Raw genomic sequence first — 72,089 nt, forward strand, 5'->3', positions numbered from 1 at the left:
GTTACAGGTGAATTGGGTAATGAATGATAGCTTGACAACCAGTTTACAGAATTGGCAATTACAGGGAGTTTTTAAGAATGTTAAAGTGGTGTGGCACCTTATTCCGTTCGAAATTTGCTGAAAACTTTGGCTGGAAAGAAATAATAGATTTCATGGCAGAAGGGCTAAATCAAAGACGGAGATGATTACGGCGGTGCAGCTTCATATTTGCGTGTGGAGTTCGAATACTGACGTTTTTAAGAACTTTACGATGAATCAAATACTTTTCCAATGGGATTTAGTGATGTCGAGGAGATAATTGGGATCGATTTTCTTTTCAGGCTTTTGAGCACTTGTTGCTCATCACTGTAACATATTTGTACATATCTTTTCTTCTTAATACATAACCTTTTTATCTCAAAAAAAAAAACATGAAGAAGCTCAAGATGATTGTTGACCGTTCTCTTGTGAGAGTAAATATATAAGACCAAATTTTCAATGCTTTTGATGTTTCAAGGCCAGCTTAATTAACATTCTGCAATGACTTTTTTTTTGGCTAAAAAGCCTTAGAAATTCGAGTACAAATACTTGAATTGGCTTTGATAACTTCTTAGGATTTAGGTTTCGAATCCAACTTTTCAATCTTAATCTCATTGTAACCTCGAAATTCTATTAATGAAAAGCTTTCTTGTTTATCAGGAAAAAGAAATCCTAAAAAGTTGTCTAACTTCACTAGAACTATTATTTCAACCCCACATAACACCAAGTTACAACAATATCGTTCGTATTTTTTCTTTAATGTCAAGAAGATATATGAATTCTCAGTTGTGATGTATGATACGATTATAGACTAGTAAAATTTATTTAGAAACCTTCAAAACTTTAAATTGTTGATTCAAATTCAAAATTAGATACCAAAGATCCTAATAAAAATAAGCTAAATCGGATGTTCTCGTAATTTTTTTTAACTATCAAGAGATCTGAAATGTCCTTAGAAATCCTACCTCAATAAATTATGAAATCAACTCTTTAAAGAAAGATATAAGTATAATAATTAGTTAACTCTAATATCTTATTTCTCCAATAATTTTAAATGCATACTTTACACTTCATTTCAAAAACTAAAGAAACGAAAACTAGAATTGAAAAATTGCTTTCACTAAAGCTTTGAAAATGAGAAATGAGGAAATTTTGTCACGCCAAAAGCACTGTAACTTATCAACTACTGGATACATTTTCTTTTTGGAACACAACTATGTGTATGAGATTGGTCATCCAAAATTAGCAGGACACAAACTTAAAATGACTAGATAGGCCGCAGGTATCTCTATCTTATTAATCTTATGGAGTTGTTAGAAAACACAGTCTGAAAAAGCGGGGGCCTAACAAACTCACCCAATATTTCGCTTAGCAATCTGTATGGACTAAATCCAATATACTTTCAAGAGAATCAACTAGACAGTCAGACACATATTTAAGAAAAGGTATGTCAAAGAGTTATATCTCAATTTGTCAATTCAATCCACAATCAAACAAATAGTAATTTGTGAGCCTGATTGAATATAAGAGAAATAATTTGAACGGTACCAAGGACCAATGTTCAAGGATCAATAAATTTCAATCAACAACCAAAGGTTGGATTTACCAATTGATCGATTCAACGCACAACCTGTGATATTTTAATTATATAACAAAATATAATGCGGAAAAGAAATAACACATACATGGGAAGTTTTGTTAACGAGGAAACCGAAAATGCAGAAAAACCCCTGGACCTAGTCTAGATTTGAACACCACACTGTATTAAGCCGCTACAGACACTAGCCTACTCCAAGTTAACTTCGGAATGGAATGTAGTTGAGCCCTAATCAATCTCACATTGATCAAGGTACAGTTGCGTTCCTTGCGCCTCAAGAACCACGCTGGATTCTGTGCACTTGATTCCCTTAGCTGATCTCACCCACAACTACGAGTTGCTACGAACCAAAGTCGAAGACTTGATAAACAAATCTGTATCACAGAGAAAAGCCTATTGATTATATAAATCTGTCTCCCGCAAAAATACCTACGAGTTTTGTTCCATATTTTGATAAATCAATGTGAACATGAACCAATTGATAAACCGTACTTATATTCCCGAAGAGAAGCCTAGTATTATTAATCACCTCACAATAATCTTAATCAATTAACGAATCAAGTTATTGTGGAATCACAAACGATGAGACAGAGGTGTTTGTGACTACTTTTCAATCTTGCCTACCGGAGATAAAATCTCGAGCAAATCTTAAAGTACTCAATCATGATAGAAAACAACAAGATCAGAACGCGCAACTACAGAGAAAATAGTTGGGTCTGGATTCACAATCCCAATGAAGTCTTCAAGTAGTTAACCTACAGGGTTTGCTGAAAAACCTAAGGTTAAAGGAGAACCGACTCTAGCTTATGCAACTAGTATCACACAGGAGGTGTGGGGATTAGGTTTCCCAGTTGATAGAGTTCTCCTTTATATAAATTTCAAATCAGGGTTTGCAATCTAGGTTACCTTGGTAACAAAGCATTTAATATTCACCGTTAGATGAAAACCTGATTAGATTCAAGCTAATATCTTCCAACCGTTAGATCGAACTTAGCTTGTTATACACAAATGAAATGTACCTTCATTTAAGTTTGAGTAACTGTACCTAAACTTGTACACTTAGTCGGTTCAACAATAGTTAACCAATGGTTATCCAGATGAGCACTTTCATATCAACCTTATTCATCTTCACCATAACTAGTTCAAATGACTCAAATGAAACTAGTTAGAGAGTTGTTCAATTGCTTAGATCTTATAGAAGTACACAAGACACAATTGAAGCAAAATCGATTTTGATTCACTCGAATCAATTTATGAACATCCTAGCCACGGTTTGCAAAAGATTGCATTCCTTATTATATAAATGTTTTAGTTCATGAATAAACCGATTTTAGAAAGTAATCTACTTAAGTATGCAAACGGGTACGCATACCTAAGTAGCCGGACCGAGTTTGGTTACGCCAGTACGCGTACGGGTATGCATACCAATTCACACTTCCAAACTCCAACAGAAATTCACGGAACCCAAACTTCCGCCAGTACGCATACGGATACGCATACCTTGGTTCCGAACTTCCGACAACCAACCAGTACGCGTACAGGTACGCATACTTAGGTTCCTGGTTTTGGATTTTACACAAATGTGAATACACACTATGTTTATATCCAAACATGGTTACTTGTTCTAAGATCTCATTTCAATCATTGAAACTTTCTTAGAGGATGATAATAGTTGTTATCCACAAACTATTAGTATCAAATCGATTTTCAAGTTATTGAAATAATCAATATGACTTTCGTCAAGAGTATAGATGAACTTGGTTAAAACGAAAGCTTACCAACACATATTTCGAGAAATAGATAAGTGAGTTAAACTCAGCTCGAAATAGCAAATGTGTATAATTGAAGTCTATATAGCAATACGACTTTTGTCTCAAATAAGAGATATAATAGATAGACTTTTAAGTGATATATAAGTTCAAGTCTTCACATACCTTTTGTTGATGAAGTTCCACAAGTTCCCTTGAGTAGTTCTTCGTCTTCATTCGATGAATGCCGTGGAGTCTAAAGCTCAACTACACTTACTATCCTAATCCGAGACTTATCTATAAGTAGACTAGAAATCAAGACTTATAGTTTTGGCAACTAAACTTGATAAACAAGCTTGACATAACAACACTTGCGAGTTCGACCGAGCAGTGCTCTAACACAGCCTAAGGCCCTCAGATGGTTTACTTGTGTAGATGCCTCGCAAGTCGCAATAACGTGCCATGGGTAGATTTGGACATCCGAGCCACACTCTTAGGCATTCTATTTCCATCCGACATTATCTTTAAGCACAAAACTGTTCAGAGTCTATGGACTTGTTTGGGAATGATTCTCCTTACGAAAAATAATGAATTATTCCGTTAACTACCCAACACTGTTTGTTTGTTTGTTTGTTTTTTTTTTTTTTTTGGATTTGAAGAAGGTTTTAAAATTATAGATTGTCGAAATATTTGAGTATTTTATTTTTACTCACTCTCGAAGCTGATACAATAAAAAAAATGATATAAGAAGTACACAACATAATAAAATTGCCATAATCTAATGTTGGATTATAAGCACCTTAATAATATACTTAATGATCGATAAGACTCATAGAAAGACAACATAATGTTGTGTTTATCAATGATGATTTTAACAAATAGATTCATGGCCTCCGTGAACTCTAAATTTAATTCTCCTACCAGTCTGCCATCGTCAACATGGATGGTATGGGTTTGATAGTTAATAAGATTAAGTGATCATTGACCCACTTACAATCAATTGTGTATCTTGTATATTTTTTCAAGTATAAGTTGACCAAAATGATTAGTTCACTCCAACATCTTATATTTTATATTTCATGTACTTTAAAAGAAAAACTCAAATATCTTAACATCCTTCAAAACACTAGATTTTGAACTTCATTACAAAAATATAAGAACAAAGAGTATATGTATGCGAATAAGTAAATGCAAACTGTGGGTTAAATGAGAAATACACAGAGTTTATGAGTCCTAAAATACTATATGGTCGGGTACCAAGACTAGAAAGAGTACCATTCCATATTGGACAAACAAATATTAACCGACTGATGGATCACCTAAATGGTAATCCTGTTAGTCTTGTACCCTCCATATATATAAATCATGGACAACCACCTCTCACATTTTATGTGTTGATTAGTCATTCAAGATTAGCCGGACTGTAGAAAGTTTATATTGAAAGTTAACTATCCAAATACTAGCAGAAAAATCCCAAGTTATTTCCGGGTTGGGCCGACAAGTGGATTGCATGTGTTAATAGCCCTTTGATCAATGTTGGCGTTTGAGCAATAATATACTGCCACGTTTATACCTACCGGCTTTTATCTCTTTAGATAGGGTGGCTGATGGGGAAAAAAGTCATTGGTAAAGTAAAAGGCTGGAGTGGGTCCCAACACTATGAATTACTGTAGAAATCCGAGATACTACAAGTCTACTCAGAAAATTTAGACGGATTACATTGAAGCTCTCTCCCCAACAAAAAAAAAAACGTTATCAGTGTTCTTTGTTTTTATTTTTGTCCATCTGTGTTAGAATTGCGGCATTTGAATTTACACAAAATTGATTAAAATGATCAAAATCAATAATTTCTGGGTGAAATGGACAATTAGATTTTGATACTATTTAAATGGCCAAAAATGTAAAAATAGGCAGGATGTAACCAATTTCATCGTGCCTATTTTCAAATATTTTTTCTTATTTTTAATTTATACAGGATGTATCTAGTTTCATCCTTACTATTTTTTAAATTTAAGCTAGGATGAAATCGGTTTCATCCTTACTATTTTTTTTGGCCATTTCACCCAAACTATTTTTTACCCGTCCATTTGAACCGTGATTTAAAAATATTTGGACAAATAACCCATTTTTCGTTGAATTTACTTAATCCCAAACAGTCCAACCAAAATTTGCCCTCTGATATCTCTAATTGCTTCAAAAACACTTGCCTATGGATTCATTACAATTTTTTTTTTTTTGAAAAAGATATGTGTACACTGTATATGCAAATTACAAGTAATTATACGCGCAAGACAAGATTTCTTCTCGAAATGGTTGTAAGAATCGGGAATTTGTCGATGGACATAAGTTTTCTCCAAACACTTGCGATAAATTAATTGAATAGGATTTTATTTTTATCCGAACACTTTATAATATAGGAGCTAATGGTGAGAATAACCATCCAAAATCAGCCAGACTAGAAGGTTATTGCAATGTAGTTGGACACAAAAATAAGTTGAGTAGAAAAGTCAGGAAAGCACTGACACTATCCATTTAATCCATTAAAGTTATTCGATAAACTTGACCTCACTGGTAGCTTACATTATTGTGTCGTGCTCGAATAAAGGATACATATATATTTCTATTTGTATTATTAATTAGGATGAAGTTACAACTACATGTCTTGGTTTGCAGGATTGGTAAACCAAGACAACTTGACCCAGTACTGTTATAAAATACATTAATTAAATAGATGGATGGTATACTAGTTACATGCTACTTCATGTCTTAGCATTTATCATCTATTTCATGATATCAACTCTTAAATGAAAAACATAAATATCATAGTTAGTTTACTCCAGTATCTTATTTCTCAAACTCTTTTTCCTCCAAACCTATGTTCCATTCCAAAAAAATCAAAGAAATGAAACCACTGCTACTTAGCAGAGTTACTTCCCAAAATATGTTAAATGAAAAATATGTTAGAATCATCACCCCAAAAGTATTAAAACTCACAACTTATATTTTGTTTCTACAACATGTATCTGTATGGGTGAGATTGATCACCCAATAATAGACCGGACAATAAGGCTTATTGCAATGTAGTTGGAGCGTTGGACACAAATATTAATAGGTGGTAGGTACCGTCAGGTAGCTTACTTGGGCCAACTAGTTGGGCTTCTGGATTAGCCACACATACTAAGTTTACTAATCTTAAATGAGGACAAATGGTTTGCGTTACAAAATTTCATGTCGCCTAAATTCACTAGGCGACTAAAGGGGATTTTGCTCTAATTCTTGAGTGTGTCCCTTACCCATATATATTTTATTTTCTATTTTACCCCTCATTATCCCTTACCATTTGGGCTACACTAACGATCTGCAATATAATAAAATATCTGATATGAAGACCAAATTTCGTCAATTCTTGTTTGATTGAAATCATCCAAATTTAAATTTTGGCAAATTTTAGAGCTCTCAAACCAACAATAATGAGATGAGATTACGATGAAGTTCCATACATAATTCAATTGAAAGATAACACATGTAACAAGGGTGACAAAGGTGCACTAGAATCCATAGATTCATCCTTTTGTCAGTGATTTTTTCATAGTAGCAGTAACACAGGTAACAAGTATAATGGGTTATCATTTGGAATCTGTCTAGATGAGTTTGGGTCTTCTTCAAGGTCTTGGTGTCTTTGGTGGCTTTGTAACTGCCTGTGTCTGGGTCTTTGGAACTGTTTATGTTGTTGGAGTAAGAATTGGTACTGTAATAATAATCTTTCCTATAATGATATTAAGAGTATCTCAGTTGCTAATGATATTTGAAAGTTTGTCGAAGTCTTCAACATTTGTGAATGAGTGATTAGATAAAATCCTCTAAATTTTAGGTATTTATCATCTAATATATAAAATCAACTCTTAAATGAAAATCTTAAGTACCATAGTTAATTTACTCCAATATCTTATTTCTCCAAAGCTACACATCTTTCCAAAAAATTAAAGAAATGAATCCACAATTATTTAGCAGCGTTACTTTCCAAAATATGTTAAACGAAAAGTATGGAAGAATTTTATCACGCCAAAAGTATTAAAATTCACGACTTATATTTGCTTTCTATACATATATTGCTTTCTATATATATATATATGTATGTATCTATGTGTGAGATTCATCATCCAAGATTAGCCGCACAATAAGAAGGTTTGCTTACAATGTAATTGGACACAAAAATAATATGAATGGACAGGCTACGAGCTCGGCCTTAGATAGCTTATTTGGAAAACTTCTTGGCCTTTTGGATCTACTGTCATTATGCGTTTGAATTGCCTTTTTGACAGTTTACGGATTCACCTAGTCCCAACCACAATGACCAAAGTTTGTACTCTAAATAATTTAGGAAAAATTAACCTTTTAACACGAGCAGAGTCAAGTCAGAACAATCTTTTGTACTTACCAACTGGCTATTTAGCATATTTTCACTAGATTTCAATAAAGTTGTCATTTTATATACAGGTTACAACCCAAAACTATTTCTTTACTTCTTAAAGTATTTAGAATATTAGCAATGATTTTTTACCAATTCAACATGTCGTGTTTGTTGTTTTAGTCTATTTGTGAAAACACTTTTTTTTCTTCTACACCAACTTCTGAGGTCCATGTTCATCATTTTTTCAAATCATATTTCGGAAATGCTTGTAATGAATTTATCAAATACGATTAATGTTTTATTTTAATTTAATTTTTCTAAATACACTGAGAAAGTTAGTCATACTATATTTTCGAGTAAGCTTTTATAAACATTTGAGAATGGAGTTTGTAATGTATGATATAAACTCATGAAGATTTAACATACAAGAAGGTACATTTTCTAGAAATATAGCTACAAACAATGTCACTTTAGAATTTCTTAAAGGCAATGAATGTACTAGCGTTAGTGTAGAACAATATCGGTATCTTTTTTATTTTTTAAATGAGCAAAATTCGTATCACATGTATCAAGTTAATGTTTACAGATGAATCAATCTCAAGGTTACACTGGTAAAACTCAGAATATTGTTGCTACAACTAAGACTTAAAATCCATTAAACGACAATGTTAGACTAATTCAGGAAAGAAATTTTCAATAAAAGCCGAAACACCCTGAGATGTTTTCCATGTAAAATATGTTCCCATCGTTTTAAAATTTCTTACCAGAGTAATGAAGTCAAATTTTTAAAGAAAAACATGAATGCAATACTTGGTTTACTCCAATATCTTATTTCTCTTGACTTGTGTATTCCAAATCCACACTTACCCTTCGTTACAAAATTTATTTGAAATGAAAAGATTAACTAAGCAAAGCTCTTCCCAAATTGTGTAAACTGATATAAGAAATTATTATCATGCTAAAAGTATTATGACTCATCAACAACTACTCCTAATTAGTATTTACTATAACGTAACTTGTGTGCGAGAATGATCATCAAAAAAATGTAGTTTGACACCATTGTAGTTGCAGGAAATCCTACAACACACCCCTTGTATTATCATGACTATGATTTCTAGATCTAAACTTATTTGATATGAAAATAAAGATAAAGATAATGAAAATAGAAAATAAGACACAAGATTTACGTGGTTCGATCAATTTGATCTACATCCACGGGGTTAGGTTTCACTATGATCATTGAATTACATCGAGACTCCATTAATGAGTATTTGGAGCTCTCTCTCTCTCTGGTTTTTGGGGAAGAATAAGAAGATAATAATAATAATAGTTACTTTTCTCTCTCCTACCTTTCTCTTTATATAGGATGCTACCTAGTGGATGACAGCTCATATTTCCTTTTATTTCATATTTCCTTTTATTTCCTATTTTCTTTTATTTCCTATTCTCCGTGCGACATTATCGCACAACCTTTTATGAATCTCGCACACTTACAAATACTTGTGCGATATTTGGATCCTACATCTTGCCTCTTTTTTCTTGAATATTGCTTGAAGAGCGATCTTCAGGAAAAAATCCTTTGTTGTAGTTGTTGGAGCGAGATACGTGTTGTTGGAGTAGTCATTGATCTTTGTTGATGAAGAAACAAGCGAAAGAATACTGGATTTGAAAAGTACGTACTTGCCTCTATTCTTTTGTGAAGTTCCGGAATGTTGCGAAGTAAATAAGAAGTATCATCTTTTGAAGTATGCGAAGTATGAAGTATCCTTGAAGAAGTATAAGAAGCATGAAGTATCCTTGATGAAGTATAAGAAATATTCAATTCTCGAAATGTAAGAAGTATCCGTCCTTGAATGAGAATAATAAGTATTGCCTCTATTGATGCGAAATTATTACTCCATTTTTGGTGATTCTTGCCGAGAAGATAAAGAACATAAAATATTTTCTTGGTAATCCATAGTTTCCTCTGTTCTTTATCTATGAGGGTAGAATCTTTGAGAAAATGTTGAATGTGCGAATTGTTTCTTCATTCTCATCTTTCCTCTGTCTCATGTTTTGTGCTCATGCGATAGTATAATCTCTTCAAGTTGCTTATAATTGTGCGAAATAATTGAGCGAAATGATCATATCGTTCGGAATAATCACATTCTGCGAAATAATCACATTCTGCAAAATTCTGACACATTCTGAATAATCCTACGAAACTCTGAATAATCCTACGAAATTCTGACACATTCTGCGAAATTCTGAATAATCCTGCGAAATTCTGACACATTCTGCGAAATTCTGAAAAATTTTGCGAAATTCTGACACATTCTGCGAAATTCTGCGAAATTCTGAAAAATTCTGCGAAATTCTGAAAAATTCTGCGAAATCCTGAATAATTCTGCGAAATTATGAAAAATTTTGCGATATTATTGCGAAGTTCTGCAATATTATTCCATACAGTTTTGTAAAGTACTTGTGCGAATATAATGCTTATGTTATGAAATGTGTATGCGCTGTTTATGCTATGAAATGCTTATGCAATGCTTTTATGATGCGAGTATGATGTTTGTATGATGAGAATGCTTATCTATTGCAATGTATAGCTAATGTTTGTGTTACTTAGCTCATTTTGCACCTAAAATTGATGTAGCTTTAAATTGCCTCCATTCTCCATTTCTATGGATTTTTCTTTAGTGTATGCATTCCTCTTCGTGTAGTTATTGTTCCTCACAAGTTCTTACTTGTGTTTCATCTTTCCTTTTTCCTGCACTATTAGTATCTCATAACAGTATGATCATAATATCAAGTCTGCGGAATTTTCACTGCCTCAGTTTCATTTTCATGTACATATTCGCAAGCTTGTTTGCTTACATATAATCATTCTCGCAAGCTTACTTGCTTACTCATTTTCTTATGTGGTCTTATTTTGCCTTCATAGTTAAAGGTCTTATTTTGCCACCTCTTTTCATTGCGACAAAATCGCAGGACGTCTTTGCACTTTCATGCAAAAATCCATTGATCTTGCCTTAACTTTTTCTTTTGTATTATTGCCTCTTCAGGATTGTTGTGACAATATGACAGGCCTAAATATTCTTGCGAAAATAAAGCCCCATGATATTGCCGTCTTGCGACGAAATCGCAGGACGTCTTCACACTTTCATGTAATGACCCATTGATCTCGTCTTATCTTTTTCTCTAGTATTAATTCCTCTTCAGGATTGTTGCACAAATATGACAAGCCTTAATACCCTTGTGAGTAAAAAGCCTCATGAAATTTGCGTCTTAAGACACTTATCAGCTCCCTAATGGAGGGTGCCGCCCTTATCTCCCCCCTGGTTGCCCCTTCAAGGAGGCGTACTTCTACCATACAAGGTTAGCTCCTCCCATCTGGTCTTAACAACAACCAGTTGTTTTCGCAGCCTCTTATCCCTTTTACCTATAGGGCTTATGGTTACGAGACTACACCCTAAGTGGGGTTTTCTTCGGGCCGAGTGCAGTATAAGCCAAGACTTGTCAAGAATGGCAAGGACGCTTCAAACGCCCCTGGCACTCTTGACTCAACCGTGTACCTCGGCGCCTTGATCAAATTCTGCACTCCTTGGGAGAGTCCTTATTACCTTAGTCTCCCAACCTAAGTCATATGCTTAGGCTGAGAATCCAAGGTGCCTCTCCCGGATGGGCTTTATTGACCCTAAATCTCCATGACTCAGGTTCCAGGGGCGGTGTAACCTTTTCCCTGAGTCATGCTACAGGTACCCCCTTCTATGACATACTTTAGGTCTTACATTTTCCTCTTGCGAAATTTTATTCGCGAACTAGGGTGTACGCCATAAAGGTTCGCCCCATTCTAATCTTAGATTTTTATGGATCTTAGATTGTCTCTTGCGAAATTTTCGCGTTTCTTTGTTCTTTTATTCTTTCATTTATTCTTTCATTTATTCTTTCAGTCTCATAATATCATATCATTTGAAGCAAAGTAAATATTCAAGAGAAGTTCTAATACATTATAATTGTGAAATATTTGTAATTATCCGATTGTTTCGCATTTTGTAAATCAAATAAAAAATCTTTTTATTCTCTGTAAAAGAAATATTCTAGAGAAACATATAAACTAAATTTTCTCAGTTTTCTGTAATTTTGAATTCTCGCAATCTTTGTAATTTTGAAGTCTTTGTAATCATGAAATCTTAGTAATCTTTAATCTTTGAAATCTTTGTAATCGTGCGATTGAATCGCTTTTTTGTAAATAAAATCAAAAATCTTTTTATTCGTTCTTAGTATAAAGTAAAATGTTTTCTCGCAGCAAAAAGAAGTGTGAGAAGTGAGACTTGAACCCTTGATCTGCTTCTTGGATTTTCTCGCACCATACCAACTGTGCTAAGCTTTTTTTGCGAAATAATCAAAGTTCTTGCGAAGTAATCAAATATCAACTCTGCGAAATGAATATTTGCGAAGCCAAAATTATTTGGTCGCAGGGAGAATCGAACCCATGTCCTCTAGTTTGCATACTCCTTCTCTGACCATCTGCGCTACTTGTTGCTTGCGAAAGAAACACACAATGTTGTACTTTATTCCATTTCTTCGCCTTTAGGATTTCAAAAATGTGCGAAAAATTAAGCTTGATGAGGGATTCGAACTCGAGTCTTACAACTCACTCTAGCGAAGCTTGACCAACTGTGCTACCTCTTGTTTGCGAACTAATGAAACAATATTGCGAAATTATTCATTTCTTCGCTATCTGTAAAAAGAAGAAAACTATGCTCGCAGGGAAGTTCGAACTTGCGACCACGAACGTACATATTCTTCTTTTGACCAACTGTTCAAGAATCTCTTTGCGAAATAAACGCACAATGTTTTTCTCTTATTCTTTTATTCTCCCATGCAAATGAGAAGAAAATGAAAAATACGTGTCTCTGCGAAATTCGAACCCGTGACCTATCGCTTGCTCGCTCCAGCTCAAACCATCTGTGCGAATTTATGTTTGTGATAGAAATTGGAGCATCTGCCTCTTATCTTTTCTTCGTCCTTCCTTAACTTCTTTCACATTTTCCTTCTTCTCCTGAACATGAAAATCTTCCACTGAAACTTACATTTTCTCCTTAAATTTCACCACAACAACTAATTTTTTCTCTCACTCTTTCATGTCTTTGAATTGTTGATGATGTTTACTCCCTGAAAGTGTGATTTCTTCCATAAAATTTCCATTTTTGAACCTAAATTTTGTAGATCTAGAAAAATATGAACAATAGCTAATCTTCATGAAAATTTCTTGAATCAACAAGTTACAGGAAGGATAAATCCTTTACTCGTCCCTGTTTCTAGCGCCATTATGTAGTTGCAGGAAATCCTACAACACACCCCTTGTATTATCATGACTATGATTTCTAGATCTAAACTTATTTGATATGAAAATAAAGATAAAGATAATGAAAATAGAAAATAAGACACAAGATTTACGTGGTTCGATCAATTTGATCTACATCCACGGGGTTAGGTTTCACTATGATCATTGAATTACATATGAATTACATCGAGACTCCATTAATGAGTATTTGGAGCTCTCTCCCTCTCTCTGGTTTTTGGGGAAGAATAAGAAGATAATAATAATAGTTACTTTTCTCTCTCCTACCTTTCTCTTTATATAGGATGCTACCTAGTGGATGACAGCTCATATTTCCTTTTATTTCATATTTCCTTTTATTTCCTATTTCCTTTTATTTCCTATTCTCCGTGCGACATTATCGCACAACCTTTTATGAATCTCGCACACTTACAAATACTTGTGCGATATTTGGATCCTCTTACAAATACTTGTGCGATATTTGGATCCTACAACCATAAAATAAACTGAATCCGAAATCAGGCGGGTATAACTACGATACCGCTAATCTATCGAAGTTTTTAGATGAACTCGACCTTAGGTGGCTTATAGTGCAACAATTCTCCGTGCCTTAGGATAGATTTAGACTTTCCGCAGTACGTGCTCATTCTAGGCTTAATACATTTGGGCCCTTTTTACCAATCAAAAAAATCAGTACAGTTGTACCATTTTCATTGTGCTTCAGTAACAATTTTTTTTATATTTTTTGATCAAAACTCAAAAGAGAGGATTGAATAAAGAATGGAAGAATTCACTGGAGGTAGCAAAGAAAGATAATTAAGCAAATACAAGAATTTGGAATCAAATCTCCGACCATCGCTAATTGTGGGTAGCTAGGTGTGTCATTCAGGTCTCCTTTATCTTTGTTCAAAACAAGAGTTGAAACCAACAATCAAAGAAAAATAAAAACAAGTAATGGAGGTACAATGGATAAATGAAAAAAAATACCTCATGAATAATTTTACTGATTTTGGTTTCAATTACATGTATGAAATGAAATGGCCAGTACATCTCCCAATCTAATAATAGACCAATAAATATAGAACTAAATATACTTATTTTGTAGCAAAAAAAGTAATCAAAGAATATCAAATAGACTGGGAATGCTAAAATATTTCTAGCTACAAAGAATTTGTAATATCTAGACATGATTCTTTTTTTTACTAAAAAAAATGATAACAACATAATGAATTTTTCTAAACTACAAAGAATTTGTTTGTTTTTTACTTTACTTGGTTTCTATACTGAGTGATGATTGGAAGTTGTTGCTTCCTGAGTTGTTGCTGTTTTGCTGGATGAACGAATGAAAACTCATTGAAGATCAACTCGGCGTGACTTAACGGAAGAAGTTCCTGCAACATCAACATAGTGATATTATTCGCTGATATATTTTCAAATAATATCGCTCTAGTTTCCCTCTTGCTAATCCATTTCCATGGGTTCCATCGACTTAAATTGTATAACCTACATAGTCAACTAAGTTAGACCAGTTCTTGAGCTTGTTATAGGATCAGACATTGGCATAGCGATATTATTCGAGATATATTCAAATAAGCTTTTAGCTTCACTTAAAAACAAAGTTTATAAAGTACGATATAAACTCGTAAAATTTAACAAACATCAATGTACATTCTCGACAAATATAGTCACAAATTGATGTTACTTGAGAATTTCTTAAAGGCAAAGAATTGGCTAGTATAGAACAAAATATGTATCAGGTGTATCAAGTTAATATTTTTATATGATTAACATTTTAAGGAATTTTTCCAGAGGTACCTTCACAATTGCTTTTGAATTGTCTGTCTTTCACTGGTCTGCTTAAAATACATTGTTAAACTAATCCTGGAAAGAAATTCTCAATAAAAATCAAAATCTGCTCAAGTGTTCTGCATATAAAATCCTTTTCTTATCGTTTTAGAGTTTCTTACCAAAGTAATGAAGTCAACTTTGTAAAGAAAAACATAAGTGCATTACTTGGTTTACTCCAATATCTCATTTCTCTTGGTCATGTTTATTCCAAATCCACACTTACCCTTCATTACAAAAAAAAAAAAGAAATTGAAATTAAAAGACTAAGCAGAGGTCTTCCCAAATTATGTTAACTTATATATGAAGAAATTATCAGGATAAATTATTATAACTCAACAACTACTCATAATTTTATTTCACAACATAGCTAGTGTGTGAGAATAATCATCCAAAATTAGCTGGACCATCCAGAAGAACGATTTTTTGGGGACCATGGTTTTTTTTTGGGGACCATGGTTTTTTTTTGGGGACCATGGTTTTATTTTGGTTAAATACATTAGAAGTAAATCTAGGTCACCCCTTATCTGGATATTTATATTAATACCTAAATTACCCTCCTGATTAATTTTGGGTGATGATTAGTTAGTGTTAATAATAGTCAGTGTAATGATTAGTGAGATGATTAAGTTAAAGATAATTAGTGAGATTAAAAAATCAGATGTTTTTTTTTAAAGAAGTAGAATTATTGAGAGAGTAAAGTTAGAGAAGATGGAGAAGGAAAACATGAAAAACGATGAATTTTACCAACCACAACCGGAGGAAGGGTATTTGGATACCTAGGTGTGCTTCAAATTTAGATAATGTTGGTTGAATTGCTCCAAACTTTCAAAAAAAATGAAAATTTTTATGTAGATTTGGGTCAGTTCGGTTACCATATGTCAAGAACATGTAACCGAACACACCTGAAAGTGTAGTTCGGTTACGTTTTCCAAACACGCAGGTTACCGAACTCGCTCGTTAATGGAGGTTTTGGTCGTACAGTGTAATGTTCGGTTACCTAGGATAAAATGGTAGGTAACCGAACTTTGAACTTAACAATTTATTTGGGTACATCTTGTGTGTTCGGTTAGTTCGCAAACTTCAACGCAACCAAGTTCCCAACCGAACTGCAAGTTAAAAGTAACCTAGTGTTAGAAGTTCGGTTGGTTCGCAAACTTCAACATATTTTGCGAATCAACCGAACTGGGCTTATATATGCATATATGCAATTATGCAAATTTTCGGTTACTACGAAATTTATTTCTTGGCGAATTAGGTAGAGTTCGGTTACAAAGTTTCAAAGATAGAGTTCGGTTACAAAGAAAACTTAACATTTTTGCGAACGAACCGAACTTGTGGACTTCTCATTATTTTCGTAAACTAAAGTTCGGTGATATCCTTATTTTGCGAAGTAACCGAACTTATGGACTTCTGTTGTTCTAATACAAGGAGTTCGGTTAAAAGTATTTTTTGCGAATCAACCGAACTCTATTGGCTAAGTTCGGTTACTTTGTAGTTTTAATTTTTTTTGCGAAAAAACCGAACTCTATTGGCTAAGTTCGGTTATTTTGGAACTCAAGATAGTGGCCACAACAACACAGTTCGGTTAGACTGGATTTGTTTTTTTTTTTCGGTTCTAAGGGTGGAGTTCGGTTACTTTGTAGTTTTAAATTTTTTTGCGAAACAACCGAACATAGAGTTCGGTGACTTCGTTTTAAATCCAATAGAACCGAACTGTTCTTCGTGTTCTTCATTTTCAAGAAGTTCGGTTAGTAAACTAGGGTTTTTTGGAAAATCGGCCTAACCGAACATGGCTCTGTAACTCCTACTAAAACCCTATTTTGATGATTTCTATTCGATTGAAGCAATCAAAATCAAATTAAAGTGAAGGGTTTATTGGAAAATACCTCCGGAGTGGTCCCATGGCAGAATCAGGCTGCGGCTGGCGTCTTTTATACTCGATAAAATTATCATGTAACAGAACTTAATTGTGATTGCATTGATGTTGTTACATTTCTTAAATAGGCGGTGGTGGTGGTGGTGGTAATCGGCGGTGGTGGTGGGAGGAGGTGGTGGTTATATATATAGGTGGTTATTAGGTTGGGTCTAAATTAAATTAGGTTAAGGGTAGGTTAGTCATTTCAACGTTTTAGGACACCCCTTATCACTATAAGGAAGGTGGCCTAACAAAACCATGATCCCCTCAAAAAAAACTATGGTCCCTAAAAAATCATTCATCAAGAAGGTTCATTGCAAAATGTAGTTAGGTTCATTGCAAAATGTAGTTGGACACCAAAATAAGCCCAATAAGAAGTCAGGAAGGTACAACTCTTATATATTGTTAATCTATTGAAGTTTAAGTTTTTAGATAAACTCGACCTTAGGTGGCTTATTGTGCAATTGCTCCGTGCTTTGAATAGATTTGGGACATTTCAGCAGTGCGCTCAAGTTATTATCTAATTAAGATACATATGTACCTCTAATCAATATGAGGTTACAACTACAAGTTATCTTGGTTTATTGGATTGTTTTCTCTACTTAGAGTTAAAGAAGAGGAGGTCGTTGGGATCAAATCTCCGACCATACTCAATTGTGAGAAGGGATTCAATTCAATGCACTTATTAGTTTGTAGAATTTTGGTTCTGGTGTAAAAACCATAGTGATGCGCCAATGTAGGAGATGTACCATCAGTGGCAAACTTGTTGGCAAAATGAAACCTTATCTCAGCATTCATTTTACCAAGGTGATGCTGCTAGATGTGCCAACTTTAAATTTTTCCTGCCGCAAGTGGCAAGCTTGGCGAAGGACACTGTCTTCCCTATAGTAGTAGCTAGTCAGCTAGGTCTGTCATTCAGGTCTCCTTTATCTTGTGTCAAAACAAGAGTTGTAATTAAACAATCAAAGGGAAAAGAATACACAAAAAATGGAGATACAATGGAGAAATGAAAAAAATACCTCATGAATAATTTTACTGATTTTGGTTTCAATTACATGATATGAAATGGCAGTACATCCCAATCTAATAATAGACAAATAAAGAATACCTATTTTGTAACAAAAGAATCAAAGAATAGACTGGGAAATACTAAATAAAGAACTGAAATCTGAAATGTAGATGTTTTTCTAACTACAAAGAATTTGTTATCTCTAGACATGCTTTAATGAATGGAAGAATAATGAATGAATTTTCCTAAACTACAAAGAATTTGTTTGTTTTTTTACTTTACTTGGTCTTCTATACTGAGTGAATGATGGAAGTTTTTGTTGCTGCTGCTGGATGAATGAAATGAACCCATTGAAGCTCAACTCGGCTGTGACTTAACGGAGGAAGTTCCTGCAACATCAACAGGTGCCCACGCTGAAACTGTGTAAAGCGACTGATCTAACCATTTTAGTGTCAATCCCGCTCCGTCTTCTCCCCGCTTCTCTAAACTGAACTTGTCGCTTGAATACATCTTCAGAAGCATTCGGCTCTGAAGCATTTCTCTATCTTCGATAACGACGTTTTTAAATCCTCCTTGCGCCATCGAAACCCTCCATTTATCGAAACATTCATGCCTTTCAGACCTATCAATTCCTTCACATGACACTATGTTCCGAATCTCCCTTGCGAACATCTCTTCTATTTTGATTCTGACCGGACTATTTAGAGGTAAGTTAGCATCAAGTGAATCAAATATGGCAGAGTAATACTTCAATGAATTAGATACCCTTGTCTCCAGACTTGGGCTGTTGTGCTCAGCTTCTTCCTCAGCCATAAGAACGATACCCGGGTTAGTGCTCCGAATCAGCCCCAAGAAATCCCTTAAGACGCCACCGGTTTGGTCGTAGAGCATTTTGTGCAACTGAAGAATGCAATTCACAGCTACGCTTTCTTTCTCTTTGACATGAAGCATCCAGAGCCTCACGTCTTCTAACCTGTCCACCACCGGATGGAATTCGAAAGGCAAATTCAAGGCTGATGCGAATAAAGCCAATCTATCTCCTGTTTCTTGCAGGTCCTGTTTTGACTCGCCTATACCTGTAATCCTGACATGGCTCGGAGGGTTAGCTCTAGAAGCCAAACTCTGAAACAAACTAGGCCACTGAAGCCCTTGTTTGATGTCGAAATCTATAATGTGCACTCGATCTTTTCCTTCAAACGATCTCAAATACATCTCATTTGATGTGAAATGGAGGAACTTTGGAATTGGGCTGACATGATTGAGAAGCCGAAGTGCTGATGCAGTTTCATCTTCTGCTCGATCGATATCCCTAGGAACTGAAACGTGAAAAATGTGAGGCCATAGTCGCGCAGCTCGCAATGCTAAGGCTTCAGTGAAGTAAGCTGTGACACGACGAATGGTGTTTCCTTCTGGTGAAGCTAATTCACCAAGTCTCGATAAGTAATGTGTAATGGCTGACATGTTCTTTGAGCTGATTGATTCCACACAAGCTACTAGGAAACCCAATAGCTCAAAATCTTGATGCTCAGCTTGAACGTCGCCACCGTTGCGCGCAGTTAGTCTTCCCTCTGATGGGTAAGGAACCCGAGTCCCGTTCCCAATTTCGATGTCGTCGGAGGAATTATCCTCTGGCTTTAGTGTCAAACTACGACTCTCAGACGAGTTACTCGATCCCGGTTTCACCTTTGTAATTGCCCGGCTTGTCTCGGCAGCACCTCTATCACCTGTTGCTGTAATCTCATTCACCACAAAATCCATCCATGTTGACCGCGGCAAAAAACTTACCCTCTCCTCCTTGGCTGCAGTAAGTGACGGAGTCTCGGTACCTGTAACTCCAGACCCTGTAACATTCTGCGAAAACCAAATATTCTCACTACCCAACTCACTGTCGCTGCTGCATCTCTTTCTCTTAACCCTGTTAACACCGCATTCGTCAGATGAATTCTGCCTCTTCAAACTCTTCTTCTCTTCTTCCCAGAACACATCTTCAACACCTCTTCTTCCTTCCCAAATCAATGGCTGCGGAATGGAAAGCGAAGGCGGTGGCCGGCTTTTGTGCCTAATCGAACAGCTTCCTTTTGATTCAAACCCTTTCTCTACTGACAAACCAACTGGTCTAATCGGTTGTTGCGATCTCGACGTATTACGGGTAAAATTACACGGTAATTCCCGTCTCTGTGTGCTCATTGAAGGTAACTGAAAATTGCAAACTGCCTGAAACTGTGCTGTAGCTTCACTCCTTAGTCCATGCCTTGTTGGTGACAACAATTTAGAACACCCAGCCAACATCCCTATCACTTCCTAATCTCTTCGGGTTTCGATCGAAAAACAATGTGTGTATACGGGGTTGTACAAATGAAATATGCAATCACTATCTTTGAAAAATCATGCACAGATGGATGATGAATGATTGAATTGAAAAGTCAATTTGATGAAATTTTTGAACAAAAGAAATTTTACGTATAGAAAAGAATGAAACAATTTATGATGAATAGAGAAAGATTACATATACCTACCGGATGATCCAAATTTTGCTGGAAAAGTTCATTGAAGTAAGAAGTTGTGATTCGTCTGGCCAGAGAGAATAATAACACCAGGAATAGAAATCCATTAGAATAATGATAACACCATCAAGAAGAAGAACAAACTGAAGCTGAAGATGAAGAAGAAACTGTAGAGAAGAAATTTGTTGACAATTGGAACCTGTAAAAAACTCTCCATTACTTCGATTGAATCAGCAAACACTCACACTTCTGAAAAACTCCTTCAAACAAAAGAAAACAAAACCCAAAGTTAGATCATCATCATCATCACTCAACAACAAACCAAAAGATCAAAAACTCTAACAGACTAATCGTTTTATAATTCTTTCTTCTTCTTCTTCTTCACTTAACAATCTTCTTCTCTCTTTCTTTTCATGATTTCATTGGGTCCCTTGATTGTTCATGTTTTTCAGTATTTCCACCCACCATAAGAAAAGAAAAAAAAGTAATAGAAAGGGAAAGAAAGTGATTGGAATGTTGGAAGAAAAAGAAAAGAAAAACAGAGTTGTAATGATCTAAGAAAACAGAATGGGGGAACCAAAATACGACCGTTTGAAATATGACCGTTGTATGGCGTATGGGGATATGTTTGGTATATTTTTAATTGCTATTTACAGGAAGTAAAGTCAGTTCATTGCACGTGAGAGGCTATTAATGGGGTGTTGTCCGTTTTTATTTGACCGTTGGATACTCGGTTTTATAATTACTGTCTTGACTCTACGGTTCTTTCTGACAGTAAAAAAGGCGTGTTGAAAGAAGAAGGATGGTGTTTTGGTGTTACGTGGAGTATTGAACCAGTGTGGAAAGTAGATGGATGGGACTTAAATGTGGGACCTGGGTAATGATATGGGCCCCCATCATGTGGGTAAGTACTTTAGATCAGATGATGATGGTTTGGGTATGAACGAAAGATGGGAACATCAACATATTCTCTTGCACGTGAAAAACTGAGAAAAGGCCAATGAGTTGGCTTGCTTGAGCTTTTGCAATTCCAACTATGTGCACACTCTTTAAGAGAGTGTTAATCTGATGTTTTCCATTTATGAGGTTAGGTGGTATTATGTGTTTCGTATCAGTGAACAATCCTGAAATTTTACATAACTTAAGTCTTAAACTTTCAGTAGATAAATCCAGTGTGAAGAGAACCCTTCCTTTATATCATATGGCTCTATTAAGGTAAATGTACAAATCACTATTAGTACGACGATCGGATTCACAAAACCATCCTACTGTTACAAACTACTCCCTCCGTTCCAATTTACTTGATGTTTTAGAAATTTTTTTGTGTTCCAAAATAAATGAGGTTTTAAGAATTTTTCCCAAATTCTCACTGATTTGCCCTTGCTTTGAAATCAGAACATATCATTAATTATCATTAGAATTAGTAAATAAATGATTATTCCAAGGATTTGGATGGAATATTTTGTTTACCCCGAGTAAATTATAATGGGATTCGTAATTTATATTAAATTTAGAAACTAAAAACTAGGTGTTTTAAAATTTTAGGAATCTATTAATATGGGTAGATTTGGAAAAATTTGACTCTCTGTTGTTTCTTAATTTGCGTGAAATTTTTTACAACGTCAAGTAAATCGGAACGGAGGGAGTATTAACAAAATGGTCATATTTCCGTTAAAAAGAGAGTTAAGTGATGACTCACAATTAAATATGTTAACCAAATTACCTATGTGTCCTCCCTACTTATCCCTCCATTCACAATTTTAAATTTTGCCTTCATTGTAATTGTTTTGACGGTGGTGCTATTTACAAGTGGTGGTGTCGCCACTTACACACCGTTACACCGCATTCGAGATCGTTATACCACATTCAGGTTCGTTACACCGCATTCACCCAAAGGGTTCACTGCTTCCCCTCTGAGATTTAGTGGAGATTCTTAAACTTCCACCACCACCACCACCGCTTCATCACCATCACTTCAACTAATTAGTTAAATGGAAGGGTATTTTGAAGAAGGGTATTTTAGAAAAAGATAACACTGTTTTGTTCAAAAGTGTTAAATCGGATGGAAGTATGATTGTTCTGTGAATGAATTACAAAAATGTGACCATTTTGTGACCCAATTATAAAAAATATGGCCATTATATAAATGACCCCTCTATTAACTCGGTATATCAAACTTTCTGTGAGTCTTAGTTTCTTTTCAATAAAATCTTACTCACAGAATAAAAGAACAGAATACTTATAGGAGCAAACACAAATACCAAGCTCACAAAAAAGAGAAAAAAAAACACTTAGCAAAAATAAATATTTAAAGGCAAAGAGAAAAAGAAAAAAGATTTAAAAAGCCAAAAAATCCAAAATTTTTGGGGCAATTCAAGAATTGAACTCAAGATATCTCACACCCTAAGCGAGAATCATACCACCAGACCATTTGCCCGTTGGCGACTGTTCATTCAATTCTCTCGTCTTTGTGATAAGTCTTGCATGGATGTGTCAATCAAACACCCCAAAATTTTCACACTCAACGCAGAATACTTTGGTGAAGGTTATACTATAAACCTTGTCGTTTTATTACCCTGGCACTGTCATATTGCAAGTTGAATGTTAATGCCGTCTGTATCGCTAATAATTTCACAAAAATTCAGAATTTAATCAGCAAATGAGCTAGTCGGCGTTTTATGCATCTTTTGTTTGGTGGGTGTTTGGACTGCAATGTAAACGTATGACCCTGGGTAGTCATGTTGGCCCATCAAGTGGGTAAGTACTTCGATGACACATGAATGAAATATGACACTTCTACATGAAGGTTGTTTTTAAGGTTGTTTTTAGGCATACCTAAATATTGTTAGACATATTGAATAAAAACAAAAAAGGATGTCAAATAACAAAATCAGAAACTCCCTTAACCAAAATTTTTTATAATGGCAAATCTGCCCTTTCTGTATTAGTGTTAATAATCTGGATTAGTGATTAAAATTTTTATTTAGTGATTAAGATAATTCAGAATTATAAAGTTTTGGGTAGATGAAAAAATTTGGGGAAAAAATCAAGTTTTATTGAGAAGGAGAGAAGGAAAAGGAGAAAGTGAGAAAAAAATTTCTTGATTCAATGTAGGATAAGGAGAATGATTTTACACAAACTCAAACTCAAGATGATGATTTTTATGAGCCAAATCCAGATCATGAATACATAAATGAGGAACCCAATGCTTCTAACACACATGTACACTTCTATTGTATGTTTAATCTCACTTTTGTAGCTTGAAATCATCAAAAAATTGTATTTTTCATCATGGTTCAGCGAACCAGGACTATGTTTGGCTTGAAAATATGAGCCGAACCCACTAAATTGATGAACAGTTCGGCTAGCTGAATTTATTAACGTTATACGCCGAACCTTCATTTTCCAACTTCCAACATATTTGAAAGATCCTAGTTCGGCTTATATTAAAGTCTAATAACAAGCCGAACCTATTCGTGAGAGTTAGGTTCGGTTTTCACTCTAAATATCGTATCAGCCGAACTATATATTTTTCCAAGTTCAGCTCATATTCAAAAAATCACATCAGCCGAGCATGATAATGATTTTCCATGAAACACTTAAATTCATACACATTTAGGGGTTAGGCTTTTTATTACATATGTTTTCTATTGTGCAGCCTTTTCATAGGATGAACCAAACAAAAAAAGTGGAAATTACTAAAAGTGTTAAGAAAGTGAAGTTTAATGATGGAGAATACCAAGGTCCATATTAAACTCATTAAAATCAATGAGATCTTATCTTCAACTTCAAGAGAATGAAAAGACAAACACAACGCAAAAAGAATGAGGTCATTCCGACATCGGACGAAAAAGTTATGGCCAAAATAATATCGAAAAACTTGAGTGTGCAAAGAGAAGGTTCGGCTGATAACTCAACAACACGAGCTAGCGAACCTAGAGCCTGCAAATCAATGTTTTTGAAGTGTTTACAGAGAGAGGTTCGGCTTGAAAGTGATCTAATCGAGTCAGCCGAACCTGACAACCACCTGGGGTAAATTTCACTTCTCAGGTTCGGCCGGGAAGGTTTGCAAGGTATTAGCCGAACCTGACACTATTCTGGGACGTATTTAATACACATTCTGGGGTTCGGCTAAAAATTGACATTTACGGTTAAGCCGAACTGTTCATAGACACTTTCAGGGTGAAATTTCAAGAATAACCCGGCTCAAAACTCAACTCAATTATCAGCCGAACCCGCTACTGTAACCGTCAAAACCCCTAAGTTTTTAGCAATTTAACCCATTCAATCCATGAAAAACAACAAATAAAAGATTGGGTTTGTAGGGAATACCTTCTTATCCTCATTTCAGTATTTGGAGCTTCAAATGGTTGAATTTCCGATTCAATTTCTGGTTCAATTATAGTTTTTACACCTTCATCTTCAATTGGTTCTTCTTCTTTAATTCATGGATTGGAAGAGGATTTAGAACACCTGACGTTTGCTTTTTTCTTTGTACGATCCATTATATAGTTCAATTTAACCGATGATCAAATTTTCACGAATCGATAATTAATTACGGTGATGAAAAAAAAATCTGAGAGAAAAGGAAGGTGGTTTGGCTGGAGGAAGAAGAAGAGATGTTTAGGATAGTTTATTTTTTGATTTTAGGTTCAAGGGTATATAGGTAATTGAACTACCCAATAGACAGCCCTTATAAGGTCACCTAGGATTGGAAAACTATTTTGCATGCCTTGAAAGTTTTTGGTATGCCTAAAAACAGCCTTCTTCTACACGATCACTTAAAATGTGAAGTCTACTAGCATCCCGGAAATGTTGTGAAGCTGTTGGAATCCAGGTAGCTCACGTTATATCCATAACTGCGAACTTGCGGTCCAAAATGCAGATTATAATTTCGATGTACTTTGTCGATATCATGAAATTTGAGAGAAGGTTTATTGCAAATCGTGTATATAAGCATCCGATGATAATATCCAATCAGCCTTAAAATGATTTTCTCCAACAAAATAAAGAAGAAGACGAGATACGTGGATACACGTAGGGATATCACAGATTTACTAAGACATTGGGGTGAACTATGCCGATAATGCGAAAATCATGTCTCAAACACAGGCGTTGCTGATCATTAAGTGAGATGTGGACGACAACACAAATTGTAAATAAATAAAGAATGCCAGAGTTTTAACGCGGTTCGGCGAGTTGTGCTTATTTCACGGGTGAATCCTGATAGGGATAGATATTTTTTTGATTTCAGGATGTATTGTGTTTTTCATGGTCGAACAATATACTATGTTTTGGGTTTGGTTTCCCTCTCTGGCTTTTCTTTTTCTCTAAGTTTTAATCCATTGTATTTGTATAATTTATGTTAAATTCTAATTATGAGATAAATTTCATATGCAACGCTTCGCTGACAAATCGCATGGCAACAAGAACTGACAACTTGGCAGTGGCGGCAAGACATTTGGAAACTTTTCAATCATTGTTTTGGTTTAGCGGTAGGGAACATGGGCTAGCCAGGCTTGACTAGTTGGCTATACGAATGTTTTATAAATAATATTTTTTGGAACGAGCGAATCGCATAATCCAACTATGTTAGGAGAACATTTTTTTGAAGGTATCAAAACGCACCCATTTAAAAAATAAATAAATAATCCATTAGTTGATGTAAAATCATGACGACCGATGTAAAAGATTCATATATATTACTGTACCATTATTGACAACCCAAATGTGCAGTTTAATTCTAAGAGAATCTCATAATATGGAAATTGACTGTGATTCTAGCATTAAGCTGCAAATACTGCAAATTAGTCTCTTTCCAGATACCAACTCACAAATTTTTTCAACAAAGAAAATAACTTCTTGTTATAACGGGAGTCGGCTTTCGATTCTTACTGCTCAATGCTTTCAAGGTTCGGATATTCTTGTTTGGTTGGTAAGATGTCAAATGCACCTACATATTTTAACACAGATGAATAAACGCTAATGAGTTTTGCTAAGGTATACACATAGATCCATAATCTTCTTTCTTTTTTCTTTTAAAAAATAAACTTAATCTTGTTGTATTAATAAAATATAGTAAGTACTAAGTACAACACCCTAACAAATAAAAAAACCTAGAGAAATACTCTTTCCCGTTTCCATCCTAAATTACTTGCTTAATTAGGGTTTTGCAAAAACATTAAGGAATTAAAATTATTTTCACTTATATCTTCAATCTTTCAACTTACTTGTCTAATATACTATTCTTTCCGTTCCTAATTAATAGGCTGGTTTTGTTTTTAGAGAAAATTAAAGAAATTAAGAGAACTAATCATTGAAAGTGGTTCACATGACACTTGTCAATAAAAGAAGTGAAATAAAATGGTCCCCATGACACTTGTCAGCAAAAGAAGTAAAGTGAAATGGTCCACATGACACTTGTCATCAAAAGAAGTTAAGAGAAAAGTGGTCCCAGAAAACTAAAGTAACATTTGACTTTCCCAATTAGGAAACCAGCCTATTTTTTGAAACATCTATTTATAGAGGGAGTAGTTTTTACTTCTTGATAATCAGAAAATTTTAGTGGGATATATCGAACTTTTTTGATACTTTTTTACTAAAAACAATTTTAATATGGCAATTAATTTGTGACAGAGGGGATACGGTCATAGTAAGTACAAAGTACAATGCCATAAAAAATAAAAGAGGAGGGATCCCCTCACACTTTTATTCTCACACGTTGGACGTGATTTTTGCGAATAAAAAAACCAATCCAAATGGGGTTTGAAGCTAATATTTTGGAGATATGTTCTTCTTAAAAATCTCTATATTCCCACTGAAAATGAGTGTATTCCAAGACGTATAACACCACCGTATATTACTTTGAAAATTAGACGTTGAAAATCAACAGATTTTTAGCCATTGAAATTAAGACCGCTCCTTTTTGATAGGCCAAATTTTGGGGCAATCTGAGAATTGAACTCGGGACCTCTCGCACCCTAAGCGAGAATCATACCACCTAGACCAATTGCCCGTTTGTTCCAAGTCTTCGCACTGTGAATGTATCAGAGTAGCTAAGCTAAACTTGGCTAACAATAAGGAGAAGAAACATTCAGGTAAAACAAACTCTAAGTGTCGTATATTTCGTTTAGTTCGAGCAAATTTTTTGTTTATTTCTTAATATTATTGGATAGATTTGATTCACTTTTAAATCCGAAGATTTTTAATATTTAGGCGGTGATGTTGGTGATGGTAATGTAGTTGCAGGAAATCCTACAACTACACCCTAATGATAATTTACGAAATAATCTAAGGAACCATGATGAAATACTCAAGAACTTTTATTAAATCTTAGAACAAATGAAAAGATATGAGAAAACCCTAACTTGGAAACCAAATAACTTTCACTCTCTTAAATTTCTTATCCCAGCTCACCAAAAAGATCTCTCCCTCATACAATGGTGGCTGGTTCCTTTTATAGGAGTACATAGTGGAGGACATCAAACAAATCCCCTATTTTCGGATCTGAAGCGTGTCAATGTCGCATAAACTTTATCATTGTCGCTCGGATTCTTTACTGCCGCGTAGATCTTCACACTTTTATCGTTATTAGGTGACGTCATCTGGTTCATCATCTTGAAAATGTTGTATGCGTTCATGTTCTCCTGGTGCTAAATGATTATTACGCGTAACTAACAAGTGTACGGTATTTTGTGCCCACATTTTGCCTCTTCTCGTGTCGTTCTTTTGGAAGAAAGAGCGGTAGAGAAATCCTAATCTTTCCTTTTGCCGCACCAATTCCTCTTTTCGTATTCTCTTCAACCGACATTTTTCCGGATTTTCAGCTTAACCGTCTACATGTATTAACTTTTCCCTTTTCAACCGGCACGTTCTGATTTAACCGGCTGTCCATAGTTTTCTTATTTATTATCCACAATGAGGAGAGAGCATTTTCCTTTTCTTTACTTTCTCTTTTTGTTTTTAAGTTTCCTTCATCTTCGTCATTTCAAAATCAGGTTCCTATTATTTTCTCAGAAATTTTTACGGCGTTGATCTTCTTTGGACTTCATGGAATCTCAACAAAGGTTAGCTCGTTCTATTATCATTATTATTTCGTTCTTTTTTTTTTAAATTTTTGACCACCATTGTTGTTCTGTTGTTGTTCTTCATATTTACCATGTTTTGCTGTTGTTCTTCATATTTACCAATATTCCCATACTGATTTTATTGCAGCAAGAATTCCCCATCGGGTGTTCCCCGTATCAAAGTTTCGAAACCTAATTCTTCTCTAAGCTCCAAGGATGATGAATCTCGCAAGAGGAAACCTTCGCATGACAAGGTAGTAAGAAATACCTTATTTTTTATAACAATATTGTTGCCTCTATTTATTATCTGCGTTGTTCTTCGTAGGGGACTGAGAGCGAGATTAATCATGAGAAAAATAAGGTCAAGAAAGTTCGTCGCGCTCCTACACTTAACACTTCCCTTGTCTTTCCAGAGCTCACCTACAAATACCATTCTCAACAGCAGGTTTCTTTTGATGAAGTTTTAAACATCTCCGCTAAGGATGCTGCCTCTTGTGCAATTGTGAATGTTTCCGCGTCTTTGAAGGAAGTTGCTGCCTCAGCTTCTCTGAATGCCTCTGCGTCGTTGAATGAAACTGCCTCTTTTGATAATGCCGCACTGATAAAACACGCTATTTCTGGTGATACAAACGCACTTGCGGAAAATACCACCGCTTCTGTTTCTGCGCATATTCCCGCATCAGCTGATAATACGATCACTTCTACTTCAAGGGATATCGTTGCTACTTCCTTCAAAGGTGTTTCTATGTCTACCCCTTCTCTTTCTATGATCACCTCTTCCTTTATGGAGACCGTTTCTGCTGATCAAGATGTTTTTAAAGGAGTTGATTCAGCCATCAAATCTTTATTGGATATTATTAACGGCGCTCGTTCATCCATTAATGATCCTGCTCAAACTCGTATTTGTGACTCTCTTGCTAAGTTGTTATGTGATTCTGCGCCGGACAAATCAACTAGGAGCGAAATCTTCTCTGAATTGAACCCTAACATTAATCTTGCCTTTGACCTACTTGGTAAGTGCTTCTTCGCCTAGGTTTTTCAACTTCTTTCATCTTACCACGCATTTATGTCTGGTATTTTTTTTTTTAAGAATATCGTTGCCGTTTAGTCCAAATTGAAGGATTCTATGAATCTAGTAATACCATCCAAGTTCTTTCCCAACAAAATGCTAAGCTGAAGGCGGATCTTCTCGCTGAATCCCTTGCATCTGAGAATCTTCGTAACAAGAATCAAGAACTCAGAGGTGTGTTTTCTTCTTTTTTTAAATTTATTTTTGAATTTTACCTCGCTTATGTTCATATTTTGAATTTCTTCGTATATATGTAAAGATTTAAACCAGAAGCGTGTCGCGGAAAGATATAATTATCAGCACTCTGCTGAGGATGCTTGTGCGGAAAATGAGAGATTGCAGAGTCAACTAGATCAGTTAATTAATAACCATTCATATCTGCTTGACCAAATTGATAACCTAATGAATGAAAATCTTCTCTTATGTAATCAAAATGATTTTCTAGGCTCCCAAGTATCCAACCTTTCAGGGTTATTATACAGTCCTGATTTAAGGAATCTAACTCTATCAGATGAAAATTGAATCCTTGCAGAAGAAAAGCGATCTTTTTTGAACGATAAGGCGATGTTTACGCGCCAGTATCTTTGAAAAAGCGGGGGTCTAACAACCTCACCCAATATTTCGATTAGAAATCTGTATGGACTAACTCTGATATACTTTTAAGAGAATCAACTAGACAGTCAGACTTAATCTTAATAAAAAGTATATCAAGGAGTTAATATCTCTATCCCTAGATTTAAATCTTACTCAAGCAATCTGCGAGTCTCGATTAAATACAAGAGAGATAAACTTGGATGGTACCAAGGACCAATATCCAAGGATCAATCAATATCCAATCAACAACCAAAGGATGGATTTCAAAATTGATCGATACAAACGCACAACCTTTGATATTTCAATTATATAACAAAATATAATGAGGAATAGAAATAACGCATACACCAGAACTCTGTTAACGAGGAAACCGCAAATGCAGAAAAACCCCGGGACCTAGTCCAAATTGAACACCGCACTGTATTAAGCCGCTACAGACCCTAGCCCACTACAAACTAACTTCGGTCCGGACTGTAGTTGAACCCTAATCAATCTCACACTGATTCAAGGTACAGTTGCGCTCCTTATGTCTCTGATCCCAGCAGGATACTACACACTTGATTCCCTTAGCTGATCTCACCCATAACCAAGAGTTGCTACGACCCAAAGTCGAAGACTTCAGTAAACAAATTTGTATCACACAGAAAAGTCTACAAGGATAGATAAATCTGTCTCCAACAGATAAACCTAAAAGTTTTGTTCTGTCCTTTGATAAAAATCAAGGTGAACAAGAACCAATTGATAAACCGGACTTATATTCCCGAAGAACAACCTAGTATTATCAATCACCTCACAATAATCTAAATCGTATGGTAGCGAAACTAGATATTGTGGAATCACAAACGATGAGACGAAGATGTTTGTGATTTCTTTTTATCTTTCCCTATCGGAGATATAATCTCAAGTCAATTATTCAATTGAACTTGTACGATAGAAAATGGCAAGATCAGATCGCTCAACTACAAGAGAAGTAGTTTCGTCTGGATTCACAATCCCAATGAAGTCTTTCAGTCATTAATCCACAAGGTCTCGAGAAGAAACCTACGATTAAAGGAGAATCGACTCTAGCAAACCAACTAGTATCACAAAGGAGGTGTGGGGATTAGTTATGCAAAGTTTCTATACGTCTCCTTATATAGTTTTCAAATCAGGATTTGCAATCTAAGTTACATTGGTAACAAAGCATTGAATAATCACCGTTAGATGAAAAACCTGATTTATCCAAGCTAATATCTTTCAACCGTTAGATCGAAACTTAGCTTGTCACACACAAATGAAATGTATTCATTTAGGTTTGAGTAACCGTACCTAAACGTGTACATTGGTTGATTCACAAATGGTTGACCAATGGTTAGCCATATGAGTGATTTCATATTAATCGTATTCATCTTTCTCATAACTAGTTCAAATGACTCATAAGAACTAGTTCAAGAGTTGTTCAATTTCTTAGGTCTTTATACATAAACACACTTGAAACAAAATCGGTTTGAGTCATTTGAATCAATTCATGAACAATATACCCACGTTTTGCAAAGATTGCATTCCTTATAATTTATGTTTTAAGTCCATCAACTACCGATTTAAGAAATAACTAGCTTGGGTATGCGTACGGGTATGCTTACATCCATAGGTGGTTACATATTCTCAACTCTACATTTCAATCGTTGAAACATTCTTCTATAATGTTATAACAGCCGTTAGACATAAAGAATCGACTATCGTCATCAAAGCTATTTTCAAGATTGAAACGTCATCATGACTTTCGTCACGGGTAAAGATGAGGATGGTTAAAGCAAAAGCTTACCAACTTGTATTTCAAGAAAAAGATAGGCGAGTAAACTCGGCTCGAAATAGCAAATATGTATGTATGAAAACTATCATACTTATACGACTTATGTCTCAAGAGTAGGAGATAGAGTAGATATACTTTTGAGTGATAAATTGAGTTCAAGTCTCCACTTACCTTTTGGTAGGATGAAGTTCCACTGGTTCCTTGAGTAGTTCTTCGTCTTTGCAAGATAATCGCCATGGTTCCTTGAGTAGTTCTATCCTAGATCGAGACTTAGTCATAAGTATACTATAAATCAAGACATATAGTTTTGATCCCTAATATTTACAAACATGCTTGAGATAGCAACGCATGCGAGTTCGACCGAGCAATGCTCTAACAATCTCCCCCTTTGTCAATTTTAGTGACAAAACTATCAATACATATGGATTACAAAATAAATAAAACTTTGTAGCTTCTCGTCCACATGCTGGATCTCCTTGGTGCTTCAACGTTAGTTGAAAACTTCGTCTTTTCCAAGTACTCCCATGATTTCATAGATGTTCAATTCAGCATCATAGTTGTTGAAGTTCCGTAGCCATAACAATGAGAAAACAAAATCTCTCGATCATTGTTATACAATGTCATAGTATTATTACACAACATCAAGGTTCTCATATCACAACTTCGACAACAATACTATGGTGATATGTATCACTCCCCCTTAGTCAATATTTTCGTCTCAACATGAAAACCACTCCACCTTACATAATGACCCGTAAACACGTAAGTCATATGTATTTTTAGTGTGAACTACACATTAATTCTCCCCCTTTTTGTCAATAAAATTGGCAAAGGTACGAAAACGGGATCCTAATGAAATTTCCACGAAGACGCTTCAAGACCAAAGAAAAGTACATATCAACTTTTTTAGATGCAATCATAAAGCCGAGGCTAAATGCATTCATCAAGGAGTTTATAAAGATACAAGATAACCCCTAAATAATTCCACATCCGCACTCCCCACAAAGATATGGAAATTAAGTGCAAGTTCAAAAGAACTCTCCCCCATTTGATGTCATTCCCAAGAGAACAACAAGAGCAACCTTACTTTTTCAAGAAAAGAAGGATTTTATTGGACACCAAAAACCATAAAAATGATTTTCTATATCCAAAATTCTTAATTAAACTAACCACAAGAGAACCCATGATTAGTTTAATCGGAATACACAACCAAAATAACCACAAACGAATCTATGGTTAATCTAGTTGGAAATGCTCGACACAAGAGAGCTTACGGAGCTATGACTAAGTTCACCATAAAAGAATGATTAACTCAATCATCTTATACTCAACACAAGAAAAACTTATGGAGTATTGCAGTATGCACATAGAATATGGATTAGGGAATGATCAATACCGCGACATATACAAGGATTCATTCTATTTTCCATCACTATTTGCACAATGACATACAATAGACATAATCCTTGTAAACAAAAGATTTTAACCTCTCTTCCATCAATAATTGACATAATAGGCTTAACTTTTTTTTGTCAAAAGTTCATCGATCTTGTATCAATACTCGCATATCGACATATAAAAGAGATAACTTTTGACATCATATGGGACAATAATAGTTCACGGACGCAAACACACATATCCCATAACATATTTCAATATATAAAACCATAAAGATTAATACTGCAAAAATAATCTTCCAAACAATTTTTAGAATTTAAATAAATAAAACTAAAAAATAAAGATGAAAAACAATGGACATAGCTATGTGTACTCACAATAATGGCTATTCCAAACTCTAGTTATCCATCTTAAACAAAAGCAAGAATAAAATTCTTTTAAGAAGTTTTATTAGATAAATAAACTCATATAAATCATTTCACTTACTTTGAATACTCTTCTCATATTCTCTGTATTCATCAATCTCATCTTCGATCAGATCAATTCTAGATTCCAGATTATCCATCTTTTCTTCAAGTCTCTTGGAAGAGGTTTTAAGTTCACTTTTCAGGGCACGAACTTGTTCTAAGACGAGATTCATGGTTAAAGAGAGCTTATCAAAATGAGAAACAGAGATGTTCCCGTCCAGAGAAGATCCGTGAATGTCAGGCTCATTACATTATCAGAAGAATCAAACCGTGTCTTCTTAGATGGAAAGAGAACAATCCAAACATCACTTTCTTTGCTTGAGACACTTGAAGAGGACATGATAGAAGAGATAGATGAAATGTTTATCCAAAGGAGAAAAACTTCACTTTAAACGGAACTGAGGATAAAAGATAAATATCCAAAATGACCTTTGACCAAAACCCTAACATAAATTGATTATCCTCGGAAAAGGTCTTAAGAAGAAAACCGTTTGAAAACATAAACAGGAGGCCAAAAAAAAAAATGAAACAATAACAGAAATAATTCATCACAACCCTCTTGAAGATTATGATTTTTGTCTAAGAGGGATAGACAAGAATCATCAATAAAGTACTACAAACTGTAGTTGTTCCAATCCCTTGCAGGACTGGGTGACTTCTTTCGAGGGGATGAGGTATTTGTTATGCTTTTTTTCTGTCTTGTTTTAAAAAAAGAAGAGTTATGTACTTCATCCTTTCTTTCTTTCAGCACAGATTTGAATATCTTGATTGTTGATTTTCGCAAACTATGCATTCTATTGGAAATCTCTTTTACAAAGGTGAGGGCTTGTACGAGATTTCTTTTTCTTCTTCTGCAAACAACGTTTGACAGAGGAGAACTTTTCCTGTTTCATAGTGCCACAGATTTTAAGATGATCCTGATAGTCACGTGAGGAAATCACAAGATTAGATAAACTCTTGTGATTTTATATATGATCCTTGTCGTCAAGGTGACTTAGGAATGATATAGAGTCAGGAGGAATTTGCTGACAATTCATAGTCGAAGAGGTTCGATATGTTTTGTAAGAATCACGATTGATCATCTCCAATTTTAGATTAGACAATTTGCATTCCAGATTTTCAATCCTTTTAATTAAGACTTCATTTTCAAGTTGAAGTATTTTTGAGGAACTAAGATTATTTATCATGGAATAATCAGGACTGTTAGGAGGACAAACGTGATTATCAGCAAAAAGATTAAGAGAACCGTCATAAACATCATCCTCAGGACAGTAGTCAAGAGTAGCCATCCATGATTTAGTTATCTCACTCATCTCCGTATCAGGACATTTAGAAGTATTGTGAATACTTCTATAACACTTGAGACTGGAATTGTTAACATAGTCTTTCGGAACCTTTTTATTGATTCACTGAGCTTTCTTTTGATACTTTCTTTTTCACCGTCTAAGAGATTTCTTAAGTTGTTGTATAAACAGTGACAGAGTCGAATTAAAGCAATTCTCATCCCTCTTAACAGTCAATTTAGGACGTCGAGACTTACGATCAGATGCAACAACATGGTTGCTAAACAGATGATGTTTCTCTCTTTGTTCAAGTTCAAGATCGAAAATTTTCAACTTTCCAGTAAGGGAATTTCTGGATAGAGTATCAAGGTTATTTCCCTCAATGATGGCATGCTTCTTAGAGTCGTATCTAGATGGCAGCGATCTGAGAATTTTCATCACAATGTCCTTTTCAGGAATAGTCTTTCCCAATGCAAAAGATGCATTAACAATTTCAGACACTTTGTGATTAAACTCATCAAATGAATCCTCATATGCCATACGAAGGTTTTCCCAATCGTAATTAAGGTTTTGAAGCCTAGCTTCCTTTTCACTGGTATTTCCTTGGAATACGGTTTCTAAGATATCCCATGCATCTTTAGACCTAGTTCAATTTGACACATGGTGCTGAAGATTTGGGGTAATGGCATGTATGATGGCATTCAAACCGTCAGATTTTTGCTTTGCAGCAAGTATCTCAGCAGCATCGTATTCGCTAATATTTTTTGGAACATTAACGTTACCTACTGCAACAACGGGAGCATCATAGCCATCAACAACATACACCCATGATTGAAAATCACGCGCATGAAGAAACGCTCGCATAGCAATTTTCCACCATAAGTAATTAGAGCCATCGAAGACTGGTGGTACGTTAATAGAGATAACACCTCTGTCCATAGAGTCAGATCGCTACAAACACAGACTTTTGAGGTCTTGAATGTGTTTGCCTTCTCTGATACCAATTGAAAAAGTGGGGGTCTAACAACCTCACCCAATATTTTGATTAGCAATCTGTATGGACTAACCCTAATATACTTTTGAGAGAATCAACTAGACAGTCAGACTCAATCTTAATAAAAAGTATATCAAGGAGTTAATATCACTATCTCTTGATTTAAATCTTACTCAAGCAATCTGCGAGTCTCGATTAAATACAAGAGAGATAAACTTGGATGGTACCAAGGACCAATATCCAAGGATCAATCAATATCCAATAACCAACCAAAGGTTGAATTTCACAATTGATCGATACAAACACACAACCTGTGATATTTCAATTATACAACAAAATATAATCCGGAATAAAAATAACACAGATACCAGAAATTTTGTAACGAGGAAATCACAAATGCAGAAAAACCCGGGGACCTAGTGCAGATTGAACACCACACTGTATTAAGCCGCTACAGACACTAGCCTACTACAAACTAACTTCGGTCTGGACTGTAGTTGAACCCTAATCAATCTTACACTAATTCAAGGTACAGTTGCTCCCCTTACGTCTCTGATCCCAGCAGGATACTACGCACTTGATTCCCTTAGCTGATCTCACCCACAACCAAGAGTTTCTATGACCCAAAGTCGAAGACTTCAGTAAACAAATTTGTATCACACAGAAAAATCTACAAGGATAGATAAATTTGTCTCCCACAGATAAACCTAAAAGTTTTGTTCTGTCTTTTGATAAAAATCAAGGTGAACAAGAACCAATTGATAAACCATACTTATATTCCCGAAGAACAGCATAGTATTATCAATCACCTCACAATAATCTAAATCGTATGGTAGCGAAACTAGATATTGTGGAATCACAAACGATGAGACGAAGATGTTTGTGATTGCTTTTTATCTTTCCCTATCGGAGATATAATCTCAAGTCAATTATTCAATTGAACTCGTACGATAGAAAATGGCAAGATCAGATCGCTCAACTACAAGAGAAGTAGCTTCGTCTGGCTTCACAATCCCAATGAAGTCTTTCAGTCATTAACCGACAGAGTCTCGAGAAGAAACCTACGATTAAAGGAGAATCGACTCTAGCAAACCAACTAGTATCACACAGGAGGTGTGGGGATTAGTTTTTCACAGTTGCTAAACGTCTCCTTGTATAGTTTTCAAATCAGGGTTACCTTGGTAACAAAGCATTCAATAATCACCGTTATATGAAAAACCTGATTTATCCAAGCTAATATCTTTCAACCGTTAGATCAAAACTTAGCTTGTCACACACAAATGAAATGTATTCATTTAGGTTTGAGTAACCGTACCTAAACGTGTACATTGGTTGATTCACAAATGGTTGACCAATAGTTAGCCATATGAGTGCTTTCATATTAACCGTATTCATCTTTCTCATAATTAGTTCAAATGACTCATAAGAACTAGTTTAAGAGTTGTTCAATTGCTTAGGTCTTTATACATAGACACAATTGAAACAAAATTGGTTTGATTCATTTGAATCAATTCATAAACAATATACCCACGGTTTGCAAAGATTGCATTCCTTATAATTTATTGTTTTAAGTCCATAAACTACCGATTTGAGAAATAACTAGCTTGGGTACGCGTACGGGTATGCGTACCTTAGCTACCGAATTTTGAGTTGGTTTTAGTTTCCAAACTCAGCAGACTTTTTCGGGTGAAAAAGTTCCGTTAGTACGCGTACGGGTACGCGTACCTAAGGTGACTGGTTTTTGAGTTCGTAAACTTCAAACTCAGCAGAATTTCACGGATGTGAATTTCCTCCAGTACACGTACGGGTACGAGTAGCCAACCTGTCTCCTTCACCAATACCGCATGCACACATATGCACGCAGTTGGTTTCCGGCACATGGATTTATACACTAATGTGTGAACTCAATATATCCTTACATCCATAGGTGTTTACATATTCTCAACTCTACATTTCAATCGTTGAAACATTCTTCTATAATGTTATAACAGTCATTAGACATAAAGAATCGATTATCGTCATCAAAGCTATTTTCAAGATTGAAACGTCATCATGACTTTCGTCACAGCTAAAGATGATGATGGTTAAAGCAAAATCTTACCAACACGTATTTCGAGAAAAAGATAGGCGAGTAAACTCGGCTCGAAATAGCAAATGTGTATGTATGAAAAAGATCATACTTATACGACTTTTGTCTCAAGAGTAGGAGATAGAGTAGATATACTTTTGAGTGAGAAGATGAGTTCAAGTCTCCACATACCTTTTGGTCGGATGAAGTTCCACTGGTTCCTTGAGTAGTTCTTCGTCTTTGCAAGATAATCGCCATGGAGTCTGGAGCTCAACTATTCCTAACTATCCTAGACCGAGACTTAGTCATAAGTATACTAGAAAGCAAGACATATAGTTTTGATCACTAATATTGACAAACATGCTTGAGATATCAACGCATGCGAGTTCGACCGAGCAATGCTCTAACAATCTCCCTCTTTGTCAATTTTAATGACAAAACTATCAATACATATGGATTACAAAATAAATAAAACTTTGTAGATTCTCGTCCACATGCTTGATCTCCTTGGTGCTTCAACGTTACTTGAAAACTTCGGCTTTTCCAAGTACTCCCATGATTCCATAGATGTTCAATTCAACATCATAGTTGTTGAAGTTCCGTAGCCATAACAATGAGAAAACAAAAGCTCTCGATCATTGTTATACAGTGTCATAGTATTATTACACAACATGAAAAGCTCTCGATCATTGTCTCGTCCACTGCCGTTAGCGCATACCTGTCATTAAATCTCCCATATTAAAATGACATTCAAGCCCTTGAATTAGTTAATTGGGAATCAGTTGACTCTGACTCGATACTGAGTTGAAACAAACCGAATCCTTCTATACACCAGCAACTCCACTATCATCTCAGGTGCAGCTCATTGTAGCACTGCATCCTTTCAAACTCAGGCATCCTAAGATTATCATAATCGGACTTCTAATACGTTTATAAAGTCCGATCTTGGAGGTAGTTTGCTGCAGCTTTTTTAAAATCGGTTTATATGGACGACAATGTAATCCGATTGTTCGAAGAAAAAGTTACAGAGATTTTTAACTCCATAATATGATTACAAATGGTCCAAGATGTTCCAAATCTGAAACCAGAATCGATTGATGTGTGTATTAGTGTAAACCGATTATAGTTGATGTTCATCACATCAACCCAGAATCGGGTTATATAGGTTCACATTAAAAACCGATGTAGGCCACAATCAGATTAATATGGTGCACCTATAAACCGATTCTGGGTGGATTTTCAGAAAATTTAATGACTGAATTTTAAAGATTTAGAGGTAAATCATTGTAGAGTACCACTTAGAAGGAATGGTTTAAAGGGATTTAACTCAATCACTTGAATTGTTTTTTTTTTCAAAACCCAAAAAGAAATTAGATTTCAATTGTTGTTTGTGATTGATTAGGATTTAGTTTTGATTTTGATGGAAATTGAAAAAGAAATTGAGTTTTGATTAATGATTTTTGTTTTTGTTAATTAAGTTATGATTTTATATTTGTATTTGTGTTAGAATAACTAAGGTTTCTTTAAGGGTTAATTTAGTAGTTTTACAATCTTTTAGACACCCCTTATCATTCTCTATTGGGTGGATGAATAAATCCATAGGCCCCAATTAAGTGGCATAGGCCCCAATTTAGCCAGGTTTAAGAGAGTGTTAATCTGTTGTTTTCCATTTATGAGTCAAATTAAACCAGTGAACAACCCTGAAATGTTACATAAATCCAATGTGAAGAGAAACCCTTCATTTATACCAGTTTTTTTTTGAAATGTAATTATTACAATGGATTTTCATCAGACAAGAAACTAGTCGGAAGCCGAGCAATAAACTGGGCTCTAACTCCTTCTTTTTTCGGAGCCAAAAGAAATATTTAAAACCAAAAAGAAAACGAAAAAAGATTTAAAAGCCATAAAAAAATCAACAAAAAAATTGGGGAAAATACTAATAAGCTCACAAAAAAGAAAAAAAGAACACTTATTAGTCCCAAAGGAAATATTTAAAGCCAAAAAAATCAAAATAATTTTGGGGCAATCCGAGAATTGAACTCGGGACCTCTCGCACCCTAAGCGAGAATCATACCACTAGACCAATTGCCCATTGGCGACTGTTCATTCAATACTTTTGCTTTTGTCCTACGTCTTGTATGGATGGGAGTAGTGTGAACTACTGGTGTCAAAATCCGGGACTCCAAAGCAATTTCGGAATACTATCCACCTTGTCGTTCTATTACCCTGGCACTGTCATATTACAAGTTGAATGTTAATGCCATTTGTATCGCTAATAATCCAATTACACAAACAAATCACTAATGGTGCTGTAGTAAGATAATTTCGCGAAAATTCAGAATTGAATCAGCAAATGAGCTCACTCATCTTTTGCTAGCCGTCTGGCGCCATTTGGTCTACTTTTAACTTCCACCTCGTTTTTATGCATCTTTTTTGCATCGACTGTATCATTGGATTCCAAATGTTTCCTTTTCTTGACTACCTTATTTTACGATGTTTGTGGACCACAAATGTTGGGAGTTACAGCTATCTTCGGTGTTGCAATGGTAAATCGTGACGTTCAAGGAGTAAATTCCGGTCGATGGGTTTTGAGTCATGGGCAATTTGGTTCGCAAATCACAATGACATATGTATGAACATAACTCATCACTCGCCACGTGTCTGGAGAGACACACGTGGAGGATACACAGTCCGGAGCATCGAGATATGATGCCATGCGTGGATACCCAAGCAACATGTTTCATCAATATAAGACCATCATCGGATCTGAGGGCTGAGAATCGAGGAGCATTGAAGGAAAGGGTTACTACGAAGCACTGAAGAACACTCAAGAGTTCACTTTATTCCATCTCGAGAGGGATCCAAGATCAACGACAAGGGTTGGTCCAACTGACGCGGATGTGACAGGGGTGGCAGGCAATTAGCTGGCGCGTGCAGACGACCCAACCACCCGCATTAAACACCCTAGATTAGCATACGTGTCAACCAACCTGTGGAGGGGGAAGAGGCGACTCATCGCCACCAAGTATAAACCGCTGGGGGCATCGGTTCAGAACGAGGATACCAGCGGGATCTGCACAAAGAACAAGAAGATAAGATTCCAACGGCCTCTGACGGTGGACCCCATGTACCACTACTATAAATATCCCTCTCCACCAAGAGAGAAGGGGTCGACCAATTGAGAGAAAAACTAGAGAAGAGTTTAGAAAAGAGAAATAAGAAGAGTAAGTATGGTTTATATTCCCCATGGCATCGTTATTCACCTAAAAGTCATTCGACTATCTTTGTAATATCTCCATACATAGTGAAACCCTCAACCCCGTGGACGTAGACCTTAGTGCCGAACCACGTAAATCATTATCTTATTTACATTTCAACACTTACTTTCTGTTATCATTATTATATCTTGTGATATATGCTTCGGAACTGTGTAGAATAATTGAATCGATCCCTCACGACTAGACAAGGACGAGTCCAAAGGCTCTGAGTCGATGAGTCAACGTGATCCGTGTCGTTTTATATTTACATTATTCTATGTATTGTTTTATCGGCTCACGCAAATATTGTTGTGAACACGTGAATGCCTTCGTAATTTATGTGTTCACAACATATATTGAGCCGCGATAAAATGTTTTGGCTACTGGATAACTGCAGATTTTGGATTGCAATGTATATTTTAGGTGGCAAGATATATTGTGAGTCTTGTAGCAGATTCTGAGCCACTTGATCAATTTTGGTCACATGACATATTTTAGAATAACGGATGTCACGTCAATTTCTCTCTTCTTTTTTCCTGTCCCATATTTTTTTTTTTGCTATTTTTTGTCTTTGAATTTCTGCCGGCTTTCATTTTCGTTTGGCTCCTTATCATTTTATGACCTAACGATTTAAGCCCCGTTTGAGATTGTTTTTTTTCAACCAAAGCACTTTGTAACAAATTTATAACAAATTTTTGCCAAAAATTGTGTTTGGTATTTTTTTTTCAAAGTGCTTTTTAGAGAGAAGCACTTTCATTTTAGGCCTGCTTTTAAAAGCTACTCAGCACTAGCTTTTAAAAGCTGGAAAAGCAGAAACTGTGGACCCACATAATTCGATTTAATTGATTCTCTATTGTAACCTTGTTAATTTATTATAAAGACAAGTTTTACCCTCAAATATTGTACATTTAACATTATATTTCTAACTTTTATTTTATTTTACTATTTTTTTCATTTTTTATATAAATAATAAATATAATCATAATTAAAAATTATTATTTAAAATAATAAAATATTTAATCAATATTAAAATAAATAATATTTTCTAAGCAAACCATAATCATAATTTCTTTTATTAAATAATAAAAATAATTAAATAAAGTAATAAGATAAATATTACTTACATTTTATTAAATATATTAAAATTAGAAATATAACTTATTATAATAAAATTCTATTTAAAACTAATTTTTGAAATATGTCTATTTTCGTCATTAACTACGTCACCAACACTTTCAAATGCCAGTTTACCAAACCGAATTCACAGTTTCTTAATTACACAGTGCTTTTTAAATTATAGTTTACCAAACGTCATGCCAATTTATTTCCACAGCACAACACAGCAACACAACACAACACAACACAAAAGCACTTTTCTAAAATTCACAGCAATACTAAACTAGCCTTTAATGTTCCGCTGAGTATTGCGCAGGTATAGAAAGTAAACAATTCTACATGATCTCTTAAAATGTGAAACCTTATTAGCACCCAGGAATGTTGTGAAATTGTTGGAATCCATGTAGCTCACACTAAATCCATAGCTGCGGACCTGCGGCCAAAATGCAGATTATATTTTTGATGTACTTCGTGGATCTCATGAAATTTGAGAGAAGATTTGTTGCAAATCGAGTATATAAAAAGTTAGTATCCGATGGGTAATACTCCAATGAGACTTAAAATGATTTTCTCCAACAAAATAAAGAAGAAGAAGAGTTACATGGTTATGCGTATGGATATCACAAATTTACTAAGACATTGGAGTAAACTACGAGAATAATATGATAATGTATTTGTTTGGACAAAAATAAATCCAACTTCCCACAGTAGCGTTGTTGATGATAAAGTAAAATATGGAAGATAACACAAAATATAGATAGAAAAAGAAATTAGATATTGACGAGTTGTGCCGATTTTACGGGCGAATTCCCACATGGAGAGGTATTTTATTGATTTTAAGATGTACTTGTATTTTTCATGGTTGGTCAAGAAATAATATTTTGGGTTTCCTTTTCCCTTTTTGATTTTCTTTTTAAGGTTGTATTCCTTGGATTTATATAGTTTTGGTTAAACCTTAATTATGAGAAATTTCATATGCAATCGCGTAATGATGCGAACTAGTAACTTGGCAGCAAAGGCATCTGGAAACTTCTGAAATCTTATTTTGGGTTCGGAAATGTGAAAATGGGCTAGCCAGGCATGACTAGTGAGTTATATGGTTGTTTTATAAAGGTTATATACAAACAATATTTGTTGGAACCAGCCAATCGTTTAATCCAGCAATGTTAGGAGAAACAGATTTGAAGGTGTCAAAATGCAAGAGTTTGTAAAAAAATAATTCTTTTTTCAACAGTTGATGTAAAATCATGATGACCGATGGAGACGATTCACATAATATTACCATTATTGACAATCAGATATTTAATGGGACTTTGGTGAGGTATGCTGGTGATTTTGTTGAATGTTAATTGCATTTGTGTCGCTAATAATCCAATTAAACAAATCACTAATGGCGAAATTTCATAATTTAATCAACAAATGAGGTCCCTCATCTTTTGATGTTGCCGATGAAGTTTAAGTTTATTTTACCCGGTCAAGAGATAAAATATTAAGGCTTACCGGAAATATGGTGGTCGGCTGGTCGCCATTTGGTTTTCCTTTTAACTTCCACCTCGATTTTATGCATCTTCCGTTTGGAGGGTTTTTGGACCCCGATGCTTCGACTGTATCATTGGATTCGAAATATTTCTCTTTCTTGATTACCTTATTTTAGTAATCGTCTCGGACCACAAATTTTTGATACAATGAAACTTTGATGCTGTGTAATAATATTATGATGGATCTTCAACAAGTACAGGATGAACACACGCAGAATTGAAGAACCAAGGAAATCAAGCATGTAGGATTTTGGAGCTGTAATGCTTTTAACAAGTACAATCCATATGTAAAATGGTTTTGTCACTAAAATTGACAAAGGGGGAGATTGTTAGAGCATAGCTTGGTTGAACCCACTAGCGTTGGTATGTCAAGTTAGTTGTCAATTTTAGTTTCCAAAATGCATTCTTGATTTAGCATACTAAAGATAGTTTCGGACTAGATTAGGTCTAAGAAGTTGAATCGAAGTTATCATTAAAGGATGAAGATTGAAGACTACAAGAAGACATCAACAAGTACTTCATCAACAAAGGTATGTGATTGATTTCATTTGGATTCTTGTTTAATTCTACCTTTCTAATCTATCGAGATAATTGTTCACTTTATGGAACAATTCATATGACGGTAAATGTACATTTATGTATATATACTTGAGGTTATTTGATTCATGACTTTGGTGACAATAACCTTTATTCCTATAGAGGATATCATGTTATAATAAATGAGCTTACGAGTTCAACGAGCCAAGAATCACTCAATTCCGAGTTATAACGATGAAGTTATGAGTAATTTATTAAATTAACAATCATAAGTGTTGATGTAATTGTTACAGTTCGTTAGTAGGAAACAATCCATGGACTGTTTGTAACGGTTCACGGACTTGGGCCCAATTACGTGACTAGAAGTCTTTTTTAGTCAAGTTGGTGATGTTTCCTTATCTAGGCAAGTTAGCTATTACTCCAAACATTTTTGATTACCATATTAAAGTGTTTGTGATTCCTTCCTAATTTAATTTGTGATTTATTCACATAAATACAATTTGATAAATTAATTATTTATTTAATTATTTTGGCAAGAGTTGTAACTTAGGAAAGATTCTGAAAATTAGGAGAGTCTTGAAAAAGGAAAATAGCTATGCTTAGCTTTCAAGATACCTTTCACTATAAATAAAGTGTTCGTGAGTGCTACACGTTTTCATCCCCTTTGGAAAATTGGTGTTAGCTTCATAAGGTTGTTTTCCATGTCTTTTGTGCTTTGTGAACAAGAGTGAGATAAAAGTCTTTTTATTAGGGATCACAAAGCCGAGTTGAATCTAATCTTAATGATTGATTATACAACTTGTAATCTAGGTTTTTCACCTCTTGTCTATTCTAAGGTTTTCTCTTCTGATATAAAACCATTCAAGAGTTTTTGATCATAAACCCTAGGTTTTGATAGATTTCAGTTTCCGATCGTATACCAATACTTGTTAGTCGAAATCGGAAACTAGAAAGAAAACTTCGATTAAGGCATCTCGTAAAAATCCTTTTGAAGTTTTAAACAAGATATCTCTAGATTTATTCTAACTGTTCTTGTTGTAGAGTTATTAGGTTTTTCTTCCTATTTTTGAAGAGTATAATAATCCCTAATCTACAAGTTTGTTTTGATATTACTTTTACCTAGTAATTGATTTTATCAAAATAAACACAAGATTTCCAAAACCTTGATTTACATCTAAAGGGAAATCAAACCGGTGTTTTGTGCAAACAAAATATCGAATCCTGTCAATCGTGTTGTTGTATCTTCTAAAGAGAGCCTTGGGTTCTGCTAGAAGATTTACGAGAAGAATTCCTAAAGACAATTGGTTTTGTACCAGGAGTTCTAAAAGTGTTGAAGAAGGTATTACATCTAGTCCGAATAGGTAGTAGGAAATTGGTGTAACAGCTTATAATCAGTGAGTGTTTATTCTGGACTAGGTCCCGGGGTTTTTCTGCATTTGCGGTTTCCTCGTTAACAAAATTTCTGGTGTCTGTGTTGTTTCTTTTCCGCATTATATTATTTATCTTTATAGTTGAAATATCACAGGTTGTACGTAAGTCCAATAAATTGGGAATCCAACCTTTGGTTATTGATTAAATTGATTGACACTTGGATATTGGTTTTTGATACTGTCCAAGTTATTTCTTATATTCAATTAGGCTCGCAAATTCCTATTTGTTTGATTGCGGATTGAATTAAGAAATTGAGATACAACTCTTTGATATACTTTTGTTAAGAATGAGTCTGACTGTCTAGTTGATTCTCTTGAAAGTATATTGGAGTTGGTCCATACAGATTGCCAAACGAATAATTGGGTGTAGTTGTTAGACCCCCGCTTTTTCAATTGGTATCAGAGCAGGCAAACACACTAAGACCTCATAAGTCTGTGTTTGAAGCAATCTGATTGTTATGGACAGAAGTGCTATGTCCATAAACGTACCACCAGTCTTCGATGGCACAGACTATTTATGGTGGAAAATTGCTATGCGTCGTTTTATTCAAGCGCAAGATTTTCAATCATGGGTTCGTATTGTTAATGGTTATAATCCTCCATTAGTTACAGTAGACGGTGTAACTATTGTAAAAGATATTGGTAAATATAGTGATCTTGAGATTCTTGCTGCAAAGCAAAATTCTGAAGGACTAAATGCCATCATCCATGTCATTACCCCAGATCTTCAGCACCACTTGACTACGTGTAATAAGTCTAAAGATGCTTGGGATATCTTAGAAACCCTTATTTGAAGGGAATGCCGCAGAGAAAGAAGCGAGGCTTCAAAACCTAGCATCTGACTGGTAAAACCTTCGCATGTCTGATGATGAAACCTTTGATGAGTTTAACCAAAGACTTTCTCAAATAGTTAACGCCTCATATTCATTAGGAAGAACTATTCCAGAGAAAGTTATTGCGTGCAAAATTCTCAGGTCTCTACCATCAAGATACGAGTCTAAGAAACATGCCATTGAAGAAGCAAACGATCTTTCTAAACTCTCCAGAAATACTCTTGTTGGAAAGTTAAAGATCTTTGATAATGAACACGCATCTAGAAAAGAGGTGATTTCTCTTAAAGCTGCAAACAATTCTGAATCCTCTAAGGATAAATATGGTTCGCCAGATACTAAGGATGTTACTCCACGACAATTTATAAAACTCTTGAGAGACATGAAAAAGAGTTTTTCTAAAGTTACAACATCTTTTAATGATGATGTACAATGCTATAACTGTCGTGGTTTCGGGCACCTTTTTTCAGTATGTCCTAGCTGGAGCCCTAGACAATCGGCATATGCAGCTGCTTTGCCAACTCTTGATGATGGACCCGGAAATTGTGAGCACCAAGAGTACGCAGGTGAGGTTGCATTAGCTTCTGGAAAAATTCTTTCGGATACTGATTCTGATTATGACGAAGAAGTGTTCCATGTAGATCCAGTTGCTAATAATCTTCTTAAGGAATGTCATCAGAAACTCTCGGAGGCTGATAACACCATTTTCAGTGAGAAAGTTAAATATGACAGACTTCGTATTCGAAATAAATACTTGCAAGACCAACTTGATTCTATTGGTGCAAGAGATTATCTCAAGGAAATACAAATGCTTAAAGAAGAAATTGTCGGAAGTCGAGATCGGGAAATTACTTTTCAAGCAAAGCTAGATAACTTGGAGAACATTGAGATGAACTTGTTATTTGATTCCGAACGAAAGATCTCAAAGTTCAATGTGAATCATCCATGAATGATCTAGTTACTGCACTTGAAAAGGTTAAAAGGTTGGAAGAAGAAAACTCGAGCTTAAAAAAGAGTTTGTCTAGAAATAGCAGCTCAGATAAATTATCCTCGATATTGGGAGCATGTGGAATTCATCGTGATACCCGAGGATTGCGCTATGAAGGAATAAATGCTCTTAGTATTTGCAAAGAGGTAAAATTTGTCAAAGCTAAAGATGCTTCTCAACCAAAACCTTCTACGGTTGACAAAAATAAAGTATACTGCCGATGACAAAAAGAATAAATTCTGTCAAGCTCCAAAGCAAGCACATACACATTCAGGTAATACTAAACATAACTTTTTCCATTCTACTAAACATTGTTTTTATTGTGGAAAACCAGGTCACTTGCAAAGGAATTGCAGATTTCTTAAACGAGATAAAACCAGATGCGATTATGTTAAGATGACAAGATCTGATGTTCCAAACTGGAGAAAAAATGAGTCTCATAATATCAGTTCTTTCAGTATTTCCCCCAAGAAGGTTCGTAATTATATTGGGGAGAAAAAGAAATACGTTGCTCCAAAAGTTACTCAGAAATGGGTACCAAAGAAGATCAATAAAGCAACAAGTACTATTAAGAAGGATCTCCCAGACAAGAGTTCGACAAAGGATAACATCATAAAAAGGTATGGAACAGTTATTGAAAGTTTCAAGGAAGTTGTTAAATTCCTAGAGTCTATGCATGATTTTGTTTTGAATACCTGCCGTGAGCAAGATTTTGTTCACCTCAACACAACCTGATTGTGTTAAAAGTGTATCCTCACCAAGAAGCCCTAATAAATGCGATGGGGATTGCAAAAGAATTGGGGCGCACATATTATGTTGGGTAATTTTTGAATATGTGGAACACTTTATTATTTCGAGCTGAGTTTATATCACTTACATATTCCTCAAAATATGTGTTGATAAGCTTTTGCTTTAACCATTTTCATCTTTACTCGTGACGAAAGTCATGATGACGTTTCAATCTTGAAAATAGCTTTGATGACGATAGTCGATTCTTTATGTCTAACGACTATTATAACATTATAGAAGAATGTTTCAATGATTGAAATATAGAGTTGAGATTACGTAACCAACTATGGATATAAGCATATATAGTGTGTTCGCACATTAGTGTATAAATCCATGTGCCAGAAACCAAGTGCGTGCATATGTGTGCATGCGGTATTGGTGAAGGAGACAGGTTAGGCACGCGTACTGGCGGAAGTTTTCATACCGAAAATTTCTGCTGTAGTTTGTGAAGTTTGCAAACTAAAAAACCAGTCACTTAGGTATGCGTACCCGTACGCGTACCCACGGAAGTTTTCAAACCGAAAATTTCTCCTGAGTTTGTAAACTCAAATCCGGTAGCTAAGGTACGCATACCCGTACGCGTACCCAAGCTGGTTATTTCTCAAATTGGTAGTTCATGAACTTAAACAATAAATCAATAAGGAGTGCAATCTTTGCAAACCGTGGCTATATTTTTCATGAATTGATTCAAGTGAATCAAACCGATTTTGTTTCAATTGTGTCTATGTATAAAGACCTAAGCAATTGAACAACTCTTCAACTAGTTCTTTTGAGTCATTTGAACTAGTTATGAGAAAGATGAATATGGCTAGATACCACATGTATGATTCTTAATTACCTAACTTGATTTGTGATTGAAATTCTTAAATATAACAGGTTAGAAGCAATTATCAAAGCCATGGATGTTGGTTTTTATTGTAAAAGAAACCTTTTTCATACACTTTTGGTAACCAGTCTTGGTATAAATCCTTGTTGAAAAGGTTATTCTTCCTTCTAAGCATATCAAGTCTTGTTTATTCAAGTTTGTATCTTAGAAAAGATGATCAAAATACTTGATCTTCATGATTATATATTGTGTATTGTTACCATGAGATAGTTCTAAATTTTTAGTAACACGATCTCATGAGAAACTTCCAATGATTGGTTCTTAAATCATATCTCCTTGTAGGATTTCTAAAATTCAATATATAAATCCTTCTCTCTGAAAAAAGGTCACTCTTGTTGTTCTTTAGGGAATGCCATTTTATGGGAGAGAGTTCTTAAACGAACTTGTGCTTAATGGTCATATCTTTGTAGGGAGAAGCGGGTTTGGAACATGTAGGGGTTAACTTGTATCTTAATAAACTCCTTGATGAAGTCACTAAGTTTCGCTCTGTGATATCATCTAAACAAAGTAGATATGTTTCTTTATTTTGGTCATGAAGTGTCTCCGTGAAAATTTCATGAGGATCGCACTAGTTTTTGTACCTTTGACAATTTTTATTGACAAAAAGGGGGAGAATTAATGTGTAGTTCACACTACAAATACATATGTTTACAGATCATTATGTAAGGGGGAGTGGTTTTCATGTTGAGATGGAGTATTAACTAAGGGGGGTGATACATATCACCGTAGTATTATTGTCAAAGTTGTGATAAAATGAAACTTTGATGCTGTGTAATAATACTATGATGGATCTTCAACAAGTACAGGATGAACACACGCAGAGTTGAAGAACCAAGGAAATCAAGCATGTAGGATTTTGGAGCTGTAATGCTTTTAACAAGTACAATCCATATGTAAAATGGTTTTGTCACTAAAATTGACAAAGGGGGAGATTGTTAGAGCATAGCTTGGTTGAACCCACTAGCGTTGGTATGTCAAGTTAGTTGTCAATTTTAGTTTCCAAAATGCATTCTTGATTTAGCATACTAAAGATAGTTTCGGACTAGATTAGGTCTAAGAAGTTGAATCGAAGTTATCATTAAAGGATGAAGATTGAAGACTACAAGAAGACATCAACAAGTACTTCATCAACAAAGGTATGTGATTGATTTCATTTGGATTCTTGTTCAATTCTACCTTTCTAATCTATCGATATAATGTCACTCTATGGAACAATTCCTATGACGGTAAATGTACATTTATGTATATATACTTGAGGTTATTTGATTCATGACTTTGGTGACAATAACCTTTATCCTATAGAGGATCTCATGTTATAATAATGAGCTTACGAATTCAACGAGCCAAGAATCACTCAATTCCGAGTTATAACGATGAAGTTATGAGTGATTTATTAAATAACAATCATAAGTGTTGATGTAATTGTTACAGTTCGTTAGTAGGAAACAATCCATGGACTGTTTGTAACGGTTCACGGACTTGGGCCCAATTACGTGACTAAAGTCTTTTTGTCAAGTTGGTGATGTTTCCTTATCTAGGCAAGTTAGCTATTACTCCAAACATTTTGATTACCATATTAAAGTGTTTGTGATTCCTTCCTAATTTAATTTGTGATTTATTCACATAAATACAATTTGATAATTAATTATTTATTTAATTATTTTGGCAAGAGTTGTAACTTAGGAAAGACTCCCAAAATTAGGAGAGTCTTGAAAAAGGAAAATAGCTTGCTTAGCTTTCAAGACCTTTCACTATAAATAAAGTGTTCGTGAGTGCTACACGTTTTCATCCCCTTTGGAAAATTGGTGTAGCTTCATAAGGTTGTTTTCCATGTCTTTTGTGCTTCGTGAACAAGAGTGAGATAAAAGTCTTTTTATTAGGGATCACAAAGCCGAGTTGAATCTAATCTTAATGATTGATTATACAACTTGTAATCTAGGTTTTTCACCTCTTGTCTATTCTAAGGTTTTCTCTTCTGATATAAAACCATTCAAGAGTTTTTGATCATAAACCCTAGGTTTTGATAGATTTCAATTTCCGATCTTATACCAACACTTGTTAGTCGAAATCGGAAACTATAAAGAAAACTTCGATTAAGGCATCTCGTAAAAATCCTTTTGAAGTTTTAAACAAGATATCTCTAGATTTATTCTAGTTGTTCTTGTTGTAGAGTTATTAGGTTTCTCTTCCTATTTCTGAAGAGTGTAATAATCCCTAATCTACAAGTTTGTTTTGATATTACTTTTACCTAATAATTGTTTTTATCAAAATAAACACAAGATTTCCAAAACCTTGATTTACATCTAAAGGGAAATCAAACCGGTGTTTTGTGCAAGCAAAATATCGAATCCTATCAATCATGTTGTTGTATCTTCTAAAGAGAGCCTTGGGTTCTGCTAGAAGATTTACGAGAAGAATTCCTAAAGACAATTGGTTTTGTGCTAGGAGTTCTAAAAGTATTGAAGAAGGTATTACATCTAGTCCGAATAAGTAGTAGGAAATTGGTGTAACAGCTTATAATCAGTGAGTGTTTATTCTGGACTAGGTCCCGGGGTTTTTCTGCATTTGCGGTTTCCTCGTTAACAAAATTTCTGGTGTCTGTGTTGTTTCTTTTCCGCATTATATTATTTATCTTTATAATTGAAATATCACAGGTTGTGCGTAAGTCCAATCAATTGGGAATCCAACTTTTGGTTATTGATTAAATTGATTGACACTTGGATATTGGTTTTTGATACCGTCCAAGTTATTTCTTATATTCAATTAGGCTCGCAAATTCCTATTTGTTTGATTGCGGATTGAATTAAGAAATTGAGATACAACACTTTGATATACTTTTCTTAAGATTGAGTCTAACTGTCTAGTTGATTCTCTTGAAAGTTTATTGGAGTTGGTCCATACAGATTTCCAAACAAATAATTGGGTGTGGTTTTTAGACCCCCCGCTTTTTTAATATGTGATCGTGGTGGTTTGATATGATTCATTCAAATTTTATGAGTACGAATCAATTAACCCAAATATGTTATGAATCATGTCTCATATTGGGTGAATAACATCTCCATTGGACCTCAAAGTTTAAGAGTCTTGTTCTTTATTTGGTATCAGATGTTATTTGTTAGAGCATTTCTCGGTCGAACTCGCATGCGTTGCTATCTCAAGCATGTTTGTCAATGTTAGTGATCAAATCTATAAGTCTTGATTTCTAGTCTATTGTATCTAAGGTCTCGGACTAGGATAGAAAGTGTAGTTGAGCTCAAGAACTCCATGGCAATCATCATACAAGACGAAGGACTACTCAAGGAACCGATGGATCTTCATCGACTAAAAGGTATGTGGAGACTTGAACTTATTTATTACTCAAAAGTATATTTATCTCCTATCTTGAGACAAAAGTCATTTTCCTATATAGACTTAGATTATACACATTTGCTATTTCGAGCCGAGTTTATCTCGCCTATCTATTTCTCGAAATATGTGTTGGTAAGCTCTCGCTTTAGCCAAGTTCATATTTACCTAGTGAAGAAAGTCATGACAAGTTTCAATCACTTTGAAAATTGCTTACTTTGACGAAAAATAGTTTGTGAATAACGAATATAGAATATCAACGTCCTCTAAGAATGTTTCAATGATTGAAATGAGAGTTTAGATTATATAACCATTGGAGGATATAAGCATTGTTGTGGAAACACATATATGTATAAGTCCTTATTCCTTGAAACGAAGTTTGCGAACTTTGTTGATCAAGAGAACCGGAATGGTGGCGTGAGCTAAGTCCGCGAACTGGCGAAAGTTCTTGTCCCGAGAAATTCTGCTGGAGTTTGTGAACTCCGTCCGGGAACTTAAGTCCGCGAACCCAGTCCACGAACTTGAGTAGGTTATATCTAAAAATGATGTTTGTGAACTTATTCTTATATAAAGTAAGGAATGCAAATTGCAAACCGTGGATATATAGTTCATGAACCGATTCGAGTGAATCAAATCGTTTTTGCTTCAATTGTGTCTTGTGTAGTTACATAAGAATTCCTTGCAATTAAACAACTCTCTAACTAGTTCATTTGAGTCACTTGAACTAGTTATGGTGAAGAAGAATGTGGTTGATATGAAAGTGATCATATGGCTAACCATTTGATTGACTATTGTTGAACCAACAAATGTACAAGTTTGGGTATGGTTACACAAGCTTAGAAACGTGCATTTCATTTGTGTGTAACAAGCTAGTTTTCGATCTAACAATTGAAAGATATTAGCTTGAATCTAATCATTTTTTCATCTAACGGTGAATATTGAATGCCTTGTTACCAAGATAACATTTATTGCAAACCCTGATTTGAAAGACTATATAAGGGAGAACTCTAGCAACTGGGAAACCTAATCCCCACACCTTCTGTGTGATACTAGTTGTGCTAAGCTAGAGTCGATTCTCCTGTAACTTTTGGTTTCTTCTTCTAAACCAGGTTAACGACTTAAAGACTTCATTGGGATTGTGAAGCCAGATCGATACTACTTTCTTGTAGTTCTGTGATCTGATCTTGTTGTTTCTATCGTACGAGTACAATTTTAATAATTGGCTTGAGATTGATATCTCCGATAGGCAAGATATAAAAGAAATCACAAACACTTCGTCTCATCGTTTGTGATTCCACAATATCTTTTTTCGCTGCGTCGATTAAGATTATTGTGAGGTGATTGATAATACTAGGCTGTTCTTCGGGAATATAAGTCCGGTTTATCAATTGGTTCTTGTTCACCTTGATTTATCAAAAGACGGAACAAAACTCATAGGTATATTCGTGAGAGACGGATTTATCTATTACCGTAGACTTTTCTGTGTGATACAGATTTGTTTATTAAAGTGTTCGACTTTGGGTCGTAGCAACTCTTAGTTGTGGGTGAAATCAGCTAAGGGAATCAAGTACGTAGCATCTTGCTGGGATCAGAGATGTATGAGCATAACTGTACCTTGGATCAGTGTGAGATTGATCGGGGTTCAACTATAGTCCAGACCGAAGTTAATTTTGAGTAGGCTAGTGTCTGTAGCGGCTTAATACAGTGTGTGTTCAATCTGGACTAGGTCCCGGGGTTTTTCTGCATTTGCGGTTTCCTCGTAACAAAATTCTGGTTTCTTTGTTATTTCTTTTCCGCATTATATTTTGTTATTGTTAGAGCATAGCTCGGTCGACCTCGCATGCGTTGCTATATCAAGCATGTTTGTCAATGTTAATGATCAAAACTTTGAGTCTTGATTTCTAGTCTATTATAGCTAAGTCTCAGACTAGGATAGAAAAGTGTAGTTGAGCTCAAGGACTTCTTGGCAATTCATCATACAACAACGAATATCTACTCAAGGAACCGTGGAACTTCATCAACAAAAAGGTATGTGGATACTTGAACTTATCTATCACTCAAAAGTCTATCTCTTCTATCTCCTACTTCTTATGAGACAAAAGTCGTATGCTATATAGACTGGATCATACACATTTGATATTTTGAGCCGAGTATATCTCGCCTATCTATATCTCGAAATCATGTGTTGGTAAAGTGTTTCGATTTTATCGGGTTTATCTTCACCTAATAACTAAATTCATAATGTTTCAATCACTTTGAAAATCGCTTTGACGAGAAATAGTGTAACAACTATATAACGTCCTCTAAGAATGTTTCAGTGGTTGGAATGAGGGTTTAGGTTTATATAACCAATGATGGATATAAGCATTGTGTGGAAACACATATGTGCATAAGTCCTATTCCTTAATCCGAAGTTTGCGAACTTTGTTGATTGAGAGAAACCGGAGGAATTTGCTTTGCCAAGTCCGCGAACTTAGTTTGCGAACTCAGTCCGCGAACTGACGGAAGTTCTCTTTCCGAGAATTTCTGCTGGATTTTCCAAAAACTCGTTTGCGTGTTTAGTCCGCGAACCTAGTCCGCGAACTGGCGGAAATCTCCTTGCCGAGATTTTCTGCTGAGTTTGGAAAACTCTGCCGGTTGTCTTAAGTCCGCGAACTTGTTTGTGTACTTGAGTGGGTTATGATGTAAAGATGTGCTCTAAACATGAAACTTAAATTACTAAAGAATGCAGTATGCAAACCATGGCTATAAAGTTCATGAGCCGATTCAATCGAATCGAATCATCTTTGTTTCAATTGTGTCTTATGTAGTTACATAAGATCTCATAGCAATTGAACAACTCCCTAACTAGTTCATTTGAGTCAATTGAACTAGTTATGGTGAAGAAGAACAAGGTTAATATTAAATGCTCATATGGTTGACCTTTTGGGTTACTATGTTGAACCAACATACACGTACACGTTTGGGCACGGTTTTCACAAACCCAGTAAATGTATATCTCAAGTGTGTGTGACAAACTAAGTTTTCGATCTAACGGTTGAGAAATATTAGCTTGAATCTAAATCAGGTTTTCATTAACGGTTAATATTGATTGCTTTGTAACTAAGGCAAAACCCTGATTTGAAGACTATATAAAATGAGACATCTAGCATTGTGCAAAACTAATCCCCACACGTGTGTGTGATACTAGTGTGCTCGCTAGAGTCGATTTTCCTTTAACCTTTGGTTTTCTTCTCTAAAACCAGGTTAACGACTTAAATACTTCATTGGGATTGTGAAGCCAGACCGATACTACTTTTATCGTAGTTGTGTGATCTGATCTTGCATCTTCTATCGTTTGAGTACAATCTATTGATTGGCTTGAGATCGTGAGAATTTTCCGATAGGAAATATAAAGAAGTCACAAACATCTTCGTCTCACTGTTTGTGATTCCTCGACAAACCGCTTTTGTAATCAAGAAGGATTGTTGAGAGATAATTGATTAATCTAGGTTGTTCTTCGGGAATATAAGACCGGATTATCAATTGGTTCCTGTTCACCTTGATTTTATATCTTAAGACGGAACAAAAACCTAGGGTTTTTCTGTGGGAGACAGATTTATCCTTTGATAGACTTTTCTGTGTGAGACAGATTTGTTTATTATCAAGTCTGCGATTTTGGGTTGCAGCAACTCTTAGTTGTGGGTGATATCAGCTAAGGGAATCAAGTGCGCAGTATCCTGCTGGGATCAGAGGCGTAGGAGTAAAACTGTACCTTGAATCGGTGGGAGACTGACTGGGGTTCAACTATAGTCCAGTCCGAAGTTAGCTTGTAGTAGGCTAGTGTTTGTAGCGGCTTAATACAGTGTGTATTCAATCTGGATTAGGTACCAGGGTTTTTATACATTTGCGGTTTCCTCGTTAACAAAACTTCGGGTATCTGTGTTATTTCTTTTCCGCATTATATTTTATCTAATTGAAATAATAAAGGTTGTGCGTTAAGATCATCAATTGGAAATCCAACCTTTGGTTGTTGATTGATATTGATTGATCCTTGGATATTGGTCTTTGGTACCGTCCAAGTTATTCCTTTTGTTTGATTAAAGACTCGCTATTGTTTTAGCTTGAGTAAATCAAAACAAATGAGATATATTGACTCCTTGAGATACTTTAATCTAGATTGAGTCTGACTGTCTAGTTGATTCTCTAGCAAAGTATTTCGGAGTTTGTCCATACAAATTGCTAATCGAATTATTGGGCGGTGTTGTTAGACCCCCGCTTTTTCAGTTATATAATTGAAATATCACAGGTTGTGCGTTGTTCAATCAATTAGAATATCCGATCTTTTGGTTGTTGATTTAAATTGATTGACACTTGGATATTGGTCTTTGGTACCATCCAAGTTATGTCTCTAGTATTTGATAAAGACTCGCAGATTTCTATTTGCTTGAGTATATATCAAATCGAGAGATTGAGATATAAACTCTTTGATATAATTTTTATCTAGATTGAGTCTAACTGTCTAGTTGATTCTCTAGAAAGTATATTGGAGTTTGTCCATACAGATTGCTAAGCGAAATATTGGGTGTGGTTGTTGTACCCCCCCACTTTTTCAATTGGTATCAGAGCAGGTAAACACGTTTAAGACCTCAAAAGTCTGTGTTTGTGGCGATCTGACTCTATGGACATGAGTACTATCTCTGATAATGCAACATCAATTCAGAGACTCTCGTGTGAACTTCAAAGTCCTGAAACTTCCGAGAAAAACTCTATCTCTTGTTCCTTGACTGAATCTTCATTCGACTGGGAAAAATCTCTTGATGAGAAGTTGGATGAACTATCAGATGACAGTGATTCATAAGAAGGACAAAGTATCAATGAGGAAGTCTCTCAATATATCAAGTTGTTTGACCATGCTTTGAAAGAAAAGAAGTCAACAACTTGCTTGAGTAAGTACATGACTCCTCTTTGTCAAGAAAACAAAAAATTGAGAAAACTCTTTAAAGGATATGATGGTGGATATAATCTCCTAAAATCTATCGTTAAAGATCGTGAAGAAGATGTACGCACAAAAAGGTCTGAATGTGATAATCTTCTCCGAAATCTCTTTGTGTTGAAAGAAAGACTTGCAGAAGCTGAAGCAAGATATGACTCTCAACAAAAATGTTTTGATGACAAAGAACTCAGTCTTCTCGCCAAAGAAAAATCCTTGGAGACTGACCTTGCAGCTTCTCTTGATAAAGTGAAACCACTGGAAGAGAGTCTTAGAAGATTCAATTGTAGCTCTACAAAATTGTCTTCTATGATTGGAGCATGTAAAGAACATCGTGATACACGTGGTCTGGGCTATAAAGGAATAGACGCTCCAAAAACTAGTAAGATCAATTTTGTTAAAGCTATTGATAATTCTTCATGTAAAAAATCTATCACAGGTTGTAATGTGCCTAAAAACAAGGATTCTACTTTTTCCAAATCTACTCACACGAGAGCGGTTAAGAATAATTCCTTTAACTGCTATTACTGCGGAAATAAAGGAAATTCTGAGCGAAGATGTCGTTTTCGTTTAAGGAATGAAAAACTTCACAACATGCTTGCATGGATGTCTAAATAAGTCATCAAACCTGTCTCTCACATTTTTGGAGTAAAGGGCACTTTCGACATTCAAGAAAACTACTATGATAAGCCTTTTCTTAATCGTGCCTTTGAAACGAAAAATGGTAGAAGGAATAACGACAGAAGAGTAACTGACTTCTTAAATAACTCTGAAAAGAGGAAAAGACATAGGAGAAAGAAAGAAAGGTCGAGTTTCTTGTCTCTCCTTGAAGAAGGCCGAAAATCCAAGATCTCAGCTCCAGATTGCTTACATGTCAATAATCGAGTCACATAACTTAAGATAAGCATAAACAGACTCAAACGGGGCATCAAAAAAACATGCCAAGCGATTGACTCAGGTACTCCTTGTTCGTCTCTTAATAAAACTCTTTCAACTATGTCATGTGATTTGTCTCTAAATCCTTCTGAAGGAGAAAAAGAAGAAGTCAATATTGATGAGCAAAATGTTCATCTTAATACATCGTGACTGCTCACTATAGCATCCCTCTTTTAATTTAAGAAGGATGATCATTGTTCTTAAGAAGTGTGTCTTGAGAAGTGCTGTCAAGGTTGTATGTTTTTCCTTCCTTCCTTATTTTTTTTGATCTTTAAAATTTGTTGAGTTTCGCTCCAGTTTTTCTCTTGTAGATAATCATGATCTTTCGTCTTTGAGAAAATTTCCTGTTTGTGTGTGCTTCCTCCAAATAGTTGGTTCTCAGCTATTAGTCCTGGCATAAGAACTTCATTCTCCTTTCTTTTGGTCACACCTTAAGGTCGTGACCACCAGTGCACAAACTACTAACTCACACGAACGTGTACAAGTTATCATAGGGTTTTCCATGGAAATTATTTATACACTTGTGTGTCATCCCTTGTTACACTGTTCTGAAAGGTCAAAGGGTTTTACCAATTTTTGGTGTGCACAATGAATGGAGGAAACAAAGATGATGAAGTCAAGAAGGGGAAGACTATCGAGTTTCATAGACTTAGATTATACACATTTGCTATTTCAAGCCGAGTTTATCTCGCTGTATGGGCTGTCATAGGCACAATAAATTAATAAATATATTTCCCACTAATTAACTGGTAATTTAGTGGTAGTAAGAGATCTTTCCCACAGAGAGCTGTGTAATTGATAGGTTATTTGATCAGCAAAACAAAGTAAATAACAAAAGGGAGTTTTGGTTTTAAGATATAATTAAAAAGACAATAAGAAAAGAAAGATGATTAAGGAATCCTTCGCCGTTACAAAGCGTTAACAGGATTATAATACTTATCTATCATTCGTAAGAACCATTCATCACCAACCGTGGAATAACAGCTAGATCAGTGTTATCCCCAAAACTCCTTATATCACTGGATACGGAAGTTATCGCCTACGATTCTATTCAACGAACCACCAAGTAGTAGATCACTCAAGGTGTAATCCAATCGAACGCCTTAAGCTTTGTGAATTTAGGTTGATCCCAGTAGTTAAACTCTTAGATCAAGGTTTACTTGCTGGTGTTGTCTTCACACACGATTGCTCCAAAGAATCCCTCTGTAAGGTCTCACGATTTCTACTTGTGTGGAGAGTTAATCGACGATTACTTATCTCATAACTTCCACTAGCAATAGAACGATCAATAGACTAATCTAGTATGCGTCCCAAATCAATCTAAGAATCATTCATAAACCCTAGATATGGTAAAGATAAACGATGATGATAAAAACTCTCAATAGATTTGTATTATTAATAAAGCTTCACGCTTAGAACATTGAATTCATCCTTAATCAACAAAGGATTTAGCTACTCATATTACAAAGAAGATGAAGAATGGTGGTTTCCCCCTAAAGGGGTAAACCCTAGGTTTTGATGTAGAACTTGTGATATAAGATTCGATGATAATATTTTACATAACCTAATACCTTTTTATAGGTTTACATTACTTGGTCTCCAAGTATTTAGTTAGGTTTAGGAACCCGACCCGAAAATATGACCTAACGACTTCAAACGTGCCCTTAGGCCTTCCAAGGTGTGAATACACGTTTCCCATTTGATAAGTTCGCGTACCCAGTCCGCAAAATTCAAAATTCCAGCAGATATTTCGGAAATAAGTCTGCGAACTCGGTTCGCAAACCCTGTTCGCGGACTTCACTGTCTTCGGTATTCAATGAAAACTGTTTTGGCCACAACTTCTTCATCCGAACTCGGAATGACCTCATTCTTTTTGAATTCTTTTTATTTTTCAATTCTCTTAAAGATGATGATGAGAAATACTTAATTTTAATGATTTAAGATCGGTATTTGGCCTGTGTCTTGATTATGAGTGTTTTGCTCCTTTTCGTCGCACTTCTTCCACTTCTCTTGGACTGGGACACTTGGATACTTGGAATACTTATCTTCCTAGATCTTTTCAGCACTTTGTAGCTCCTTTTTGGATGATTCACCTAATAGAGACAAATAAGACAAAACAATAGTAATAATACGAATACATGCAAGAATAATAGCTAAAACAAGTATGGAATGGACACTAAAATCATATGAATTATGTACTTATCAAATTCCCCCACACTTAGCTTTTTCTAGTCCTCGAGCAAACTAAATAAAACTAATCCTAAATACAACAACTCCATGTCCTGAGGATACGGTTACTCTTAGCATGAATAACATGCCTTTAAACCCCTAGGTGTCCTTAGTGGACGAGTTATAGTCTCGTGAGGGTTTACAAGATGTATACCCACAAAAACTACTCCAATCTCTCTCCTTGGAAGAACCACTAAGGATACACAAATTAGAAAGCCAAATAATTATCTTGCATATGTTCTTTAGCGGCAAACATCCCACATACATTCCAATCATCACACATTAGAAATTACTTATGTGTGACATTCAACCTGTTTGCAAAACTCCACGAAGATAGTCATCGTACTTGTTGCAACGTTTATCACAACACTCGCATACTGAAATCACATGGATAGATAAGAAAATGAAAATAGAAAAGTGAAGTGTGCAAATGTTGACTTAAGTGAAAGATGTTACCCACAATACTTGTATGAATGTCGTCAAAGGATATATATTTATAGCGCACTAGCTGAGAGAAGCACCCATTTAACTCGACCTCATGATTAGATATTTTAAGCGCATGTTACTTTTCAGCAAGTATGTGATAGTGGCCCTGGATCCTACACTCCACGCTTGCTTAGGTGACGGAGACAGGGACAACGTTTCACACATACTGCTATCAAAGTGTCAAGAACCTCATCAATTGTATTTTTTTGACTTGCTATATAATGATGATATAGTTTTTGTTTTCATCGAATATGATTATCCGCGATTCCGGACCTATCATTTATTAGTGTTGATAAATGAAGAGGAGCCTTATAATTTTTTTTTTTTTTTCGGCTCACTATTTACTCTTTAAGAGTGTAAGACAATTGTTTGATGGGACTTTTATATACTCAACCAATGATTACCATGCTACAACATCCATGGCAGTATTAGGATCCCACCAAATCACTTTAGAGAAACATAAACTGCAAAAATAAAAAGAAAGTGATTCATTAATGATTAACTGCGAGGATGACTCTTTCAAACGACTATCATAGCTTAGTTTCGCATTCAATTATGAACGTATATGTTTAAGGATTGTGGAATTGATAAAGTGGAACTCAATCTATACCCGTAAGAACTATTTCAACCTTAAAAAGGTTTAGAGTGTCATCCTAAATAGCTCTTAATTAACTCCAAAAGATGAAGTCTCAATAATGCAAGAAATCAAAGAGTGTTATTTTTTATTTTTTATGCAAACCAAACATGCTTAGCTACTCCCCCACACTTACACTCAACATTGTCCTCAATGTTCAAAACCGAAAATTCTGATTTCTGACATAAAATCCCTGAAAAACTCAAAAACTGTACAAATGGGTAGGGAATTAGGAAAAATATCCTAAATTAAAGTTGTTCACCTACGTATTTTCTATACTTTGTCAAAAGGTAAAAGTGTTTCAATAAACGGTCTGACTTTTATGGCCTCCGGACTGACTGACATGCAATCTGAAAAAGTTCTGGAAAAATACCGAAACTCAAATGTCCAGGCCAATCGGTCCAACTTAATAGACTCTGAATTCATATTTTCTTTTTGGAAAAGAAAGGTGAGTCTTTCCTCTTTAAAATTTGGGGTCAACCACTCAAATCGGACTTCGTATGAAGTCTCGAGATCTATTTTCGTGACAACTGCGCATTAAGAATTTTCTGACGAAAATTCGTCAAAACTTTCATTATAGAAATAGGACTTGTAAAATTTAAGATGGGAATGCAATATATGATATGCAAAAATAAGAAAATTAAAAAGAAAAGGGATAGAGATACAAAACCGATGGGTTGCCTCCCATTTAGCGCTTAGTTTAATGTCCTCAGCACACTTGGTCATTCTTTTAATTACCCCTCCAGAGGGAGATAATCATGAAATTCTTGCACATCCATATCCACATAAGCAATGCTTTCATAATATGGCTTCAATCTATGTCCGTTCACCTTTAAATTTGTTCCATCTCTAAGACTAGAAATTTCAACTGCGCCATGAGACTAAACATTAGTAACAACATATGGTCCAATCCATCTGGACCTTAGCTTACCAGGAAATAGTTTAAGACGAGAATAAAATAAAAGAACTTTTTGCCCCACAACAAAATTATTTCGAGAAATCATCTTGTCATGGAAAAGTTTCGTCTTTTCCTTGTATATACGAGAACTCTCGTACGCATCATTGCGTATCTCCTCTAGCTCATTAAGTTGTAACTTCCTTTGTTTCCCCGCATTGTCATAATCCATGTTGCACATATTTATCGCCCAATATGCCTTATGTTCAAGTTCAACCGGAAGATGACAAGCTTTTCCATAAACCATCCGATATGGAGACATACCAATCGGTGTTTTGTATTCCGTTCTATATGACCATAATGCATCATTAAGCTTATAACTCCAATCTTTCCGTGTAGTGTTTATGGTTTTCCCAAGAATGGATTTAATCTCACGGTTTGAGATTTCGGCTTGCCCACTAGTTTGTGGGTGGTATGGCGTACCAACCTTGTGTTTTATGTTGTACTTCTTGAGTAGAGCATGGAAGGATTTCTGAAAATGCGAACCTCCATCACTGATAACCACTCTTGGTGTACCATGTCTAGAGAAAATATATTCCTTCACAAACTCACAAACAACTTGAGAATCATTAGTAGGGGTGGCTTTAGCTTCCACCCATTTCGAAACATAATCCATAACAAGAAGTATATAAAATTTTCCGTTAGAATTGACAAAAGGACCCATAAAATCAATTCCCCACACATCAAATACTTCAACAACAAGAATTGGTGTGAGTGGCATTTGATTTCGAGCACCTAGATTGCCCGTTATTTGACATCTATCACAAGATTTGCAAAAAATATATGCATCCTCAAATAAGGTAGGCCAATAAAATACACTTTCAAGTACTTTGAAAGCGGTACGTTTAGAACCAAAGTGACCACCACATGCATAAGTATGACAAAAAGTAAGAATAGATTGAAATTCGGAATTAGGTACGCACCTGCGGATGATTTGATTAGAACCGTATTTCCACAAGTAGGGATCATCCCACACATACTGCTTGGCTATTTTCTTAAGCTTAAGCTTTTGAAAATTAGACATTGTACTAGGTACTTGTCTTGTAACCAAGTAGTTCAGTATATCCGCGTACCAAGGTGTTGAATCTTCAATTGAGAAAAGTTGTTCGTCTAGAAAACGATCTTGTAAAGGAAGTTCTTCTTCGGAAACAACAAGTCTGCTAAGGTGATCAAGAACAGTATTTTCGACACCTCTTTTATCCTTGATTTCATAATCAAATTCTTGCAATAGTAGTATCCACCGTACAAGTCTTGGCTTAACTTCTTTCTTCTTTAGTAAGTACCTAAGTGCTGCATGATCAGAATATACAACCACTTTTGAACCCACCAAATAGGATCTAAATTTTTCTAGTGCAAACATTATAGCCAAAAATTCTTTCTCGGTGGTAGAATAGTTGATTTGTGCATTGTTTAGGGTCCTAGATGCATAATAAATCACATGAGACAGCTTGTCTACTCTTTGACCCAAAATGGATCCAACTGCATAGTCACTTGCATCACACATTAATTCAAATGGTAAACTCCAATCTGGTGACTTGATAATTGGTGCAGTTGTCAACAATTCTTTCAATTTATCAAAGGCATCCTTGCACTCCTTGTCGAAGTCAAAAATAACCTCTTTTTGCAATAATCTGCACATCAACATTGAGATTTTCGAGAAATCCTTGATAAACCGCCTGTAAAAACCTGCATGACCAAGAAAAGAACGAATTTCCCTCACCGAAGTGGGATATTGTAAGTTTCTTATTAATTCTATCTTTGCTTTGTCAACTTCAATCCCTCGAGAGGACACGATGTGACCAAGCACTATGCCATGGTTTACCATAAAGTGACATTTCTCCCAATTAAGAACAAGATCAGTGTCTATGCATCTTTTAAGCACAAGTTCAAGATTTTGTAAACAAAAATCAAATGAATCACCATAAACACTAAAATCATCCATAAATACCTCAATAATGCGCTCCACATAGTCAGAAAATATACTGACCATACACCTCTGAAAAGTTGCAGGTGCATTGCAAAGATGAAACGACATTCGTCTATAGGTAAACGTACCAAAAGGACAAGTAAAAGTAGTCTTCTCCTGATCCTCCGGCGCAATAACAATCTGATTGTAGCCCGAATAACCGTCTAAAAAGCAATAATGTGAGTGTCCAGCTAACCTCTCAAACATCTGACCAATGAAAGGCAAAGGAAAGTGATCCTTTCGGGTTGCTGTATTAAGCTTTCTGTAGTCTATGCATACTCTACATCCTGTTTGAACTCTTGTTGGAACAAGTTCATCATCTTGATTTCTAACAACAGTGACACCTGATTTCTTAGGCACCACTTGAACCGGGATAACCCATTTGCTGTCAGAAATTGGGTAAATCACCCCTACACTTAGTAATTTGAGGATCTCTTTCTTCACGAACTCCATCATTGGGGGATTAAGCCTACGTTGAGCATCACGTTCTGGCTTAATATCATCTTCCATTAGGATTCTATGCATGCACATGGATGGACTAATACCTTTAATATCAACAATTGTCCAACCAATAGCCGTTTTGTGCTCTTTAAGAACCCTAAGGAGGCGTTCTTCTTGTATTGGTGTGAGTTTCTTTGCAATAATCACCGGAAGTTCTTCTTTATCACCCAAGTATGCGTACTTTAGGTGGTCTGGAAGCGGCTTCAATTCTAGTTTCGGTGACTGCACAATAGAAGGTAAAGGAACCTCATTAGTTATGGGTAACGAAATATAAGAAATATTACCCGTTTTTGCTTTTGGTAATGCTGTTAAGGCACCACACATCTCCACTAGATCTTTGGATATCTCAATGTCCATGTTCGGTTGTCCATGAACGTCCAAATCAATGCTATTTTGTATCACAACTCCAAGTTCATCTTCAACATTCAATTCAAACATTTTTTGCGCTAAAGAACCAATAACATCAATGGAAAAAGATGAGTGAACATCACTAGGGTAGCACATGGTTTCAAAGATATTGAACCGTATGATCTCCTTATCAAATTCCATAGTGAATGCACCACTATCAACATCAATCTTTGTCTTTGCAGTTTTCATAAACGGTCTCCCAAGAAGTAAAGAAGTAGATGAACAATTATCTCCATTGTGCATATCCACAATGTAGAAATCAACCAGAAAGATTAACCGATTCATTTGAACTAACACGTCCTCCACGACTCCCTTAGGATATATATTGGACTTGTTAACTAATTGAATAGTGATCTTTGCCTCTTTTAAAGGTCCGAGATTCAAAGAATCATAAACATCGGCTGACATAACACTTATGGATGCTCCAAAATCAAGCAAATCACGCTCAAATCGTCTCTTACCAATGGTAACGGGAACTGTAAAACCACCAGGATATTCACACTTTGTAGGCATCTTCTTAAGTAACATAAATGTAGCACTTTCGCCACTTGAATGATCTCATTAGCAATCAACCTATCCTTCCTTATACACAAATCCTTCAAAACCTTGGCATAACTAGGTACGGTTTTGATGGCCTCAATAAATGGAATGTTGATGTGTATCTTGCTGAAAATATCCATGATCTCCTTGTCTTGAGCTTCTTTATTGGATTTGGCAAAACGACTAGGGAAAGGAGGTGGTATGGTAAAAGTGGGAACCGTGTCCTTAGGTTGGCCGTCTGAGGTTGGATTTTCCTTTGGGACGGTTTCCTCCTATACTTCCTTTTCAATGTCGTTACTAACCTCTTTTTGTTGATGTGGATCTTCAGTTTGTCTCCCACTTCTTACAGTTACTGCATTAACGTGTTGTCTTGGGTTCACAAAAGGTTGTGATGGAAACTTTGTTGAAGCTTGCATTTTCATTTGATTCATATTTGTCGCCATTTTCCCCATTTTAGTTTGCAAATCTCTAATAGCGTTATCAGTTTTCAACTGATTTTGATCGACTTTCTGTATGAACTGATCAGTTTTCTGCTGACTTTGTTGGAACAAAGAGGTAATACCTTGCATCATAGCACTCAGTTTATCATCAATAGAGGAATCCTGATCTTTATGTTGTTGTGGTTGCTGTAAATGTTGTTGAAAACCACCTTGTCTTGCATATGGGTTAGGTGTTGCAGCTTGTTTGTTAGCGTAACTGAAATTAGGATAATCTTTCCAACCAAGATTATAAGTATTCGAGTATGGATCATACATTGGCCTTTGATTGGGAAATATAGCATTTACCTCAGCATCATGTTCATATGTAGGAATAAATGCAGAAGCTATCCGTTAAATTGCCCTTTCCATGCTCCTCATCCTTTGATCAAGGTATGATGATGAATCACTAACTTCATGCACTCGCCTAACTATTGGTTCATCTCTTGTGTAGAATTGTTTCGAGATTTCTGCCATACTTTCAATCAACTCGGTAGCTTGAGATACCGTCTTGTTCACTAGTGCACCACCACCCGCGGCGTCAAGAAGAGATCTATCACTTGTTTGAAGACCTTCGTAGAAGTATTAGAGTATCATAACATCACTGAATTGATGGTGTGGATAGCTTGCCACCAATCTCTTGTATCGATCCAAACATTCATACAATGACTCTCCCACATTTTGCTTTATCCCACAAATTTCCTTGCGAAGTTGAGGAGCCTTTGATGAGGGAAAATATCTCTCGAGGAAAAGTTTCTTCAACCCATTCCATGTTGTGACACTTCCGGAAGGCAAATAATATAACCATTCTTTAGCATTGCCTGCCAAAGAGAACGGAAAAGCTTTCAACATTTCTCCATTCTCATTAGTCTCCGGTGGAAGCATGGCCATGACTATTGTATAGAAGTCCATAAGATGTTTGTTTGGATCCTCGTTCACCATGCCATGAAACTTTGGTAACTCTCTAATCAACCTCAGCTTGATCTCGAAGGTTGAGTTAGTTTGGATACACCATTGTTGCGTGTCGAGCTTGTGAGAAACTAGGTCCTTGAGTGTCCGATCACTCATTGCTTCTTCGTCTATGCCGAATCTGCGAACTCACTTGATGAAGAAGGAGGAAGCGGAGTATTAACCGCTCGAATGAAGTCTTTTAGTTGAGTGCTGGATCGAAGACGTATTGGACTCGGTCTGCCCTTTTTAAGCATTCACCAAATCTATAGTACCTGAAACAAAAGTCTAGAAAACAAAAATTAAAAACTAAAAAGAAACAACAAAATAAAAATAAATAACAACTAAAGCTACCGACTGCTCCCCGGCAGCGGAGCCAAAATTTGTATGGGCTGTCGTAGGCACAACAAATTAATAAATATATTTACCACTAATTAACTGGTAATATATTGGTAGTAAGAGATCGTTCCCACAGAGAGCTGTGTAATTGATAGGTTATTTGATCAACAAAATAAAGTAAATAACAAAAGGGGGTTTTGGTTTTAAGATATAATTAAAAAGACAATAAGAAAAGAAAGATGATTAAGGAATCCTTCACCGTTACAAAGCGTTAACATGATTATAATACTTATCTATCATTCATAAGAACCATTCATCACCAACTGTGGAATAACAACTAGATCAGTGTTATCCCCAAAACTCCTTATATCACTGGATACGGAAGTTCTCGCCTACCAGATTCTATTCAACGAACCACCAAGTAGTAGATCACTCAAGGTGTAATCCAATCGAACGCCTTAAACTTTGTGAATTTAGGTTGATCCCAGTAGTTAAACTCTTAGATCAAAGTTTACTTGCTGGTGTTGTCTTCACACACGATTGCTCCACAGAATCCCTCTGTAAGGTCTCGCGATTTGTACTTGTGTAGAGAGTTAACCGACGATTACTTATCTCATAATTTCCACTAGCAAAAAAACGATCAATAGACTAATATATTATGCATCCCAAATCAATCTAAGAATCATTCATAAACCCTAGATATGGTAAAGACAAACGATGATGATAAAAATTCTCAATAGATTTGTATTATTAATAAAGCTTCACGCTTAGAACATTGAATTCATCCTTAATCAACAAAGGATTTAGCTACTCATATTACAAAGAAGATGAAGAATGGTGGTTTCCCCTTAAAGGGGTAAACCCTAGGTTTTGAGGTAGAACTTGTGATATGAGATTCGATGATAATATTTTACATAACCTAATACATTTTTATAGGTTTACATTACTTGGTCTCCAAGTATTTAGTTAGCTTTAGGAAGCCGACCCGAAAATATGACCTAACGACTTCAAACGTGCCCTTATGCCTTCCAAGGTGTGAATACACGTTTACCATTTGATAAGTTCGCGTACCCAGTCCGCAAACTTCAAATTCTAACAGATATTTTCAGAAATAAGTCTGTGAACTCGGTTCGCAAACCCAATTCACGGACTTCACTGTCTTTGGTATTCAATGAAAACTGTTTTGGCCACAACTTCTTCATCCGAACTCGGAATGACCTCATTATTTTTGCATTCTTTTTATATTTTAATTCTATTCAATATGATGATGATAAATCCTTAATTTGAATGAGTTAAGATTGGTATTTGTTCTGTGTCTTGATTATGAGCGTTTTGCTCCTTTTCGTCGCACTTCTTCCACTTCTCTTGGACTGGGGCACTTGGATACTTGGAATACTTATCTTCCTAGCTCTTTCCAGCAGTTTGTAGCTCCTTTTTGGATGATACACCTAATAGAGACAAATAAGAGAAAACAATAGTAATAATACGAATACATGCAAGAATAATAGCTAAAACAAGTATGGAATGGACACTAAAATCATATGAATTATGTACTTATCACTCGCCTATATATTTCTAGAAATATGTGTTGGTAAGCTCTCGCTTTAGAAAAGTTCATCTTTACCTAGTGACGAAAGTCATGACAAGTTTCAATCACTTTGAAAATTGCTTACTTTGACGAAAAATAGTTTGTGAATAACAACTATAGAATATCAACGTCCTCTAAGAATGTTTCAATGATTGAAATGAGAGTTTAGATTATATAACCATTAAAGGATATAAGCATTGTTGTTGAAACACATATATGTATAAGTCCTTATTCCTTGAACCGAAGTTTGCGAACTTTGTTGATCAAGAGAACCGGAATGGTGGCGTGAGCCAAGTCCGCGAACTGGCGGAAGTGATCGTCCCAAGAAATTCTGCTGGAGTTTGTGAAATCCGTCCGGGAACTTAAGTCCGCGAACTTGAGTAGGTTATATCTACAAACGATGTTTGTGAACTTATTCTTATATAAACTAAGGAATGCAAATTTCAAACCGTGGCTATATAGTTCATGAACTGATTCGAGTGAATCAAATCGTTTTTGCTTCAATTGTGTCTTTTGTAGTTACATAAGATTTCCTTGCAATTGAACAACTCTCTAACTAGTTCATTTGAGTCACTTGAACGGTTATACAAGCCTAGAAACGTGCACTTCATTTGTGTGTAACAAGCTAGTTTTCGATCCAACGGTTGAAAGATATTAGCTTGAATCTAATCAGGTTTTTATCTAACGGTGAATATTGAATGCTTTGTTACCAAACTAACATTGATTGCAAACTATATAAGGGAGAAATCTAGCAATTGGGAAACCTAATCCCCACACCTTCTGTGTGATACTAGTTGTGCTAAGCTAGAGTCAATTATCCTTTAACCTTTGGTTTCTTCTTCTAAACCAGGTTAACGACTTAAAGACTTCATTGGGATTGTGAAGCCAGACTGATAATACTTTCTTGTAGTTGTGTGATATGATCTTGATGTTTCTATCGTACGAGTACAATTGTAATAATTGGCTTGAGATTGATATCTCTGATAGGCAAGATATAAAAGAAATCACAAACACTTCGTCTCATCGTTTGTGATTCCACAATATCTTTTTTCGCTGCGTCAATTAAGATTATTGTGAGGTGATTGATAATACTAGGTTGTTCTTCGGGAATATAAGTCGGGTTATCAATTGGTTCCTGTTCACCTTGATTTATCAAAAGACGAAACAAAACTCGTAGGTATATTCGTGGGAGACGGATTTATCTATTACCGTAGACTTTTCTGAGTGATACAGATTTGTTTATTAAAGTCTTCGACTTTGGGCCGTAGCAACTCTTAGTTATGGGTGAGATCAGCTAAGGGAATCAAGTACGTAGCATCCTGCTGGGATCAGAGACGTAGGAGCATAACTGTACCTTGGATCAGTGTGAGATTGATTGGGGTTCAACTACAGTCCAGACCGAAGTTAATTTGGAGTAGGCTAGTGTCTGTAGCGGCTTAATACAGTGTGTGTTCAATCTGGACTAGGTCCCGGGGTTTTTCTGCATTTGCGGTTTCCTCGTTAACAAAGTTTTGGTGTCTGTGTTATTTCTTTTCCGCATTATATTTTGTTATATAATTGAAATATCACAGGTTGTGCGTTGTTCAATCAATTAGAATATCCGACCTTTTGGTTGTTGATTTAAATTGATTGACACTTGGATACTGGTCTTTGGTACCATCCAAGTTATCTCTCTAGTATTTGATAAAGACTCGCAGATTTCTATTTTCTTGAGTATATATCAAATCGAGAGATTGAGATATGAACTCGTTGATATACTTTTTATCTAGATTGAGTCTGACTGTCTAGTTGATTATCTAGAAAGTATATTGGAGTTTGTCCATACAGATTGCTAAGTGAAATATTGGGTGTAGTTGTTATACCCCCACTTTTTCATTATTCTTAAACTTGTTAGGAATTATATATGTCGTCTTGTTTGCCTAAAGGTGATTTACGAAGATGCAGAGTCTTTGCTTTGATTTTAAGATTTTTATGTTGGTTTGCTTATTAACATGTTTTTTTTTTGACATATACTCAAATAAATTGATGATAAACATGTTTTTCGTGACGTGTGATATAATGTAGATTTTGGATCAGAAGACATATTTTGGGACATAACATTTCTGAGCCACTTGACCTATTTTGGGTCATCGAGATAATTTTTGGTCATGAATATATGTTTAATTTTGGGTTACGATACAAATTTCATAACACATGGAAGACTTCATATTATAATGGAATATTTTGAATTAACGTGCAAAATTTAGTTCACAAGGTATTTTCAAGTTGACAACAAATATTTTGGT

General features: G+C 35.3%; 1 protein-coding gene and 2 non-coding genes across 4 annotated transcripts; all 3 read right to left on the reverse strand.

Annotated features, from left to right (window-relative positions):
- Positions 1-17,907: 17,907 nt before the first annotated feature.
- On the reverse strand, positions 17,908-20,878 carry LOC113274836 (scarecrow-like protein 28). Of its 2 annotated transcripts, none has more exons than XM_026524237.1 (3): positions 20,579-20,878; positions 20,392-20,446; positions 17,908-20,126 (listed from the first exon to the last, which is right to left on the reverse strand). In XM_026524237.1, exons 2-3 carry the CDS (start codon positions 20,421-20,423, stop codon positions 18,233-18,235), a joined length of 1,926 nt encoding a protein of 641 aa, XP_026380022.1. In that variant the 5' UTR covers positions 20,424-20,446; positions 20,579-20,878; the 3' UTR covers positions 17,908-18,232. The 2 variants fall into 2 exon arrangements, with proteins under 2 accessions (XP_026380022.1, XP_026380021.1); XM_026524236.1 differs by having other exon boundaries at positions 17,908-20,183.
- Positions 20,879-27,321: 6,443 nt separating this feature from the next.
- TRNAP-AGG lies at positions 27,322-27,394 on the reverse strand. The gene has a single exon. It is a non-coding gene; the product is annotated as a tRNA-Pro (tRNA).
- Positions 27,395-40,129: 12,735 nt separating this feature from the next.
- On the reverse strand, positions 40,130-40,201 carry TRNAP-AGG. Its single transcript has one exon. It is a non-coding gene; the product is annotated as a tRNA-Pro (tRNA).
- Between the last annotated feature and the right edge of the window lie 31,888 nt (positions 40,202-72,089).

Source organism: Papaver somniferum, chromosome 4 (assembly GCF_003573695.1).
Source record: "Papaver somniferum cultivar HN1 chromosome 4, ASM357369v1, whole genome shotgun sequence".
NCBI classification, from domain to species: Eukaryota; Viridiplantae; Streptophyta; class Magnoliopsida; order Ranunculales; family Papaveraceae; genus Papaver; species Papaver somniferum.

Bases quoted from the DNA above. Each gene is read 5' to 3' on its own strand.
- LOC113274836 (XM_026524236.1), bottom strand. From the start codon at position 20,164: ATGTTGGCTGGGTGTTCTAAATTGTTGTCACCAACAAGGCATGGACTA.